This window comes from Salvia miltiorrhiza, chromosome 4, assembly GCF_028751815.1.
Source record: "Salvia miltiorrhiza cultivar Shanhuang (shh) chromosome 4, IMPLAD_Smil_shh, whole genome shotgun sequence".
Lineage (NCBI taxonomy): Eukaryota > Viridiplantae > Streptophyta > Magnoliopsida > Lamiales > Lamiaceae > Salvia > Salvia miltiorrhiza.
Genome location: NC_080390.1, coordinates 18,200,399 through 18,272,487, shown reverse-complemented (window position 1 = coordinate 18,272,487; position 72,089 = coordinate 18,200,399). Strand labels below are relative to the sequence as shown.

Genomic DNA, 72,089 nt, shown 5'->3' with positions numbered 1-72,089 from the left:
TGTGCCAAAAAATCTGCGCCTCATAGAATAGCTTCTATGGAGTTCCAAGACTTGAAGATACAAAACGAAGACATCCCAACGACGATGTTTCACACAAGATACAACCACTATGATGTTGTAGTGATGCCTTTCGGACAGAAGAATGCAGACATAGGTTTTAGTTATTAAAGAAAGAGTTGTCTACTATCTCAATACTTACAGTCCCCGAAACAGACAAAGAATACGTTATTTACGCAAATGCATTAGAGAATGAAATCATGAGCAAAGCTCATGAAACACCCTACGCAACACATCCTGGAAGCAAGAAAAAGTACCAAGACTTGAAGAGAAGGTTTTGATGGAGAAGCATGAAACAAGAGATAACTTCATTCGTAGAATGGTGTTTGGCCGTTAGGAAGTGAAGGCGTTACATCAACAATCCTATGGGAGGCTACACCCATTAGAAATTTTAGAAAGAAAGTCAAACCACATTGCTAGAGACTTTGTCACTAGATTGTCAAAGTCGAAGAGAGAAAAGACGGCCATTTGTGCAATCATCGACAAGCTAACGAAAGGTGCTTGCTACATATCAATTCCGATGACTTAAGGATCCGACAAATTAGCTTGGATTTATATTTTTGAGATCATGTGATTGCATGAAGTCCCGACAACAATCACATTCGATAGGGATTCTAAGTTTACGTCACGTCTCTGGACGAGCTTGTTGAAAGAGTTAGGCCTTAGATTGAATTTTAGCATTGTTTTGTTTTTCCATAGACGGATGGACAATCTGAGGGACCATTTACATTCTAGATTATATAGCTTAGACAATGGTTTTAGAAATATGAGCTCAATGTGAGCAACTTCTACTCAATTCGAGATTTCCTACAACAATAAGTTTCTAGGCCGCTATCACCATGACACCATACGAAGCACTGTACGGAAGAACATGTCGAACCCCGCTTTATTGGGATGAAGAAGAAGGAAGAAGAGCACTTGGACCCGAAGCGGTTGAAGAAAATGATCACCTAGTGCGATGATTAGGTAACAAATCGAGGAAGCTCGAAATCATCAACCGTTGTACGCGGACACGAGATGGGCAGAGATCTAATTCAAAATTGGAGATAAAGTTTTCTTGAGAGTTCAACCCTCGTGAGGAGTACATCGATTTAGGATCAAGGGAAAGCTTAAGCGCCGATCCATTGGACCATACACCATATTAGAAAAAATAGGTCCTGTTGCAAAGAAACTTGCGTTGCCGCCAAGCTTCGCAAATGTTCATGACGTTTTCCACGTGCCTCAATTGAGGAAGTACATGTTTGATCCTAAACATGTCATTCGCCAAGAAGAACTATCACTTGAACCAGACCTGAGCTATGAGGATTCAACAACTACGAAACAAGTCGAATGCCTTAGTCAAGATACAATGGAGACATCACGGTCAAGAAGAAGCAACTAGAGAACTCAAAGAAAAGATGAAAGAAAAGTATCTTGAGCTTTTTCCCGAAGGTGAGTAACTCAAATTTCGGGACGAATTTTTTTAAGGGGGGTAGGATGTAACACCCCGCAGTTTACTTATATTATTAAGACGCCATTAAGAGTATTGAGATATTAGCATTAGCTTGTAACTGATGAAACGAAGTTCCTCAGCAAATTAGGGTATGAGTATTTTAGAGGTCCAATGATACAATTATTGAGTAAATTGTATTGATAGAAAGAGTTTAGACAGAGATGCTGATTGAATTGATAATAGAATTATAATTTCTCTTTTCGTTCTAGAAAATAGATCTGTGATAGTTATTTTATTAAGATTTACGATGTTAACCGAATAAGAAATAGAGACGACGTATATGAGTGTAAATTACTAGAGAGAAATGCCAGATTTTTTAGACGATTAACTTGATGCTTAAGATTTTGACTGATTGAGATGTCATGGTCGAGTGATAATATTTGATTATCTTTTATGTGACCTATGTGGTGATATATTTGAGATTGATTGATTTATAATTTTTCTTGGACGTAGTAACATAGAGATGTTTTTTTTATTTTTTTTAATGGTGAATTGTGATCTCACTTTTATATTATAATTTTTCTAAGGAAATTTCTTGGAATTTGATTTTATAATGAGTTAGATGTGATGTGAATTATGTGCGTTCTAATTATGATTAATTATTTGATCACACTATTACATGATATTTAATTAGTGGGTAATTTCCTTAACCTAAATTTCACTACACATTTTTACCACTCACATAATTCTTTAATATTAAGATGGGAGATATTTTAGACAAGTGGGCTAGTGGGGAAGCCACTTGCAAGTGTATTGAAGAAGCTTAGTTTGGAATGACTTAGGGAGCAAATTTAAGCTCTAAACAAAACATCTCTCTCTCTCTCTCTCTCTCTCCCCCTCATTTCGTTCCCTCCCTCCTCTCTCCCTCTCAGTTTTTTCTCTCACTACCACCATTGCTAATCACTTTCCAAGTTTTCAAGATAGAGTATCGCCATTCCCAAAGAAAAGGATTTTGTCAATATCTATATAAATGATCTTTCCCCTGCGTCCAGTCGGACGGGAAGTGGTGTTTCCAGTGGCGGATGGGTGAGTAACGCGTAAGAACCTGCGCTTGGGAGGGGAACAACAGCTGGAAACGACTGCTAATACCCCGTAGGCTGAGGAGCAAAAGGAGGAATCCGCCCGAGGAGGGGCTTGCGTCTGATTAGCTAGTTGGCGAGGCAATAGCTTACCAACATCTCTACACCATAGATCTATATCAAAATCTAGTTTAATCATCTATTACCTTGAATCAAAGACCAAGGATTGAAGGAGTTTCAAGATTTGAGTCAAAAGAGAAGATTTTTATTTTTGTTCAAATCCTTGAGTAAGTGTTGTATTTACTTAGATCTAAACTTATTTGAGTTATATTTGTGTGTATATGGATAGCTCAAGCAAGAAAACATCTCCTATTTAATTCTTGTAATTTTCGAAATTTAGGGTTCTACCCCTTCAAAAAAATCATTTTCTTTTCTTAAATTGAGGTTATTTAAATGCTATTGGGATTCTATTGAGTATTTCCATGTGTAGAGAATGGATTTAGAAAGAGATATGAGATTTGAAATAGTTTAGTTTGTGTAAATTTGGAAACTTTTGGATTTGAGGCTTGATTGATGAATTGATATGAGTTATTGAGATGACTAATATGATATTTGATGGATTGAATTGATGATTGGAATTGATTGGTAAATTTTTGTGTGAGTTAGTTTGATGTGATTTAGGTAAAATTGATTCTATGGTTTAATTTACTAATTGATTGCTTATTTATGCTATTAAGTGATTCAATTTGATAGATCTAAGGTTTGATTTATGATTTATGCATGTTTACAAATTTTCAAAAAGTTTAGTTTGTTAAAAATTGAGACTTTATGATCTATGTGTTAATTGATTAAATTGGCTAAGGTTAATTGTTATTAAGCGTGATAGAAATGATAATTAGGGATCAATTTGGTTAATTGTCAAGAATGCCTAAAATTGGTTAAGTTTAGTTTACTAGTAATTGGGAACTTTTGATTAATGAGATAAATACTTGAATTGCTGATGTTTATGTGTTAATTAGACTACTAGGAAGGAGAAAACATGATTAAATTGTTTATTAATAATGAGTTATGAAAATTCCGCCGAGTCCCGAGTTAGTTTGCGTGCATACATGAGATCTTGTATATAAGATGAGTTATGAGTCAAGCATATCTATATGTGGCTAGTTGATGATAAATTGAGCCTATATATGCGATATGAGACGAAACAATCGTTCCCTAAAAACTTGTGTGTTGACCGAATATATGTTAGAGAAGGGGAAGTCAAGTTTGATTTTTCTTATGTTATATGATCACGTATTTATGTTATTGTGTGTTATGTGAGCTTAATTTGAATTTTTGAGAATTTTTCGATAAAGTAACTTTAAGGTTAGTTTGTTAAAAATTACATAAATTGGAATTACTTTCTCATGTCAATTATTTCTGAAAAAATGATTTAAGAATGTGCTATTACATGTCCTTAGCTTACTAAATAAATTTTTTGGGAATTTTTCCCCAATTAAAAATATTTCTTTTCCATTTTTACAAAAAGTTTTTAAATGTATTTACTAAGGTGCTATTGAACTTGATTAATTATTCTATGAGCTTAATTAGGATTGATGTTGTATTGTGTGTGCTTGTGTGTTGATATAGTCTAGTTCTATATGAGTGATAAGTCGAGAGTAGGATTGATGTTTACTTAGGAAGACTAGTTGATAAGAGAATGATATAGTTGGAGTGAAGTGATGAGAGACGATAGAATAATACCAAGATTAGAATAGTATTCTTTAGTAAGGAAGTTTCTGACTTATTTTATATTATCTCATGGACCACCTATGTCGACTATGGTATCTGAAGAAAAGAGAAGAAGACTTAGCTACGTCAAGTATCAAGGGAAGTAAGCTAAAGACTTCAAGCGGGCATTATTTTGATATCCCTATTATACATGATATGATCCTTGCCGATCAATCAATCGAACACGCAAACAGAAGACTGAAACGAACGAACTATGGATAATGGAATCCCAAAATCTCTGAATCTAACCCACAAAATTATATAGGCGAGTGAATTCCCTATATCCCAATGTGATGTTGACGCAGCAACTTGGGGACGATGAATGACACCCGATGAGGGTTAGTTGACTCGTCGTTACGCCGATAGATGAATCCGTCTTAAAATTTCAAGAGGAATTCGAAAACTCACAAGAGAAAATAAAAACTCACAATTTGATAAATAATAGGTTCAATTTTCGGCCACACCCTAAAAGCCCTATATATAGGCAAAAACTAAACCTAATCTAACAAGGAAACAAATTAAATAAAACCCTAATAAGCCAAACAAGGTCCTTATTCCCTAATTTTCGAAAATAACATAAAAACTAAACTATTGGGCTCTAAAATAACAATGCAGAAAATAAAATAAACAAAGTCTTCCAACTTCGGCCCAAAAGCAAATAAATCAAAATCAACGCGTCAACTCCACCATCTTTAAATGGCTTCTTCTTCAACTCCTGCTTCTTCAACGACGAACCTTGGGTTGCATCATTCTCCTTTTCTTGAAGAGGATTTGTCCTCAAATCCAAGTCGTCATCTACATCAAAAGGAAACTTGTCCTTGCACATATGCAACCATTCCCAAGCACTAGGTTTAAACACCTTCAAACTCTTTCTCACTGTAATACCCCGTTTATCCCTAGCTAAATTTAGAGTAATTTTGAATTTAGATGTTAAGACGATTCATGTCGGATAAAAAAAGGGAAATTTATTTTAATTCCAACTAATGATTTGCAAATTTTTTTGTAAATTTTAATTATTTAAAGTTTATGCATTTTATATTTATTTGAATTGAGCATTTAAGCATTTACACGAACTATTTATTTAGCGAGCCCCGAAGAAATTTTACTTATATAATTTTAATTAGTCATAGCCTTTTCAACCATTCCCATCAGCCACCATACTTCCTCTCACTCACGTACAACTACTCTTCAACATAACCCCCAATTTCAGCATGAGGCCATGTCAAGGTACAACTGTACAAATAGGGATCAATCACCTAAAGAAAATATCAAGTCTGTTTCCTCAAAAAAAAAAAAAAAAATATCAAGTCTGCATGTAACACCTCCCCTTCATTTTCACGGACAAAGCGCTGCAAACTCACACCATCCCTCAACAAGTCACTGCAACCAAATTTACTTTGGCATTTCTCACAAGCTTCAACAATCCTCCCCATATTCCTCTCTCGCAAGAAAGGTTCAAGAACAGAATCATCCGCCATTCAAGAACTCACAACTCACAAGGTTTTATCTTGAACTCCTTGCTTATCCTATTTTTTTTTACAGATTAAGGCCCTTATTTTGTGTTCCACATTCTGAAAATCTCAGCTGCACAGACAAAGAAACGCACATACGCAGACATCTATTCTGTATATATATAAATATGTGTGTATCCGCATAAACAATCGAACCAAGTTTTCAGTATGTATAACAAAATTCATTTACTGATATAAAGAAAAGACTTGTGTTTGTACATATGAAAGAACCGACTTGATAAAAGAGAAGTCTTGAAGCTTTAACTTTCCTCTGTTTTTGAATTTGCTATTTTGAACCCTGATCTTGGTAGAGTCGAGTAGGGAAAATGGGTATTGGGATGTTGACTGTTGTGGTGTCGCCGGAGATAAGGGTCGAAGTTGAGTCGTGACTGAGTTGAGTCAGCGCTGCAACGGCGGTGGCGGCGGCTTAGCTGCTGCCGATCGGACTCAGGGGAGATGAGGGATAGGTGGCGGTGGCGGCTAGCGGCTGCCTCGTCGGGGATTTCAGAGGCGGCGATGGCGGCGGCGGCTGCCGCCGGGGAAGGAAATGGGAGGTGTGTGTTTCTATGTGTAGAGCGAGGCGAGATGGGAGAGAAATAGAGAGAGGTCGAGAAGGAGAGGGAGACGCACCGCGGCTTCGCCGCCGGCTGCTGTTGCCGCGGCTGGAAGGGCGGTGTGTAGGTGGGGGAGGAGAGGGTGCTTTGTGTATGCGCAAGTGATCTGGCGTGTGTGCGTGTGATGTTGAAGAAGAAGGGGTAATAGGTTTGGGTTGGGTCTGGAATTGGGCCGATTTTAATTAAGTGATTGGGCCCTATTTTTTTAATTAACTTACTTGGGCTGTAATTTATTTAGGTTTGGGGCTGCCCCTTGTATTATGGGCTGCGAATTTTTTTAAGAAAATGGGGCCTTTATTTAATTATTATGGACAATTCTTAATTTATTTAATTAGACTATTAAATAGTTTGATTAATTATTTTATAAATGATTTGCATAATAATATTATATTATTATGTGCATATTTTAAGTCATTACTTATCATATGTTTAAGCATGAAATGAATCTGCATTTGCATTATGCAATAAAAACATTTATGATTTAATTGGTTTTACTTACAAATCCAATTGCTAAAGAAAATCGAGTAAGAATATTGTTGGTATTCTTAGCTCAAGAATTAGTTTTCAATCATTATTATTAAAATTTGAAAATCGGCGTGATGAATCATAGAATGTTAAGCACTTTCCATATGACTTAAGATTAGATTCAGTAGACCTATTAAGAACAGATTTCTTGTAGGCTTTGTGGATCAGGAGGATTAACACTGCTATTCCGATTCAGAGTTATGATTAAACGACAGGCTTTGCCTAATCAGGTGTGCTTACTTTCCAAATGTATAAAGTATGATTGAGTTATTAAGCTCTAAATGTTTCAATAAAATGCAAACTATTTATTCAATGAACTGCAAATTGTTTATCCTATAAAATGTTTATGTGCACTCTGCTCTGTTTAAGGCTCGCAAAGTTAATCAATTGAGGTTCTCTTATGACCTAACACGTTGTTTGAGAATTGTGTACACTTGTTAGCTAACTCGGTGGGTTGATCTCCATCGGGCACTAACCAGAGGCGTTATAAGGGTGCTCGGCTGGATGTGTTTCGGAGCATGAGAAATATGAGACCTGCCTGGGTAGCGTCTTGAGGTCAAAGTAAACTTGTCTGGGTTACGCCCTCAGTTCAAGTAAGCAGGAGTAAAGGATCCGACAATGACTAAAAGGTCCGGGATCACAACGAGTAACAGAAAGGGAGTGAGACATGTGCGCACAAATGAAAGAAATTATTTTAACATGCTTAGAAGTTCTTTTAATTTAAAACATTCTAAGTTATGTCAAGTATGATTGGACAAAACTGCCTTTACGAAAATATGAAATGTTTATGAAAATGCTTGTCCACTGAGTACATTAGTACTTAGCCCAAAAATACTTTCAAATATTTTTAGGTTGGCTGGTCTGTGCTGACGGGACGAGCTGAGGCTAGGGTTCAACTTCCTTTTAAGACTTCCGATGTAGCAGTAGATAATATCTTGTATTTTGTTTTCTCAACTTAAGATCTTCATGTTAAATTTCAAATGATATACCTGACCGAGCTCAAACTCTTCACTACTAAATTTATGCTAATGAACGTCGGTTGTTAGAAGTATGAAACAAAACTTGTGATCCAAATGGGCAAAGCCCGACTGCTACCCTATTTCGGTTTTAACAAAGTTTTTCCCTTGTTTATTTCTATGAATTATCCACACCTCGATTATATTTATTCCTTCAAGAATTAGGGTGTGACACTTGCGCGCCCCTTGGCCAACAACTCAATGATTAGCCTTTCCTCCTTCATGGCCCACTTCCAATCACTAGTCCTTGCAAGAAGAGACTTATGCATCAATCCATTCTCCTTTCTAACTACGGGTTGTTCCTTGGACTTCACATTTTCCGCCTCCCTTTGCAACTGCACTTGATCTTCATAAACGTGTTAAGGAGTAAGAGTAACAAGTGACACCTTCTTCTGTTTATACTCAAAGGAATATTTGTTGGTGAAGCCATCATAAGTCACGCGCCGATTAAACTGTCACGGTCGCCCCAACAAGATATGGCTCGCTTGCATGGGAATCACATCACACAACACCTCATTGATCACTAAATTTTTAGCAACAAATTACCGCAACTAACACGGTGCAATTGTAGCACAAATTGGTAACCAAATATCGTATCCACAGGGACTGACACAACGAAATCACTCTAGCTATCTCCTAAACAGACTTAAAACAGTAAACAGGCAGAACAAATATTTGATTGATTAACTAAAACGCGAATAACGATAATTAAAATCACGTAGGAAATATCAAATATAAAGGACAACTGATCATAGGGTAGTAAATTCATTAACTAAATCTACACAATTAATCTATTAATCCTATGTACCAATTTAATCCAGTTATGATAAGAGATCACTTAATTAATCAATTACTCTCGCTAGAGCAGCAACGATCGTAGATTAATAAATTATCTATCTCCGTTAGGTCTCAAGAAAATTTACTAACTCCCAAAAGTTCCCAAGAATAGCTCCTTATGATCCACCTATCTCCGCTAGGTCTCAAGGTTAAAATCATATCATACATTCCTGAATCCGCTAAACAGTTATCTCCGCTAGGTCTCAAACTGAATAGCTAAACATGCAAACTATTGGCCAAATAATTCACAAGAAATTAAGCACCAGGAATTATGAATCATAAACTGGAAGGCACAAAGGTATTAACAAATAAATCACATAAATTCAATCAACTACTTACAAACTCTAGAATCAGCTAAAGGAAACTAGCCAGACATATTGAAATAAAACATAAACATAATTAAAAAGAAAGCAATTGTATAAAAACCGAATAAAAACTGAAGTAGCGGCTTGAATCTTCAATCTTGATCCAAGCCTTGAAAACTAGAAAGCAATAAAATTCTAAAGCTATAAAACTGAAAATATGAATGCTCGGGTTCGGGGGATGCTGAATAGGTCAAAAGAGGACCTATTTATAGTTTTCAGATTTCCTTCGGATCACCATGGAAGTTGTCATGCAAAGTAGAATTATAAAGGTAATAGAATCGTGTGAAATAAGGCAACTCTCCAGCTGGATGCGCGCTCCGGAAAATACTCCCACTCTTGCTGAATTCGCAGCTCTCGCCAGAGGAACGGATGTCACCCGGGAAACGGGTCGCGCCAGAGAAATAACGATTTCTCTGCTATCGCCAGAGGAATGGTTGATTTCTCTGGCCTCGCCAGCGGAATGGGTTGCCAGCGGAATGGCGATTTCTCTGGTATTGCCAGAGGAACGGTGATTTCTCTGGCTTCTCGATTCCGCTGTAATGGACTTTTACGATTCCGCTGTAATGGCCTTTTATGATTCCGCTGTAATGGACTTTTGCTTGGCTGCTCTGACTATTGACTCCTCTGGTGATGACTTCGCTACACTGGCTTCTTGATTTCACTGTCTCTAGAGAAATGGCGATTTCTCTGACTCCAGAGAAATGGTGATTTCTCTGGCGATTGATTCCGCTGCACTGGAGACTTGATTTCGCTATACTGGCACTTCGCTTTTCTGACGCTGGCGCTTCTCTGCTCTGGACTTTGACTTCTCTGACTCCAGAGAAACGGTGATTTCTCTAACTCCAGAGGAACGGTGATTTCTCTGACTCTAGAGGAACGGTGATTTCTCTGCTCTGGAGACCAGAACATCGAGAAAACGCCAAATTCATCCAAAATTCTCCAAAATTGCATTCTTCCATCTCGAAAGCCTAAATCTCCTACAAAGCATAGAATACACCATAAACGCACCAATTTCCAGAAGATTATCTTAAAATACGCACAAACAAACCCTTAAAAATAGAGTAAATTAACCATAAATCACTCATCCTCATACTTCCCAATGCTAAAAGGAAACTTCACTTGCCTCGTAACTTTGATGACGCCGGTCTCATTCAGCCACTGCAGACGGTACGGCTTGGGATGCTTCACCTCGGTCAATCCCAATCTCTCAACCATGGCTCTACTAGCCACATTCGTGCAACTCCCTCCATCAATAATCATGCTGCACACCTTGTCTTGAACAAGACATCTCGTGTAAAAGAGATTCTCCCGTTGCTCGCTCTCATCGGATGGAGTTTGAACACTCAAAGCTCTCATAGCTACCATCAGCTGTCCAGCTGGTGCGAAAATCTCCTCAATCTCCATGTCATAATCGACATTCTCTAAGACTGGCATATCAGGATCGGTCTCCTCACCATCAATCACAACTTCACCGTCATCTCTCATGATCATAAGTTTCTATTCGGATACTCACTCATAATATGCCCGAATTCTTGACACTTGAAGTAATTCTTATCTCGATTTTGACCATCGAAAATTGCCAGATTTGCTGAATTCGAACCCTCTATTCGAGCTCTAAAGAACTGATTCTTGTCATCTCTCGGCGGCGTCTTCTTCTTCTATTGGTTCCCTTTTGACGAGGAACCACTAGAAACTGGTTGGTATTACCTCCAATTGCCCTGATTCTGTCTCTGGTTGCTGCTGTTGTTGCCCCTCCTCTTGAGTTGATTTTCTATCTTGATGGCCATGTGCACCATATCCTCCAACACAACATAGTGCTGCAACTCCACCTTATCACGAATATCCCAATGCAAACCAGCTAGGAATCTCGCCATAGTCGCCTTCCGTTTCTCCACAACATTGGCTCGAATCATGGCAACCTCCATCTCCTTGTAATACTCATCCACGCTCCTACTGCTTTGCCTCAAATTTTGCAACTTGTTGAAAAGCTCTCAGTAGTAATGAACACAAATCGCTTCCTCATCACAGTCTTCATCTCATGCCAATTCTGAATTGGTGGTTTACCGTTTCTCCTCCTACTCGTCACCATTTGATCCCACCAAACAAGTGCATAATCTGAGAACTCTATTGCAGCCAGCTTCACCTTCTTGAGCTTTGGATCATTTTTCCCTTGGAATGAGGGAATGTTCATCTTCATGTTGCCCAGATTGTTATCTTGCCAAGTCCTACCGCCATCTCGATGCCAGTCCTCTTCCTCACCAAAATCTGTATCGTCTCCATGCTCCTCATACTGATGATATTGGAATCGACCTCCTCTACTACCACGGCCTCGTCTGTCACTTCGGTCTCCTCCTCGAGTGAAATTGGTCTCTTTGGATTGAGACTGCTCGATCTGGTTGATCCTTTCATGCACCCCTTCCAACTCGGATCTCAGAATATTACCTAATTCTGATCGAAGTGCCTCCATTATAAACTTCGTCTTTGGATCAATAACATGATGATCATCCGTACTTGAAACCTGTTCATCTTTCTTTGACACATTGACACAAAAATAACAAACGGTTAGTCAAACAATAGGACCTCACTACCTCACAAGCACTCGTGTATCACTCAACGATGAATCACTCAGCACTCGTGTACCACTCAAACTAATGGCTCTTTTCACTCTAATAATCTCACTCTCTCTTGCCTTTTTCAACTCAAAATTCTCTCTCAAGGAATCGAATTCCCTCAATCTACCAGCTGAATTCAACACCAATAATAACAAACGAACCACCAAAAGTAACGAAGAATTATTTTAATTTAATAGATTAGAAAGGAATTTCACGAATGGGCCACAAAGAATTATTTATTTGTTTATTCTTCGCATGTCGTGAATGTCTTAATTATGCAAGAGCATGCTATGTATGTCTTTGCTTTAGATATCGCAGTTATAGCATATCCAATTTTGTTGATATTTATTTATTAACTGTGCTTAGACGAGCATGCTAAGTTTTATTGCATTTATTAAGCATGTTTTAGAATTTTGAGAGCATGTTTTACATGTTTAGTTCTAGAAAAGCATGTTTAGGATTATGTGATTTTTTTTTTTGCATGATCAAACCTTTTGAAAGAAAAAGACTAAGCAGTTTTATAATTTTATAGGTGATAAAAATTATATAGATCTCCACAAACGGTCTCAAGACGAAGTGTTTTGATAGTGTGAGTAAACGTCCACATTGCGTGGCTTATTTCACATTTGTTTCTCACGAGTTTGTAAAGTTGAGACTTCTAAACGAAGATTTAATCCATTTAAGTAGTGGGAGTTATACGGTAAACGTCCACACTACGTGACTTACTCGTATAATATTTCACAAGTACTTTAGATGATGGAATTAAATAAGATAACTAAGAAATTAAATTGAATGCGGCATGGTCCTAGTGACTATGTCAATTTAGAGAATTTAATTTTCAAAGTTAGATTGAGGTTATTACTTAATAATTTTTATTCTTAAAATTATTTAGACTTCCACAAGTGGTTTCTAGACAAAGTGATCGGCAATGTGAGTAAACGTCCACACAGCGTGGCTTACTTCACATCTTTTTTCATAAGTTTGTCAAGTAGAGACTTCGAAAAAACCATCCAGTATCTCAAGTCATAGGTAATGTAATTGATGGAATGAGAACAAGAAGTAAGGCACCACTTGACTATCGAAAAATAATTTGTTTATCTTCTATATGCACGTCTGTACCTGGATTCATTTGTTTTGTCTCCAAAATGATGTGTGGTACTTGGTTCCTAGGCCTGCTGACCGAAATGTCATAGGAACAAAATGGATCTTCAAGAATAAGTCTGATGAGTGCGGAACCATTGTCCGCACCAAAGCTCGATTAGTGACACAAGTATACACTCAAGTCGAAGGAGTGAACTTTGATGACACTTTTGCACCGGTAGCACGAATCGAGTCCATAAGATTGCTTCTAGCCATTGCATGTCATCTTGGCATAAAATTATTATAAATGGATGTCAAGGGAGCATTCTTAAATGGAGTACTCAACGAAGAAGGGTATGTCAAGCAACCAAAGGGGTTTGAAGATCCACACAACCCGAGACATGTGTACAAGTTAAAGAAAGCTTTATATGGCCTTAAACAAGCCCCTAAAGCATGGTATGGTCACTTAACTAATTTCTTGCTTGAATTTGGCTTTGTTAGAGGTAATGCTGACAGAACACTGTTTATCAAAAGGGCAATTCACCACATTCTAATCACTCAAATTTATGGTTATGATATGATAGTGTGTAATACCCGGGGTTCCGATGACATGTTTATTTGCTTAAGTTTGAGTATTTAGGGATTCGATCCCTTGTTTGACTTATTTTGTGTAATGATGCGATGTATTATATGAAGTTCTAGTTTTTGATGAAGTGATGTTGAGATGTTCTTTTTATTGATGTGAGAATGATGTGGGATTTTATATCCGTAATTGAATTCGAGTGTTTGAATAATTAGAGATAATTATTTGAATGAGAACGATGAACTCGGAATTTAAATCTGAGTCCGTTTAAACGTTTTTGAAATTTTGACTTTTTGACGATGAATAGTAAATACTGCTATTTCGTCTTTTTGTCGACTTTCAAAAATCTTACGTGCACGTTGTCGAGAAATAATCTTAGTTTTTCGATACGAGTCCAACGACGAAAGTTTTTATTTTTGGACGACGAGTGAATAGTAAACTGGAATTTCTCGATAAACGAACCGAGCTCGTTTATCAGGATTTCGTGAACGAACTTACGTTTTCTATAGTTTTATGGATTTACGAGTGTGATGAAAGTGAGTGGGAGACGAGAGGGCGAGTAACGAAGAGTACGAGTAATTAGTCGTTAAAACGAGATATTTAACGACTAAGTGGGATTAATATCCTAAATATCTAGGACTACCCTACCTAGACCACCCCCCCAACCGCCCAAAGGCTTTTCCCCTTCTATAAAAGGCGGCTGTGGGTCAGCCCCACAGCCATCACTTTCACGCCAAACACACACACAACACCAAGAACACACACCACCCTTTGAAGCTTCTTCAAGCTTTTGAGCTCCGATTCGAGCACCGAGACGAGCGCCGATCATCTTTTCGAGCACGTATCTACGTAAGTAACATCTCAACCTACGTTTTGACGGTTTTCTTTTCGATTTTCGTCGATGTCGAAAAACGTCGATTCTCGACTTTATTTTGAAACGACGACGGATCGTCGTGAGTTTTTAGTATGTTGTTCTTGGGTAGATGTTGATCATGTTTAATTAAGGAGTTAAGGTTGGTTCGAACCATAGCAAGGGAACCCAAGAGGGCAGCCCGGCTATGTTCTTCGTCGTCGTCACTTGTTCTTCGATTTTTGTTAATCGATGTAACTTGTGTTTGTATTTTAGGAGCATGCTTGGTTTGTTCTTTGTTTATCATTATTTTTACCAAGCATGATAGATTGTAGGTTGTACAGATGGTTGTACTGTGCGTGAAACTTAGAAATGCATATTAGGGTTTTCTTGAGTTTTGTGTTCTAAGTTGAAGTTGAACATGATAGGTTAAGTTTAAAGTTTTGAGTAGTGTTAGATCGAGAGAGAGCATGTTTGAGTGTTGTTATTGTTGAGTCTGCTGCGTGAAATCCAGCTTTGCCGAGCATAGTCAGCTCTGGCAGTTGTTGTGCTGTTGAGTTCTGCTCTGGCAAGTCAGCTCTGGAGGTTAGCTCTGGAAGTTAGCTCTGGAGGACTTCGCTGCTCTGGCACCCTGTTGATTTCTCTGGCAGGCGATTTCTCTGGCAGGCGATTTCTCTGGCAGGTGATTTCTCTGGCGGGCGATTTCTCTGGCGGGCGATTTCTCTGGCTGGCGAGTCAGCTCTGGCTGACGAGTTCAGCTCTGGCTGGCGAGTCAGCTCTGGCTGACGAGTTCAGCTTTGGCTGTGAGTCAGCTCTGACTGCCAAGTCAGCGCTGACAGGGCAGTTGAGTTAAATGTTAAGTTTTATTTCCCTATTTGAGCTTAAGAATAGGAAGTTAGTTTTCTGTTTAATGATTCTTCTTCTTATCGATTCTTCATAACAATGAAGGTTCGTTTGGAAGTGACGACTTGAGAGAGAGAGTGACGTTACCTGTTTGCATAGACGCAACGAGGTAGGCTTTTCTACGCTAAAATCAAGATGTTTATGCGTTTGATGTATTGATGTATGATGCATGATGTATGACTAATTTGATGTTAATTGCATTGATGTTTTATTTTCCTTTCAAAGCATGAACTGAAAATATATTTTGAAGTTATTGTATTGCCAAATATTGGAGATTTTAGTATGTTATCTATCTGTATGAGAAATGATATAGGTTCTACGAGAGGTAGAATTAGTGTACACAGTGATCGTGAGTCAGCTTCCAGGTTGGCCGATTGCAGTGCTGTAGAGGGAGGCCTCCCTCTCAGTACATAAGTTAACAGATATGGTACTTACTTGAAAACATAGACTGGCCAGTCAACTTTGAGAAACGAAAATGAATTTAGCAAACATAAGGCTTTAGATAAATCCCTTATGCTTTGTTTAAAGTATGGCAATGATAATTTATAGCTTTATAAAGCATGAGATGTGATGCTTTGGCATGTGTTCACTGAGTGCTTTTGTACTCAGCCCTGCATATGTTTTTCTAAAAATGTGCAGGTTGAGCCGGTGTGATGATGGTGCTGCAATGAGCAGAGTTACGGGGTTGTTAATAAATATGTAACCTGTCTAGAATATGTGTTCATACATATGTCTAGCTACTTTTCCGCTGCAGAGTACTTTTAGTACTGTTATGTCGTACTTTAAGTTTAAGATGATGTTTTTTTTTGTTGATGTAATAACTTGATTAACGTCTTATTAAGTTTTATGTCATCTTTCTTTAATGCTTAAACTGAGTCTTACGTTGTCTTTCATTAGACTGTTTTATTTTGCATTAATGAGTAATAAATGACGAGTCTTATTAAAATGAGTAAGTTTTACGGTTATAATTGACGCCCCTTTCTTCCCCTTCTTCTTTAACCCCGTCCCTAGTCGTGGATCACTCGGCCTAGCTATCCCTAGCTGGGGCGGGCTGCGACAGAGTGGTATCAGAGCTTTGGCTTGTAGGTTAAAGCTCTGAATTGGAAGTATTGAGTTGAGTCTAGAATGATTCACTAGGCTAATAGTTATTAACAACCGTAAGCTCGACGCACCATCACACCAAGCTCAACGAGGTATGTAAAAATTTCAAAGTTTAATCGTCATTAAATTTTGATATTATATGATGAGTTATGATGTTATACTTTGAAAATGCATAGCTTGAGATTGAGCATGACAACATGATTAATAACGAGTTATTATGTTGCATGAATTATGAAGTGATGTAAGATGTGACGTTTTTGTGATGTGTATTGTTTGAGCAGTTGAGTTGAGTCACGATGATTTAGATACAGGAATCTAATATCATTGTTTAGAAAGATTTTCTACTAAGTAGATGGATGAAATGAGAACTTAGAGCTTAAGCTTGAGAGATTTAGCATTTGCTTTTAAGTACTTGTTTGTTTGAGTTTTTTTTGTTGTGCTTGGTTATGTTTCCTGAGTTGAGTCGGGTTAGTACTTCGAGTCACCTTTAAGTTTTCCTTATAGGATGGCCAGGATTATCCGCACCGCGCGAAAGCGGACGACAGCGAGATCGACCCCAGCACAGGTCAAGTATGAGTACGAGACATACGGCATCTGCCACCGAAACACGTTGTCATAGTTCCTGGCGCACTACCATAGACTGTGGCTAGAGGCCAGCCTTCGAGCAGGGGTTACTGGTCTTGATGGCATCATGCGCCTAGTCAGTGTGCTGCCGGACGAGTGGCAGAGATGGGCAGGAGCTATGGCTCCCCATTACATCTACCACGTGGGACAAGCCTTTGATCTCTACGGAGACTTCACTGGTTTCGTGGCCGTGTTGAGCCATCAGTTTCTGGCTTGGGGAGTTCCCCCTATTGGACCGCACGAGAGGCCGTTTGATTTGGCCCGCACTTTTGCGATTGAGCCGCCCGAGTTTGGGTCATACCACGACGAGTCAGTGCCAGCTCCAGCCCCTCAGGCTATACAATCGCCTAGTACGGTTGACAGGCCACCATCTCCGTACTATACTCCATCTCCATACTGTGTACCCTCACCTACTATTCCCGCTGTTCCCAGAGTTGGTCACCAGGACCAGTGCGAGGCAAGAGGATCTCGCCCCGCAAGAGTTCAGAGGTCTGCCGAGGATGACCCAGAGCAGCAGGTTCCAGTTGGGACGTGCCGTCTTGAGCCACTGGACCCGCACGAGATGGGGTTTGTCACAGACACTCAGATTCTCTACGCGGATCTGCTGACGGGATGTCTTTCGCACCGGGAGCTCCAGGAGAGATTGGTAGCCATCGAGTTCGTTTTTGGAGAGGACCCGATAGAGGCTAGGGTTGAGGCCGAGGACGAGGAGGAGCCGATGGAGGATCCGATAGAGGTTATAGCCGAGGATGAGGACGAGGAGGAGCCGATGGAGGATCCGATAGAGGTTATAGCCGAGGATGAGGACGAGGAGGAGCCGATGGAGGATCCGATAGAGGCTGTAGTCGAGGATGAGGACGAGGAGGAGCCGATGGAGGATCTGGTAGAGGTTAGAGCCGATGAGGACCGCGAGAGTGTGGGCAGTACGCCCTGGCCGTAGTTTTTCTTTTATGTAGTGATGTATATAGTGGGAGATGCTAGCACTTGATGTTTTGACATGCTTAGATAGGCATGTGTATATATTGCCCTATAGATGCCATATAGATAGACGTTCCTAGTATGCTAGAGTAGCAACTAGATGAGTCGCCGGTAGGAGTGACCGTATGAGGTCCATACCGAGACATAGTACTATTTATGATGTTAGCTTAGAGCGACATCATAATAAGTACTATGGTATTTTTGTATAAGTCCTCTAAAGAGGCAACCTTATGATGGGTATATATGGTTGACCAGAGTGGTCTTTTGTTAGCATTGATAAGTTTTATTTCTTTTACGAATTTTGAGTGAGCGTGTTGGTTTCCTTGAGTTGAGTTTAGCTTCGTCGAAGCTTAGAATGATGTTTGACGTGAGAATTTTCTTCTGTTAGTACAGAATGCCTCCGAGACGCAACCAAGGACGTAATTTAGATGACAGGCGGGAAGATACACCCCCGCCACCACCGCAACCCGAGAGGAGAATCAAAGATCTTTTTCTTCGACAAAATCCACCCGGATTTAGTGGAACTGGAAGTCCACAAGAGGCGGAAGATTAGGTTAGAGCTTTGGAGAGGATCTTTAAGTTCCTCAGGTGTAATGATCAGGAAAGGATGTTGTGCATGTCCTTCCAACTAACCGGATCAGCCGATTACTGGTGGGAAGCACGTCAGAAGACCCTGACGCCCGAGCAAATAGAGAACTACACCTGGGAACAATTTAAGACTACGCTTTTCGAGAAGTACGTACCGAGGAGTTATCGCAAGCAGCGAGAAGCTGAATTTGTGAATTTGAAGCAAGGGAAGAAATCGGTTGCAGAGTATGACCGAGAATTCTGTGATTTATCACGTTTTGCTCCACAGAAGGTGGACACTGATGAGAAGATGTCTGAGCTTTTCTGCGCCGATTTGAGGCAGGACATTAGGGTAGTGTTGGCAAGTCAGGCTGCACTATCATACACTGAGGCCTTGAATCGAGCCTTAGATATGGAGTTGGCTATGCAGCCAGAGAAAGTACTGCAAGCACCTGCACCACCGTTAACTCAGACAAAAATGTCTGGAGGACAACAGACTGCGCCTCCAGCATAGAGTGGGAAGAGAAAATGGGAGGACAGAGGACAAGACAACAGAAAGCCATGGCAAGGACCAGGCCAACAACAACAGGGTAAACAACAATACCCTGGACAGTCATCAGGACAACAGAGGATGCCGCCGTGTGCCAAGTGCAACAAGATGCACTTGAGGGTTTGCAAAGCTGGATCTAATGTTTGCTACAACTGTGGACAAGCTGGTCATTACTCGTCGCACTGCCCGAGTAAACAACAAGGAATGGCAAGAGGGAAGCCTGATCAGAGTTCGGCTCAGCCCTTGAGAGCCATTATGGGGTATCCGCAACCGCCCAAACAACAGCGTCAACCGCAAGGTCCACAGAAACAGCAGAAATAGCAGCAGCAACAGCAACTACCACAACCGCCACAACATCAGAGAGCCTTTGCGCTCAATGAGAAATAGCCTGAGAAAAATCAGGGAAACCTGACAAGTATGGGCAAGATTTTGGATGTACCAGTTATAGTTCTGTTTGATACAGGAGCTTCGCATTCTTTTATTGCTCAAGCATGCGTAGATACTTTCAAACTGGAACCAAAACTAGCTACACCCGAATTGAGAGTAATTATTCCTGTAGGTAAAGCTACTACAGTTTCTCACGTGATCTCTAACGTAGAGCTTGAGTTAGGATCACTAAGGATGAAAGCAAGAACCTTGCACTTAATGCCTATGTGGGACGTAGACATTATTTTAGGAATAGATTGGTTAGCAGAGAATTTCGCCACGATTGACTGTAAAAAAAGGATGATAACTTTCCAGCCACCTGGGAAGGAACCGATGTGCTTTCATGGCATAGATAGAAGTAAGAGAGTCCCAACCGTTTCGGCACTTCAAGCGTCGAAGTTGATGAAGAAGAAAGGAACACAAGCTTACCTAGTTTACTTGAATGATGAAGTAGAATCAAGTAAGAACTTAGAGGATGTAGCAGTGGTAAGGGAATATGGAGATGTATTTCCCGAGGTGTTACCAGGATTGCCACCAACGAGATAGTTGGAGTTTACTATCGACTTAGAACCTGGTTCAGCACCAGTGTCGAAGGCACCCTACAGAATGGCACCTAAAGAGCTACAAGAGTTGAAAATTCAGTTACAAGAACTGCTCGAGTTAGGTTTTATCCGACCTAGTGTATCCCCGTGGGGAGCACCAGTCCTTTTTGTCAAAAAGAAGGATGGCACGTTGAGAATGTGCATAGATTATCGCGAGCTGAATAAATTGACACTCAAGAACAAATATCCTTTACCAAGGATAGACGACTTGTTTAATCAATTAAGAGGAGCGAGCATTTTCTCGAAAATTGACTTGAGATCGGGTTATCACCAGTTGAAGATTCGACAGGAAGATATACCTAAGACAGCTTTTCGAACGAGGTATGGACACTATGAGTTCATAGTTATGCCATTCGATTTGACGAACGCCCCAGTAGTATTCATGGATCTCATGAATCGAGTGTTTCATCAATACCTGGATAAATTTGTCCTAGTCTTCATTGATGATATACTCATCTATTCGAAGAATGAGCAAGAGCACCAACAACATCTGAGAGTAGTGTTGGAAACGCTTAGAGCTGAGAAGCTTTTCGCCAAATTCACCAAGTGTGAATTTTGGTTGAACGAAGTAACGTTTTTAGGACATATTGTTTCATCCGAAGGGATTAAGGTTGACCCCGCCAAGGTATAAGCCGTACATGAGTGGAGATCACCAACTACGCCTAACGAGATTCGTAGCTTCTTAAGCTTAGCAGGTTACTATCGTAGGTTTATTGAAGGATTTTCCACGATAGCAAGACCGATGACCCAATTACTTAGAAAAGAAGCTAAGTACAATTGGACAGAGGAGTGCGAGGAGAGTTTTCAAGAACTCAAGAGGAGGTTGACTACAGCACCAGTGCTGACAGTCCCAGAAATGGATAAAGAGTATACCATCTATACAGATGCGTCAAAGAATGAGCTAGGATGTGTTTTGATGCAAGAAGAAAGAGTGATAGCCTATGCATCACGACAACTTAGACCCCACGAGATAAATTATCCAACACATGATTTAGAACTTGCAGCCGTTGTGCATGCCCTGAAAATTTGGAGGCATCATCTCTACGGAGTTAGATGTGAGATTTTCACGGACCACAAAAGTTTGAAATACTTTTTCGAGCAAAAGGATCTTAACATGAGGCAGAGGAGATGGCTCGAATTAGTGAAGAACTATGACTGCGGCATTAACTATCACCCCGGAAAGGCCAATGTAGTAGCCGACGCATTGAACCGAAAAGTCTCGTCAAAGTTAGGATCTCTTCTCACGAGGGAGGATGAGCTTATAAAGGACTTTGACAAGATGAGGATAGAGGTGATAGAACCACCAGGAACAATAGCGAGTATCGTTGCGACGACGCCTAGTTTGAGGAAAATGGTGGTTGAAGCACAAAGAAAGGACGAGAAAATGAAAAAGTTACGAGAAAGGATAAGGACAGGAGATCCCAAGAATTACCAAGAAGCATAAGATAATGCTATCTTGTTTGAGGGAAGAATATGCATTCCCCACGATGATGAGCTTAAGGATAAGATCATGAGTGAAGCTCATGACACACCTTACACCGCTCACCCTGGAGGTACAAAGATGTACCAGGATTTGAAAAAGGGGTTTTGGTGGGACGGAATGAAACGAGACATAGCTTCGTTTGTAGAACGATGCTTAGCTTGTCAGCAAGTGAAAGCATTACATCAACGACCCTATGGGAAGTTAAACCCATTGGAGATTCCCGAATGGAAATGGGATCACATAGCAATGGATTTTGTGACGGCTTTACCCAAAAGTCAGAGAGGAAATACAGCGATTTGGGTGATTGTAGATCGACTAACGAAATCTGCACACTTCATACCGATTCCAATCACGTATGGATCAGATAAGTTAGCACATCTGTACGTCCGCGAGGTTATAAGATTGCATGGAATACCGGTGTCGATCACCTCAGATAGAGATTCTAAATTTACGTCACGCTTTTGGATGAGTTTACAGAAAGAGTTGGGTACAAGGTTGAATTTTAGCACAGCCTTTCATCCCCAAACTGATGGACAGTCAGAAAGGACTATCCAGACGTTAGAAGATATGATACGAACCACTATCCTAGATAGAGGAGTACATTAGGAGAAGATTTTGCCACTAATAGAGTTTGCCTATAACAACAGTTACCAGGCGACTATTGGTATGGCTCCGTATGAAGCTCTTTACGGAAAGAAATGTAGATCACCACTTTACTGGGATGAAGTTGGTGAGAGGAAAGTGTTAGGACCGGACACAGTCGCAGAGATGATTGAGATTGTCCGAAAGATAAGGCAGAGGATCAAAGAAGCGCAAGATAGACAAAAATCTTACGCAGATACCCGCCGCACAGAGTTGCATTTCGAGATAGGCGACAAGGTTTTCTTCAAGGTTTCACCCTCGAAGGGGATAAATAGATTTGGGGTAAAAGGGAAGCTTAGACCCAGATTTATCGACCCATATGAGATCTTGGAAAAGATAGGTCCAGTAGCATGTAGGTTGGCTTTACCGCCAAGCTTTGGAAATGTGCATAACGTGTTCCACGTATCACAATTGAGGAGATATGTTTTCGACCCAAAGCATGTGGTCTACCAAGAGGAAATGGTCTTAGAACCAGACTTAAGCTATGAAGAAAGTCCCGAGATAATTCTAGATCGTAAGATCCAACAATTGAGAAGCAAATCAATTGCATTGGTTAAGGTCCAATGGAGACACCACGGTTACGAGGAAGCGACGTGGGAACTTGAAGATAAGATGCGGGAGAAGTACCCAGAACTTTTTCAGGAGATGTAAATTTCGGGACGAAATTTTGTTTAAGGAGGAGGGTATGTAATACCCGGGGTTCCGATGACATGTTTATTTGCTTAAGTTTGAGTATTTAGGGATTCGATCCCTTGTTTGATTTATTTTGTGTAATGATGCAATGTATTATATGAAGTTCTAGTTTTTGATGAAGTGATGTTGAGATGTTCTTTTTATTGATGTGAGAATGATGTGGGATTTTATATCCGTAATTGAGTTCGAGTGTTTGAATAATTAGAGATAATTATTTGAATGAGAACGATGAACTCGGAATTTAAATCTGAGTCCGTTTAAACGTTTTTGAAATTTTAGAATTTTTGACGATGGATAGTAAATACTGCTATTTCGTTTTTTTGTCGACTTTCAAAAATCTTACGTGCACGTCGTCGAGAAATAATCTTAGTTTTTCGATACGAGTACAACGACGAAAGTTTTTATTTTTGGACGATGAGTGAATAGTAAACCGGAATTTCTCGATAAACGAACCGAGCTCGTTTATCAGGATTTCGTGAACGAACTTACGTTTTCTATAGTTTTATGGATTTACGAGTGTGATGAAAGTGAGTGGGAGATGAGAGGGCGAGTAACGAAGAGTACGAGTAATTAGTCGTTCAAACGAGATATTTAACGGTTAAGTGTGATTAATATCCTAAATATCTAGAACTACCCTACCTAGACCACCCCCCCTCAACCGCCCAAAGGCTTTTCCCCTTCTATAAAAGGCGGCTGTGGGTCAGCCCCACAGCCATCACTTTCACGCCAAACACACACACAACACCAAGAACACACACCACCCTTTGAAGCTTCTTCAAGCTTTTGAGCTCCGATTCGAGCACCGAGATGAGCGCCGATCATCTTTTCGAGCACGTATCTACGTAAGTAACATCTCAACCTACATTTTGACGGTTTTCTTTTCGATTTTCGTCGACGTCGAAAAACGTCGATTCTCGACTTTATTTTTAAACGACGACGGATCGTCGTGAGTTTTTAGTATGTTGTTCTTGGGTAGATGTTGAGCATGTTTAATGAAGGAGTTAAGGTTGGTTCGAACCATAGCAAGGGAACCCAAGAGGGCAGCCCGGCTATGTTCTTCGTCGTCGTCACTTGTTCTTCGATTTTTGTTAATCGATGTAACTTGTGTTTGTGTTTTAGGAGCATGCTAGGTTTGTTCTTTGTTTATCATTATTTTTACCAAGCATGAAAGATTGTAGGTTGTACAAATGGCTGTACTGTGCGTGAAACTTAGAAATGCATATTAGGGTTTTCTTGAGTTTTATGTTCTAAGTTGAAGTTGAGCATGATAGGTTAAGTTTAAAGTTTTGAGGAGTGTTAGATCGAGAGAGAGCATGTTTGAGTGTTGTTATTGTTGAGTCTGCTGCGTGAAATCCAGCTCTGCCGAGCATAGTCAGCTCTGGCAGTTGTTGTGCTGTTGAGTTCTGCTCTGGCAAGTCAGCTCTGGAGGTTAGCTCTAGAAGTTAGCTCTGGAGGACTTCGCTGCTCTGGCACCCTGTTGATTTCTCTGGCAGGCGATTTCTCTGGCAGGCGATTTCTTTGGCGGGTGATTTCTCTGGCGGGCGATTTCTCTGGCTGGCGAGTCAGCTCTGGCTGACGAGTTCAGCTCTGGCTGTGAGTCAGCTCTGACTGCCAAGTCAGCGCTGACAGGGCAGTTGAGTTAAATGTTAAGTTTTATTTCCCTATTTGAGCTTAAGAATAGGAAGTTAGTTTTCTGTTTAATGATTCTTCTTCTTATCGATTCTTCATAACAATGAAGGTTCGTTTGGAAGTGACGACTTGAGAGAGAGAGTGACGTTACCTGTTTGCATAGACGCAACGAGGTAGGCTTTTCTACGCTAAAATCAAGATGTTTATGCGTTTGATGTATTGATGTATGATGCATGATGTATGACTAATTGGATGTTAATTGCATTGATGTTTTATTTTCCTTTCAAAGCATGAACTGAAAATATATTTTGAAGTTATTGTATTGCCAAATATTGGAGATTTTAGTATGTTATCTATCTGTATGAGAAATGATATAGGTTCTACGAGAGGTAGAATTAGTGTACACAGTGATCGTGAGTCAGCTTCCAGGTTGGCCGATTGCAGTGCTGTAGAGGGAGGCCTCCCTCTCAGTACATAAGTTAACAGATATGGTACTTACTTGAAAACATAGACTGGCCAGTCAACTTTGAGAAACGAAAATGAATTTAGCAAACATAAGGCTTTAGATAAATCCCTTATGCTTTGTTTAAAGTATGGCAATGACAATTTATAGCTTTATAAAGCATGAGATGTGATGCTTTGGCATGTGTTCACTGAGTGCTTTTGTACTCAGCCCTGCATATGTTTTTCTAAAAATGTGCAGGTTGAGCCGGTGTGATGATGGTGCTGCAATGAGCAGAGTTACGGGGTTGTTAATAAATATGTAACCTGTCTAGAATATGTGTTCATACATATGTCTAGCTACTTTTCCGCTGCAGAGTACTTTTAGTACTGTTATGTCGTACTTTAAGTTTAAGATGATGTTTTTTTTTTTGTTGATGTAATAACTTGATTAACGTATTATTAAGTTTTATGTCATCTTTCTTTAATGCTTAAACTGAGTCTTACGTTGTATTTCATTAGACTGTTTTATTTTGCATTAATGAGTAATAAATGACGAGTCTTATTAAAATGAGTAAGTTTTACGGTTATAATTGAAGCCCCTTTCTTCCCCTTCTTCTTTAACCCCGTCCCTAGTCGTGGATCACTCGGCCTAGCTATCCCTGGCTGGGGCGGGCTGCGACATAGTGGGTTCAACCTCACAAAAGATGCTTGATGAGTTTTCACGTACAATGACTAGAAGTTTGAGATGAGCATGGTGAGGGAACTAACCAGCCTACTTTCTAGGCACTCCTTCAATTTGCCCCTCTCCTGTACTCGTTCCACTAACTCCCGAAGCTGCTCTTCCTCCTTCGAAGGTAAAAACTACAAACCATAATCAATTTTGTATTACGAACTTAGCCCCAGTAAAACTCACAATATAAAGCAAGTTATATTTGCTCTCGAAGATGGATAATGCCAGAGCAGAGCACAACAACGCTCACAGACTTCATCTCTAAGCTGCTACCTTTGTGACCCCGGCCCATCAAACGCCGGATCGCTTTCTCTCTCCTGCCAGACACGGCAACTCTCTCCTGCACACTTTGTCCTACCTCAACTAGATAAGGGTGACTTCTCAAAGCGTATCGGCGCGACCTTTTTAATGGCTGCTCAACAGAGTTAGCAAGCTCAAGGGGGGCCTTCTTCTTACCCTGAGGATCCACCTCCACCACTTAATCCGAACCATCCGGTTCATCCCAAAGAGCCCGAAAAATGTTGCTCCATGTTGGAGATAGAGAAGTAAATAAAGCTCCTGGCTGAACAGCGTCTGGAGTCGTAGGTGTCTCGGTAGTCCTGCCCTGCGCAAGAGTGGACTGGGGAGCAAAGGAAATGGGGGTCGTGTCGATCTGATCCCCTGCAGCGGAATGAGTAGCAGAGGGCGTAGACTTAGAGTCAGCGGAGTCAGAAGCTATCCTTGACACCCCCTTAGGAGAGCCGGCAGCAGCTAAAGCCCTCAATTTAGCTTTTCTCTGCCGATTTATATCTAAACACAGTAGAGACAAAACAGGTACATAAGTTAAAACTCAACAAAGCAATACATAGCAAAACACAGAACACAGAGGCAAAAATAATAACAAGGCAATTACCAACGGAATGAACAGGAAAATAGTTAAACAGCCCTGAAGCAGCAAGGGCAAAGTTGTCCCGGGTAATGGATTTTAAATTGAAAGGTTATTCAGCCTTGAGGTCCCTAAGCCGATGAAAAAGCCCCCTCACCCAAGCGGAGGGCACGGTGTCGGGGACCGTATACTGCTCTTTTTTCTTTCGCCATCAGGTGCGTCAGATATCAAAATTCAGACTCCAATCCCCGGAGTTTACCTCAACGAATAAGTATTGGGTTTTGAAATCCCGGTTATAAGTGTTGAAGCAATGCAGGAAGCGGATGCCGTACTTTGACAAAGAAGAAAAATAGTAGAAAATGCCCGATTTCTTCATCAATTGGGTTTCATAGAACATACGAGCAGTGTTCCCCACCCCATAGAAATTCAGGACAATGTGAAAAATTAGGGCACGACGGATAGCAGAAGGACAAAGTTGGAAAAAAGAAATGTTAAAGTAATTACACGCCTCGATTAAAAATCGAGGCTGCGGCAGATGCAACCCACACTTTATTTGAAATTCCCAACAGGGAATAAAAAACGGAGAAAGGTCGTCGTCATCGGGCCTTTCAAGAGCCCTAGTCTGGGTATGGAGAGTAAAATCAGAGGAAGGAAGGCGGAGGATTTCAACGAAGGTAGGAAGTTCAGTTGTTCAGTAGATGGGGGTAAACTCGCACAATCCATCCTAATATCGGGGATTCTAGGAGGCATAATTAAAGATGTCAGGGAAGAAGAAGGTATCTGAAAAATAAGGATTACATCGGAAGGTCTGGTTCAACGACGATGAAAGAAATAGAGAAAGGGGAGAGTCGGGGAAGACGAAGGCTTGGAGAAAGTGAGAAGTGAAAATGCAAATTGAAAGGTAAAAAAAGTTTTGAGGGAAATCGCGGTAAAATGAATGGATGAGAACACGGCAGAGGCAACTAAGATAAGACGCGAGTACTGAATCGAGCGCGTGAGAAGACGAACAGTTCCCACCCCCGGAGACGTGACGTAACACGCGGTTTAACTTCGCCAAGAAGACTGTCTGAGAGCCCTGCACTCCAAACTTAAACATGAAGAATCGGCGCTGTTACTTTGAAGTCAACCCTGTATTCGACTAAGGTACTTCGTTTATATATAAAAGAACATCTACCAGAAGTTATAAAACATTGAAGGATAGATTCAAACAACACTGCAACGACAACTTCAACCCTGCGACTTGAACTCTCGAGTCCAATCAAAACACCTAACTTGCCATGCTTTGACTAGATTAGGGGAAAAGAGCTGATGAGGATAAAAATATGCATTCCAGAAATATCGGAGGAATATTATGGAGAAAAAGAAAGATTCCCGACGAACAACGCTACCAAGCCTCGAACATCGCTACCTCCAATAGAACAAGCCTAATTTTCAGAGCCAACCTTATCTTAAAGAGTTCAACGCCTTTAGTCAACCCGAATTTGAAGCCAAGATCAGAACCAGGATATGAGATAAACACGAAGAGTTATAGTTCGATTATAAGTCAAATAGGAGTCATTCTCCTACTAGAATTCTTAGAGCTTCGCCTATAAATACTTGTAAAATCCTAATGTAAAATCATCTACTAACATTGTCTACTTACTTTAAAAGCCTTACGCTAAAATCAATACAAAGTTCAACGTTTTCGACGCCTTTCTCGTGTTCTTGTTATTTTCTATTACAAGGTGATATTTTTGGGCACAACAAGTACAAATAGCACCATTATTTAGATAAGTTATTTTATAAAAGGGCAAATTGCTTGTAAATCCATAATGTATGCTCGGATTTAGCAATTGCACCTAGTTTTTAAAATCAACCACACAATCCACAACCTTTCATTTTCTTCTCAATGTTGTCCAGATGATCGATTTTTTCCTATGTGGACGTCGAAAATTAACACGGAGGCAGTCGAAAATGACACGGTGGCCTCCAAAAATGACACTTGTACAAAAAATTAACACTTGGACTAAAAATTAATATTTTTTTTAAAAAAAGAAAAAGACAAAAAAAAAACCCCACTGCCCCCCAACGTCTTCCCCATTCCCCCAAACCCAAACCTTAATGTCTCTTCCCCTACCCGCCGCCACCGCCCCCTAGCGCCGCTTGCACACTCCTCACCCCCTGTCGATTGCACGCACACAAACACACTGTTTGCACACTTCCACCTGCTGCCGCCCCATACAACCGCAACCCCTTGCCCACAAACACACAAACACGTCGCCGCCTGCACGCTCGTCACCCGCAGCCGAAACACACACAAACTCACGCAGAAACACGCCAGAAACCTTAGAAATACGCCGAAACACATACACACAAACTCACATAGAAACACACCAGAAAATGTGATTTTTCTCGATTTTGGGTTGTTGATTTTGCTCGAATTAAGATTTAGGGCTAGTGATTTTGCTCGATTTTGCACGATGGAGGTTGATTTGGCTCAATTTTTCTCCTTACGTGTTTAAAAACTGACAGGAATGTTCACAAGGGGGCAGCGGCGATTGGGTGGGTGGTGGGGGAGATGGCTGGAGGGGATGGGGGCGGCAACGACGGGTTTGGGAGAGGGAAAATGGGGTGGGGGGAGTGTGTTTATTTATTTTTTTTCTATTTTGTTATTTTTTATAAATATTTTCCAAGTGTCACTTTTTTGTATGTGTCATTTTTTTAATACAAGTGTCACTTCTCGCAGTCAGTGTGCCATTTTCAGTGGTTACGGGGTCAATTTTCGACGTCCACGTAGGCAAAAAATGAAAATTGAGAAGAAAATGAATGGTTATGGATTGTATGGTTGATTTTAAAAAATAGGTGCAATTTCCAAATCCTAGCATACGTTATTGATTTACAGACAATTTGTCCTTAATAAAAATCGAAATCCAACTAAAATAATGTAACACTATTATTTAATATTATAAATTAAACTTAATAAATTGATCAATTTATTATGAAAATATATTCTATCTTTTTAACAAAATCAGATCCTTCGATGTCCTATAGGTACTTTATTTTTAAAATTTATATTTAAACAAAGTGATCAAATGAAATATGATATGAGCATGCATTAAAAAATCTATACTTTTATGCTTGTATTTTGATATAAAAAAATGTCTAAAATGTATGAAATGCCTAATTTTTTTTTCAGGGACTACCACCTCCGAACCCCCGTAAAGGTTCAGCTCCCGAACAAAATTCTTGGCTCCGCCACTGCATGATACTAGTATATAATTCAAACAAACAATGCCACAAAAATGGTGGGTTAGACACGTCGGCGTCGCATATTCGACAGACTTAGGCGCCAACCACGGATCAGATAAAATTTCCCGCTAGGAAGCTGCTGCTTACTCACTGATTAATTGATGACAAAAATATCAACAATTGGTAGCAGAGGCGGCTAACTACTGGTGTGTATTATATAGTGAAACTGATATGGAAAAAATTGGCAAAGCTTGTTTTTACTGGGAGAGAGATAATGGATTAGTTACTCCCAAGATGTTGGCCTATCAAATACTGGGGAATTCCGACAAGAAAGTTTTGTCTTGTGAAAAATTGGGGTCCAACACCTTTGCCTAACGCTTGTAATGGTACCTTTGTCTCTGAGCAGTCGTCTGCAAGTCATGATTTGCCTGTAACTAATCAATCATCACGTTATCATTCTCATGCCTAACAGCTGCTCTCCCGCCACACACATATGTTTATTTTCTTTCTAGTTTGTACCCATCCATACTATAAAAATGTTTCATTTTTATCTTTTACTTTTAACATATTCAAATTTGACGGTTTGTTGAAAAATTATGGTGTTTTGCACATGCGGCACAAGCAATGTATTACAATAGTTGAAGGAATTAATAAAGTATCATATATAGATATCATGAAACACAAATAAAGACGATACATAGAGTGTACCACAAATTAGTAGGCATAAGAATAACACTTTTTTGTACTATTTACTTGTATCTTAATTAACTGACAGTAATGCGGAAAATTCCAAATCTAATTTACATAGTATATATATATATAAATTTCATTGTCATAGTAAATCCTAATTTTACCCTATTTTTAAGATTTTACAGGAATATTAAAAAAATCATTTTAATAACTTGATATAAATGGAAAAAAAAATTTCAACATGATCTTCATTTCAAACGTTAAAACAACGTTATTTCAACGGCAAAAGACCGTTCATTATCGAACAAATTGGGAATGTCAAGAACTTCTACATATAAAACAGTGAAGATATAATTGAAATATTTTAAAAAATCTTATCTAATTTGTAAATATATATGGCGAACCTCAATTATTCCTCAATGTAACATCCTTCATAATGCATGTTTGTTTCTTTTTCTTCTTTCTCACATAGATCTAGATATCTAAACAGAAATCTATAGACATACATATTATGTATTTATGATTATCTACGGAAGAAAACCTACATATATATATATAAATATATATATAATTTTGATTTCCAGCAACTAATAATACAAACAAAACTCAAAAACCCTAACTAGGAAAATGAAATTATTAGCACTGCAAATAAGTCTTTCGCCACAACGTTCATTTAAAAGTATGCCGCGAAGAAGTCAATCAACATAAAATCAGCATCAGCAGGCATAGGGTTGGGGTATACGCAAAGCAAATCAATATATGTGCATACTCCATAAGATAACAATTAATTAAAGTTACTTGAAGAGATTGCTGTAATCCTTGCCCGCCTCCGAGATTCCACTCCACTCCCACAATCGGTCCGAGTATGCCGCGGCCGCTGGAAGCGAGGCCGGAACGGCACCGAGCTCCTGCGTCTCCGGCTGCAAAGCCGCGAAGTGCGACACCAAATTGGGCGGATTGTAGTGATGATGGCTTTCGTGGCCGATGGCTTGCTGCGACGACGAGTAATTTTGGACGAATTTATGGAGATCGTCAATGGCGTTGGAGCTCGAGGCAGCGGTGGAAAAGATGGTCTTCGGCTGCTGCTGCAGATGGCCGTCTTCTCCGGCGACGATCGGGGCTAATGGATTAATGGAGAAAGAGGTGCCGTGCGAGAGAGCAAGGGAGGTGCCGATGTCGGCGCTGCTTGTCGGGCTCGTCTCGCTCAATTTTCCGTCGGTTTGCTGCGGCGATCCGCCGTAGCTTGGTTGGAAGATGAGGCCCCTCGACGACGTCGACGTCTCCTGCTGCTTCCGCGCTTGCTGCGACCCTCTTGACGATGACGCCGTGGCCTTGGTCGGGAGGCACCGCGGTAGGGATGGGTGGTCTTCCACTCCCGCCCTTTTGTACACGCGGCAAAGGGAAATTTCGGCCTGCAAAATTCAAGTAGATTTAAAATGGTCTTTTTCGGGGGAAGAAATTGAAATTTAGTATCTATTACAGAATTTGAAGTTTCATGAAGATCTTGTGAGCATATTTATGGAAAGGAACATAACTCAACATTAATCTCATGTGTCAGTGAGCTGTATCCTTTTACTTCACGCACTACATTAATTCCCCAAAATGGTTTGAAAAAAAAAAAAAAACCTTTTGTAGACGCTCAGTGTCGTGGTGGGGGAGGCGGTACTCGTTCATGATCCAACTAGTACGGATGCCCTTAGGGGCTTTGCCGGAGTAGAAAACGAGGGTTTTTTTGAGGCCGATAGATCGGAGATTCTCGCTGCGGATCATGCGATCGGCGCCGGTGGCCTTCCAGTAGCCAGATGTCGTCACGCGATTGGGCCGATCGCCGTTCCTATACTTCCTATCTCTCGGCACATAGAAGTACCACTCTTTCTCCCCTATAGCCGCCAGCGCTGTCATTTTACAGTACACAAACATTCAATACATTTAATTAAACACACAATTATATAAAAAAAAAGTCAAATATTGCGTAGCTAAGTAGCCGCCATAAACAAATCTTGAATTATAATCCCTATAACGAACCAAAAGAAGTGATTGAAATAAAATTGCAAAATTTATATATAAACGCATGTGTGAGTTACCTGGAAGTTCCCAAGGGTCATAGCGGTAGAGGTCTAGAAAAGTGATGAGTTCGACGTTGAAGCGCTTGCCCTCCACCTTACGGCGGAGGTAGAATTCGACGAGCTCTTCCTCGGTGGGGTGGAAGCGGAAGCCGGGCATCACGACATCGTTTTCGTGCTCGTCTTGCTTGCTTTCTTGATTATTCATGGCTGCGGCAATGGCCATAAAACTATGGCAAAACCCTCGAGATCAAATGGAGTCACAACTCAACTAGTGCATCGAAGAATTAATCGAAATCAATCACTTAGCTTGATGATGCATACATAATATATAAGTATATGCTTCTTGTTTTATGCGTGGACACTCACTCGGGATTATAGTACAATCACACAACTGGATTGTGCAAAGTTGTCTTATTTGAGTGTGTAGGTCTTTGAAGGATAAAGAGGGATAAGAGAGTAAAAAGTTATAAGATTCAAGAATTGGTTTAGATTTATAAAAGATGGATAGTCAAGGCAACAAAGTGAAACTCTCTCTCTCTCTCTAAAGATATGGTGGTGTAAGGGAAGAAGAAAATGGAGAGAGGGGAATGAATTAATAGAAAGATCTACATAACTATTGAGGGCCTACTTGGGAAAGATGATGAAATTAAGGTGTTTAAGATGAGAAAGGGACATCACAAATAAAGGACAGGGTGGCCAAGTCTCATACTTGCGGTGAGTTTGGACCCTCCTTAATTCCACAATAAATTTTGTTACTTTTTGAAAATTATGCACTAGTATTTCTTTCTTTTTTTAATCTTTTTGGGTTAAATAATAAGTTATCCATGCTAGCTACAAGTAGTACTGCTCTTTCCGGATCTATTCTTTTTCACTAAAAATATTTTATTCCAGAATAAATGACATCACGCAATCGTGTCATTAGTTTTGAATATTTAAACAATTTAATGATAACATACCGGACATTTTAATTATTTTGTCTGTGTGCATGAATCGTGGATATTTTGTTATGATTTGTATACTGGAATGCAAGTCATATAATCTTGATAGATAACAAAGACAAAAGTTAATATGTAAAGATAAAGTTAATATTTTGTTATTTCAATGGATTAAAATTTTAAAATGTCTCACGGTTTTTGATTAATGCAGTTATTTGAGCTAATTTAGTTTTTTTTTTTTTTTTATCGATGCGATTAGAAATTTAAAAAGATAAAAATATTCAATCATGCAAAGTAAATGTCACCTAATATATTGTAAAATTTTATTTTCTTTATCTATGAGAAATTAATGTTTTATCATGTGATTTGAAAATTTAATTTATTTGTTAAATTATAAGTAAATAGTCTGGTATTCTACATTATAGTTCATCTGGTGATCAATATAAAATTTGCTCAAACTATAAATAGATCTGAACAACCACTACAAAAAAATGCGTAAATAGCGACGAAATTTACAGGCGGCGATTTTGCCGTCGGTAATTACCGACGGCGGCATTTCAGGCAATCACCGCCGGTAAATCACCGACCAATTACCGACGGCAAAATCGCCGCCAGTAATGTTATAATTTGCAATATATATTTAATTTTACATAATTACTGACGATGATTTTTCCGTCGCTAATTAGCGACGGCAATTGCCGTCGGTAATGGGTAATGTGTAAAATATAGGTCACGCGTATTCCTTCTTTTTTCACTTTTGCGCTGCACAACACAGAACCCCCCCTCCCCCCGCTTCCCCCTGTTGCTGCTGCTTCCAGTCTCCGCCCGCCGACCGCCGCCGCCGCCGTGCCCAGGCCAGGTAACTCTCTCTCTCTCTCTCTAGATCTATATATCTCATTTTAATTATATATATATATATATATATATATATAATTATTTAATTTTCACTTATATTCTTTATTGTAGTTCGACGACCTCGTTTCGCCGCCTTCTTCACGACACCTGCCGGAAACCACCACCGTACGCTTGTCTTATTTATTTATTTAATTATTTATGAATTTATTTATGTATTTATATGTTAATTAAATAGATTTATTTGTTATATATAGTTAATTAATTTATAATTGGTTTTGTTTATAAATAAATTATATGAAGGAAGCATGAATAATTTTAAATTATATTAATCAATTAATATATGTTAAATTGTTAGTTTAATTTTAAATTATAAAGCATGATTAATTTTAAATTATATTAATTTTAATTAATTAGTTTAAGTTGTTAGTTTAAGTTGTTTGTTAGAATAATTTATATATGTTGGATAATTTTGTTAAATTAAATGTTATGTGCTATGTGTTTATGAAATGTTATGTTATTATACATATTGTGAGATAGATTTAATCAATCTCATAAGGATCTTCTCCCTTTGGGATAGAAATTGATTATTTATTAATGATCTTCTCCCAACAAATGATTGTTTTTAATTTAATTACCCTGATTTTTATTGCTTTTATTTGTATTGTATTATTGCTTCGACATTGGGGGGCCGGGTAGACCTAGTATAGGCTTAGTAAATTAGGACCACTATGGTCACTATAGCTGCTGGTAGAGTCGAGCACTTGGTAGTTAGGATAGTAGGGTTATGCTGTCGAAATTTTGTAGATTTTAAGTTATTTATTATATTTTATTTGTTTTTTTCAATTAGAATTTGCAAGAATGAGTGATAATCGTATGTGAATGTACGCGAGATACAATGATCGTATTGCATTTGAAACGGGGCTTGAGAGTTTCCTTGAGTGGGCGTGAAATCAAACGGCGTACACAGATGGACAAGGTAACATTAGGTGCCCGTGTAAGAAGTGCAAGAATCAAGCGTATTTAGATGTACCTACGGTCAGAAAACATGTTAGTAGGCGTGGATTTGTCCTGAATTACACAAATTGGGTTTCTCACGGGGAAGCACCGCTGTATATGCCGAGAGAACATGTTATAATGGACGAGGATGATGGATTATACAATAACTACGAAAGGATGGTGCATGACCATGCTGGACCTAGTAATTATCAAGATCCTCCAAATCTGGAGCAGCCGCCCAAGAATTGACGTAAGTGTTTTTGAGTTTATTCAAATATTTAGTGAATGTATTTATTTTCTAACAATTATACATTGTTATGTATGAATTAGGCCGAGGTTCGTCGACTTGCCGCTGCCACAGGACGAGAGCACCGGCTAGATGAGGTGTATTTGGATGTGGTGCAGCCGGATAGGTCACGGATCTACGGCATCGGGAGTGCCGGGCAGAGCCAGGCTAGTAGGGGGTCTATCCGTAGCACATGCACTTCTGCGGTGTCTCAGCAGCTTTATGAGACACGGATCTCCACGCTGGAGAAGCGATTGGCTGCAGAGCAAGCTGAACGACAAGCCATGCAGGAGCACATGGCTCAAATGGAGCAGTTTATGAGGATGTATAGTGGTCAGCGAGCTCCATCCCCTGATGCCGATGATGATGATGATGATGCTTATGACTCTCCCTGATGATGACCATGGTAGACTTATATTTATGTTTTCAAACAAAATTACATTTGCACTTTCTTTTCAAATTTGTGTTTTATTGAACTATATATTTCAAGTGTTTTATTAAAACTATATATGTTTTATATATTTATGGCAATGATTATGATGATTGCATTTAACATAAACAAATAAATTCAAATCACATTACAATAACCAAATTAAAACACTTTTGGTGTATTAATGTTTAAAAAAATAATAATAAAAAAATAAAATAAAATAAAAATGAAAATATTTAATTAATAATTAAATATTTTACCGACGATAAAAATAAGGACGGAAAAGAACTCGATCAGTAATTAACAACATCTGTCAGGTATTATCTCTACATATTCAAAGATTATAAATATATGAGTGAGTATATAGCATTTAAATGAATTAATAGGTGTAGATATATCAATAATACGAGTGTTCTGTACTGGTGACCACTCGAAAAGAATTTCAAAGTTAAGCGTGCTTGACACAGAGCACAAGCAAGATGGGTGACCCACTGGGAAGTCGGGTGACCGACTGGGAAGTTCGTCTAAATTATGCAATACCGTATAAATACGGAAATAAATTGTGGATATACGATAAAATAAATAAATAAATAAAATAAAATAAAATAAAATAAAAAAATAAATATAAAAAAATTACCGAGGGCAAACTGCCGTCGGTAATTACCGACGACAGTTTGCCCTCGGTAAGAGCATGTCCACCTCCGGCGATGCGCCACCGGACGACGGTGGCGCATTACCGACGGCATTCAGGCCGCCGCTAATTAGCGATGGCCACCGCCGACGGTAATTGTCCGGCCAACTCCGGCGATCGCCACCGGACGGCGGTGGAAATCACCGACGGCATTAATGCCGCCGCTAATTAGCGGCGGCAACCGCTACCGGTAATTGTCCGACATTTCTCCGCCATTTAACGGCGAAAATTCTGGCGGCTGTGCCACCGTTAATTGCCAGCGACGGCCCATCGCCGTCGGTAATGTCGTTACCGACGAGTCGATTAGCGGCGGCAAGTTGCCGACGGCACCGCCGCCGGTAGAATAATTTACCGGCGGCCGTCTTTTATGAATGCCGTCGGTAATCACCTGATTTTTTGTAGTGAACCTATTGGTAAAGACTGAAATATCTATTGTCGAATTTATCTTTCTTGGCGAAGTAATGAAATTTACGCGGTTGTAGCACTGAAATTGAATTCATAGTGATATAAGTTGTTTATGGTTGGTGTCATTAATAACGAGATTTCAAAAAATTATTATTTCTTAATTTGTATTAATACTCTTGTGCTAGGCTTATTATGCATTTTTTTGATTTATCAAAGAGTAAAGATCAATATAATCCAATATTCTTGATATCTTGGGTAGTGATAATAATCTTTTCACAAGAAGTGTTGTTATGGTTGATCACTAATTTTTTAGCACAAAATGCTGCAACTAACACAGTGCAATTGTAGCAAATAATCACTAACCGAGTATCGTATCCGCAGGTACTAGAAAAACCCTAAAATGTTTTTTTTGTTTTGGTGCCAGAGGCGGAAGATGATAGGTCAAAAAGAGCAGTTAAGCCCTTTTATAGTCTGCCAAAAAAAAATACGCTTCTCTTTTTTGCCTTTCTTCAAGCCTAATGAAAACAAGAGGGCCCAGCAATTTTGGGCCTAAAAAAGAGTCGGCAAGGCATGTGTGCGCGCACAGGAGGGCACTAGGCCGATGCCTCTTGGCATGCACCGATGCATATGCGCGCGCGGGGGTCGGCACTCGGCTGAGGCTCTGAAAGAGCGGGCGCCGAGGGCTGCCGCAAGGCGCCGAAGTGTGAGGCGCACAGGAGAGCGCTTGGCGAGGAGGTATAGCGTGCAGCGCTTGGCGCGCGGCTAGGCGGCAGGGACCTCGGGCGAAGAAGAATAGCGCGCGGCGCTTGGCAAGCAGCGAGGCAGCAGAGTATGTGCAGCGGGCCCTCGGCGCTAGCAGGCATGCCTCGGTGCGGGCATGAAGGTCACGGCCGAGTGTGCATGGGGCACGCGGTAGCAGTCGGCCGAGTGGAGGTAGAGAACACCGAGGATGCGAAAGGTGCGCACGGCGTTGAGCACCCGATGGGCAAGGGGCCCTGACGCTGGGGCCCGGCACCGGTTTGAGCCCAAATAAGCAATTTCTGATCCAATTTCTCCAACATAGCATTCTTCCTCCTATTTAATCAATATCTCCTGCAAAACATCAAACAGACTCATAAACGCACCAATTTGTAGAACAATTAAACTCAGAATATCACAATCAAACCCCAAAAATAAGAACAATTAGGCATAAATCAGTATATGGATTTTCAATACTGTATCTTCCACCGAAATATACAACAGTAGCCGCATCTCCGCCAATTGAGCGGCTGTGACGACGGAGCTAGGGAAATGACAGCCGCGGCATGTCATATCGTCTTCCTCATTTATTTGTCCTTGGCGCTCTCCCACAGTTGTCATGATATATACATAGGGGAATTTACAGAAAAACACACCCAAAAAAGAAGGAAAAGATCGATGGGGAGAGATGGAGAAAATGGAAACCTAACCTGGTAGGAAAAGTGGTGGTCGCATGAGGTAGGGGGATAGGAAAACCGGAGACGGTGGGAGATCGAAGAAACAGGTAAAGCTTGAAAGGAAGTTTAATGGCGGAAGAGCGTAGAAAATTGAAAGAAGAAGAGGAAGAATATGAAGGGAAAAAGGTGTTAATAGGAGAGGGAATTTGAACCGGTGGAAATGGGGGAAATGATTAGGGTTGGAAAACGTGCGATGTGAAAGGGAGGGCCACGATCATTTCAAAAAATGGAGGTTACGAAAGGAGGGCTAGGATTGAGTCATAAAAAATAGCAAGTGTCAGGACCATTTAATGAGAAGGGACGTGACTAGAAAGGGAGTTTTTTGCGCTGACTTTCCTGCGCATCACACAACCTGTGCAGCACACAACATCTATAGCAATTGTTTTGTCTACGAAATTTCATAAGTATTATTCCACCTCTTTTTGTAGACTAGGGGGGAGTAGCTGATGAGGAGTGAGGATCTCATCAGCGCAGAACAAACGAAAATACGTAAGTTTATGGGATTAAACTAACAAGTGCAGGACTATAGCAACCACGGGTCAATAGCCAAGACATAGAGATCATGGAAATAAAGCAGCTGCGCTACCTTAGGGCCAAATAATCAAGCCACACCAAAGAAGTGCCTGACATTAGAAGTAATCAAGCTACATCGAGGAAGCGCTTGTGCAGCCGCGAAGATGAAGTAATCTAGCCTCATCAAGGAATCGCCTGCGCAGACCACTATACAACATTAGTAGTCGCTAGAGAACACGTTACGGGCTCCAAACATGAGTGAGGAGCAGATAAGAGAGATGACGCCTGCGCAGGCAGGCATGATACTAGTATGCGCTGCTCGAAGGAGCACGTAGCATTTGTAAAGCTGCAAGTTAGTTACTAGAGAATATTCTTCAGATAGTGACCCTCGTTCGTACCATAGCATGTAGAGTGCGTGAATTATAATAGAAAGTTCGATGTACCATTTGCCCTTGTAATCTCCTATAAATACTACTTGTAATGAAATAGCAAAAAGTATGCTGAAGTTCTTAAGTTTTACAAGTTTTTTGGAATCGTCTCAACAATACAGGTGATCTTCGATACCTCTTTCAATGTTTAGTTTAGGTGTTGGTGCGTGGTTTCACTAGGCAGGATATATGGACGCTGATTATTAAGGTGATAAAGATAAGAGGCGGTCTACTACTGGCTATGTGTTTACGTTTGGAGGTGGAGCCAGTGTGTGGAGAAGTGTAAAGAAGAATTGTAATTCACTATCCACCATGAAAGCCGAGTATGTAGCTGTTAAAGAGGCTGTATGGCTCAGGAACTTCCTAACTGAGATTTATGTGATTCCTGTTATTTGGTAGTGTAGAAAATAGAATGAGGATAAATGTAAGGATGCAGAACCGAGGCGAGAATAAATTCTCTCTCTGTAAGGCAAAATTACTTCCGCTCTGTGCTCGCGGATCTACAGTAATTGCCCCCAAGATACAACGGTTTCGGGACGATAGACGAGTCCTTAGCACTATGAGTTCGCTATCCGGTCGAACGACTTGATACTAGGGATTGAGTATGTAAAATAAACTAATATGACAAATTGATTATCTGAATTCGTTGGTGTGTTTAATCTCATTCTGGAGGGCCCTATTTATAGTAGTCTAGGGGTTTCCTTGAACTGACGTGACTGTTTGGCCAAACAGAAGGTCCGAACTGGCTTGTCTCTTCGGTCTTGAACCGTCGCCACGTGCCCTGTTTGGACAAACAGATCCGAACCATCATGTCTCTTCGGTCCTCAACCGCTTCCACGTAGGTTTGGGCAAACAGGTGGTCTGAACCGTCGTGTCTCTTCGGTCCTTAACCATCGCCACGTGCATTGTTTGGGCAAACAGGTGGTCCGAACCATGGATATCTTTGGGCATTAATTACTCATTCAATTCTTTACAGATTTTAACAAGTAAATATACCAAATTAATCTACTCAACATGTAGATTCCAAAAATATCATTTAATTTCATTAATTACCAAAGTAGTTATGGTATTAAATAAACTATTTATTCCGACAATTCCTAGTTTGCCAAAGTGCATCACAATTTATTGTGTACAAGGCTGCAATTGCAAATAGCAAGGATTCAAGATGTCATCAATCCATGAAACACATTGATGGCAAGTGTTGGGAACCTTGTGGAATATCCTAACCCTTGTTTTGATGATACCAAAATTCATAGGACTTATTTGTAATAGACTAGAATCGTTTTGAACACAAGTGTTAGAGTTCGTTTCTAGTTTAGTTGCGGTGTCAAAGACTGAAGACTGAAGACTGAAGAACGAAGACTGAAGACTGCAGATACCAACTGAAGTATCAGTTGAAGAATCAGTTGAAGACTGATTATTTAATGTGCGCAATGGACTGATACTAAAGTCAAGTATCAGTTGAACATTCCTCCTAGGACTGATCTTCCAACGTTCAGAGGAATCCACGTACGCACAAGTACAACCGCATTAAATGCAGAGATATCAATATCATATCTCTGCAGAGGTCATTCCTATCTAGTGGTTACTTTTCAGAGATGTCACGTCTCCTGTCCATCAAAGAGAGCCGTTTCCTCACAGACAAGGAACCTCGAAGATTGAAGCCTCAGCCCAAATTCGAATTTCTCTCCAACGGAAGAAATCTTGAGGACGATTTACGCCAACGAATCTATTCAAGAGTTCTCCTACAAATAGCGCTCAAGGATCACTTCAACCTTCACCGATTCAACAACATAAGCTGAAGCTCTGCCGAAATTGCTACTCAGCCTAAAGCTTACACCGCCCAAAGCTTGAATCGAAGAAGAGAATTCCAAAGCCAAAATCAGTCACTGCTGATTACATACATTCTCTTAGACCCTAGGCATATATCTATTTACCTAGAAGCCAAAGGTCAAACTTGCTTCAAAGAACTTGTTCTTTGTAAGTATAGTTGGCACTCGTTTAAACCTCTCCCCCATAAGAGTGTTTGAGTGATTCGGAGTTCAGGAAGGTACTCTGAACTCTGAGTGAAAAGTCTGAGCACGAGGTGTGCTTAGCAGGGAAATCCTACGCGAGGTGTGTGGGTGCTGAAGAGGGGTTATCTTCAGTTTACGGTTGTGTGCACCAGACAAGCACACGGGTACGGTTTGCAGTGCACCAGGCAAGCACTTGCGGAGTGGATTGTTGGTCTGATCAACCAGCCGTGGATGTAGGAAAGGGTTTTTCCGAACCACGTAAAAGTCTCTGTGTTATTTACAGCTTTCAGTTTTACATTCATACTTGTGCTATTTCAATTGATAAAACTGAACACTGACTAACAGCAAAGAGAAACCTTAATCCAACAACTTGCTCCACCGAGGCTATTGCGAAACTAAGTTTAATTTCCGCTGCGTATGATATCAATCTGACTGAACTATCATCTGATAGTAAGGAAGAGCGATATCATCTCTATCTTTGCAAACACGACTGAAGCCCTTATTTGAATCAGTTAAGTTCCAATAACTTAACTGATAACTCATTACTGAAGAGCTTTCAGTATCAGTCGTCAACTCTGTTGGTCAAAACTGATTTCAGTAAGACATGAGTCTTTGTTTGCGTGTAAAGTTTCGTTTTAATCTCTAACTGAGATCCCTCTGATTGAGGTCAGTAGATAGTCATAAAAATAACCTATAGGTGTATTCCCCCCCCATACACCTATTCGAGACCCCCGGACCTAACAATTGGTATCAGAGCAGTTTGTTCGCAAGAACTATCTGCATCTGACTAGGTTCTATTTGAACTTGTAACACCCCGTACTTTTCCTCATGTTGTGAGATAGTGTCTTAACACTAATAAGAGTACCGAGATGTCGAAATACGAGACTACTTTTTTTATGAGTAGATAAGACGGATTGTCTTTTAAATAGAGATACGAATGAATAAACCGATGATGGAATTAGAGTGATGAGATTTGAGAAATGAGTTGAGATAGAGATGCTGATTGATATCGAGTTGAGATTTTATTTTATTTCCAACTACCGGGAATAGAGTTACCGGATACTGAATTGTTAGAGATTGACTGTCCTATTAAGAAAAATAGGAATACTGAGTTGGAAATAGAGTCGAGGAAGAAAGAGTGAGAAACCTAGATATATAGAGTCGGTCAGAGAGACGTCTAACTTATCTGAGTCTGCCGACTGTTTTGATGTGATGTTATGTGAATTTACGTGACTGAGTAATTATGTGATTTTGTGACGTGTGTCATTGTGACCGAGTTATTATGATTTTTATTTGAGACCTTAGCATTTGGAATTTTGTTTAAGTTTCCAAAGCAAGTATGGTTTATTTTTATCGAGAAATCGAATGAGGCCGGTTTATGAAAATTTTTCCGAGCATAATATTTTTTTTTAAATTATTTTTCTTCCTACGAAGAGGAATATTATATATATGTGAGTGCACTAATATGAGTGCTATAATTATTATTTTGGTCACATGAATATTTATGATGTGGTATTTTATTAATGAGTGACATTACCATAGTTTTGTGATTTTATTTGATCACCTTTCACACACTTTATTTAATCACCCATACCATATGTTATATGCCTAAATTTTGCTAAGTATGGATTTGAGAGAGTAGAGAATTGAGAGTATGAGATGGAGAGTGTAGAGATTAGAGAGAGATTAGAGTGAGAGATAGATCATCCATTAATTACTAAATATTCCCTAAGATTTACAAATCTCTTTAAAGATACACAAGATCATCCAAATCAAATACAATCTTGCAAAAGTTTCCTCTCTCTTCTCCACCCCATTTTCGGTCATCTCTCTCTCCCCTTCATCTCTCTACTTTCCTCCATTGTTAGCCATTGATGAAACCTCCGAAGCTCTACCAAGTATGCCAAACACATAAATCACTACTTAAATCCTCCATAAACACATCCTATTAACTTAAATCCAAGAGAATCCTTGAAGATTGGTTTCAAGAATAGTGAGAGAAAATTTGGATAATTGGTGAAAACTTGGGTAAGTGATCTCCATTTTCATAGATATAATTTGTATGAGTGTGTATATGAGTTTATTTGAAGGATTGGAGCAAGAAATCACCCCCTCCCTTTTTCCTTCAAATTTTCGAAAAAATGGGTATCTTACCCTTCAAAAATTTTTCTTCTTCTTTCCTTGAATTGAGGTGAGAAAAATGATCTATGTGATGTTTGGTAATGATTTGTGTATGTTTTGAAAAGCTATGCTTTGTGATGTAAAAATTCGGTTGAGTTAGTTTACCCCAAATTGGGAATTTTTGACTTGATGATCAAGGTGATGAATTGATGATGAAAATGAGTTTATGAGGTGTATATGATGATGATTGATGGAGTAAATTGAGTATATGATGTCAATTGGAGTTTTGATATGAGATTAGTTTACTAGAATTAGGGATATGTGTATATATGCCCTTATTTGTGAATTGATGGTTTTGATGTGAGTTTAAATGACTAAAATTGATAGATATATGATGAGATTAAAGATCCATGTGAGTTTATAAAATTTCTTAGAGTTTAGTTTAATAAAAATTAGGATCTTCTTGTCTATGTGTCTATTAAGTGATTTAACTTAAGATATGTGTAATTGAGCATGATAGTAGTGTTTTAATATGTTTGATTAAGTCTAATGTAAGCTAAGTAAAATTTGGACTTAGTTTAGTTTGAAGGAGTTTTTGAGTTCTCATATGATGTGGGGTTAACGAATGATAAAATGAGGTCAAATTGATTTATGATCATTTTGTGAAGTTGTCATGCTTTTGTTGAGAATTTTATGATGATATATGAGTTTTTCACTAGAGTTAGTTTACATGATAAAAAGGGAAATATATGTGTAAAATGAGTTACATGATGTATGAGGTCAATAATGAATGATTGAGAAATTTTGAGCATGAGATTGAAAGGAATTTGATTGATACGTTGTAGAAACGTTTTCCTTGAGATTTGAGTGGATGATGAAAGAAAAGAGTCAAGATTGAGTATTATGAGTATTTTGATGTATTTGAATGTTTTTAAGTGCTTTAAGTGCTTAAAATGAGTTTTGATGTGTTTGCTTTGTATAAATGTTAAATTGAGCATTTAAGAGTTGGGAATGAATTTTTGGTGATTTTTCGTAGGCTACTGACCTACTGTGATCGACGGTTTGTCGATATCAAAAAGCTTTGAAAATTTTACAGAATGTCCCTACATGAGTCTTGAGCACCTCTGTAAAATTTCAAGTCATTTGGACTTGATTTACTATTTTTATAAAATGCAAAACCAAATCTGCACATTTCTGCCGGGAATTTCAGAGAACAGGGGACAAAGTCATTCATTTCAGTGACTTCCTGTGTGAATTAGATTTCCAAATTTTTATGGTATCAACCTTACTGTATGGGCTAGATATCCACCAAATTTGAGCTCAATTGGACAACGTTTACTATTTTAAAAAAATCAATGTTTCCGATTGCTCAAAACTGCCGAATATGGTAGACCTTGGTAAAAACGCCATATCTCCCAAACCACTTGGAGTTTCTGACTCTACTTTTTTTTAAATGAAACTAGACTCAAATACCTTTCGTTTGGTATGAGTCTGGAGTCCAGGGGATGTCGGAGTCAGAACGTGTTAAAGTTTGAAGTCGAGTCTGTGTAAAAACAGAACATGTCTTGATGACGTTTGATGGTATTTTCTTATGTGCCTTATGTGATTGTGTTGCCTAAGTGTTTGAATGATATTAGACGAGCCATATATGAGTGATAAATCGAGACTTAGAACCATGATTTTCTTGAAACCTATCCTTGGACTTAAGGTTTTGAAATGAGTAAAGAGTTTATGTAGAGTTGATTAAGAGATAGAATATAATATAGAGCATGAGTTGAGGCATGAGTTTTTGTCGTTGAGTTTCTAATCGGGATTCATTTTATGACATGAACCTTCGATGATGACGATGATCCCTGAAGACACGAGCAGAGCAAGGAAGTAAGTAACTCCACTTTGACGGGAGTTTTTGAGTAAGGTCTTCAGGTGGGCAATATTTTGAGTATAAATATATTATCCGAGTTTTCTAAAATGATTTGATGATATAATGATGTTATGAGATTATCAAATGATTTGAGATAAATGATGTTTGAGAACTGTTTGACTTGCCAATTTTTGATGTTGAGCTTGTGTGTTACCCTCTACTGATGAGACGAATTCGGTCCTGCCACAAGCGGGATTTTGTGCACAGAGGTGACTGTGAGCCGTCTTCGGGTCGGCCGGTCACGGTACTTGAGAGGGAGGCCTACTTCTCAGTACCTTTGATGATGAGTAGTGGAAGTGGTACATACATGATGAATGTTTAAACTGCGCAGTTACTTATTTATGATGTTGATTATGAAAACTGCATGCACAGATTCATTTACGCTAACTTTATTTCTGTGTATTGCTGAGATGTGGCAAGTTTCAAACTTATAGCTCTAAGAGCGCCTTTCTTGTTTTTCGGCGTTTGCCCACTGAGTATTATATACTCACGCCCTGCATGTATTTCTAAATGTGCAGGCTAAGCGAGGAGTGAGATTGGTCTGGTGCTGGTGGGGAATCGTTAGATGACGTATTTACTTTATCGTATTTCCTTTTTATCGATAAAGTCTTGATGTGAAGTTACTTTGAATATGAATCAAGTAATATACTCACGGTTATGTGTCTCCATACATGTAACTGGTTCGCCTTTTGCTGCGATACTCTGCATATTATGTTTCCTTATGAAAAATAAGCTATACCTGTTTTATTTTTATTCGTGAAATTCCTGATAATTAAAAAGTTACAACGACGTTGACGATTTTACCCTTGGGTTCAATTGATAATATTTTCCTTAGCATGCTTTGATGTGAGCTTCCGCTTGATGTTCGACCTATTCTTCTTATCTTTTATTCTTTAAAAATAGTCGTATCGACACTCGTACCCCACTATCACTAGTGTCGGGATTTCGGGCTGCGACAGGGTGGTATCAGAGCAGGTCATCTGCTCTGAGTCTATTGCTTGACTGAGTTGAACCTTTGATTACTGGTATCTTTTTAACTTGAGTACTAGTCTAATTTGAATTCTTAGGCTAGTTTGAGAGAGTCAGTTTGAAACGAAACCCCAGCACCCCATCTCCTCCGGCTTAACGAGGTAAGAGGTTGATGTTGTTTCTTATTGCTTTTCTGTTAAAAGCTGAGTTTGGGTTACTAATGAGTTATGAATTGTTTTGATGACGGAATTATTTGAGATGATGGAATCTGATATGAGGCAGTTGATGTGGAATATGAGGAGGAATGTTGAGGCTAGTATAGCCGATGCCCCACCGTACCAAACGAGGACGAGTATGTTGTTGATTGAGATGTACCAAGTAAGTTTCGTCATCCATTTTCTAATGGATATGATGTTTTATATTACAGGATGCCGAGTCATATCGAGACAGCGATGCAGCGATGGTTCAGGGAGTATATCCCGGACGAGGATGACACCTTGGGTGAACTTCTGGCACACTATCACCGACGATGGAGGAGGGCTATTCCCTATGGGATCGATGGCGCGGAGGCCATTACGCTTTTGATTCCACTACTGCCACCTTTGTGGCGAGACTGGGCGACATCTTTAGTGCCCCAGTACGTAGATACTACCTGGTTGGAGGGCATCAGGTACGGAGACCTTAGTGGCTTCATCGCGACGCTGAGCCACCGTTATCTTGCTCATGGCGATCCGCCTTCACCGCCGTATGGAGAGCTTGAGGGACCAGCCCAGGGAAGGGAGCTAGTTGTTGTGCCTCCACCTCTCGAGGAGCCGATTCTGATGGCACCTCTACCCCCAGCTGATCCGATTTCAGTTTCTCTCGAGTCCGATGATCCAGAGCCGATGGTTTTCGAGCCGTACTCACCTGGGATTGAGCGTGATCCGTTTGCGTTTGTATCACTTATTCCTTCTCCCAGTGCTGTTTTCCCGCCTTGGGATTTGACACCGGCGACGATACCGTTGCCATTGCCACCTGTTGAGTCGACACAGCCGATTGATTCTACTGAGTCTGAGACGCAGCATGTTCCTTCAGATCCATATCCGAGGGTTGCCCCGCTGCCTGAGCTTGGCACTTTGGCCTTCCAGACGTACATGCACCCGATTCTATATTCACCGTACCGAGACGCTCAGGAGGGAGGATCTCGGCCGGCACGCTCCGATAGTGATGAGGAGGACCCCGAGGAGGAGACTCCAGAGATGACGGTCGGCTATGGTTGGACCCAGCCACTGCAGCGACAGACTACTGCCGATGGAGTTGATACGTGGATACCTATTCCTGAGACACCTGTCTATACTCCGATAGTGGATGAGTCAGATTATGACAGCCCGTATTGATTGAGGCGACGAGCTGGATCTCGAGATATGATGTCTAGTGATCACGTATGTCTAGTAGACGCGTATATATGTATAGATGCATAGTTGATATATATAGGTAGAGAAGCATAGTATAGTGTGTATGTATGTATAGCCTAGATCTATATATGCTTAGTATGTATGATGCTTGTATAGTTAGAGCATCATTTTGGAGTTAGGGCTTTTGTACATAAGACTTTACTTTTGTAAAAGACCTCGAGAAAGAGGCAATTTTCCATATATATATATACAAGAGATGTTTATGATTAGTGAGTTTCACTATCTTTAGCAGAGCTTTGAGAATGATGATGATGCTGATGCATGATGAAAAAAAAAAAAAATGAGAAATAGAGATTGATGAGAATTTCGAACGATGATAGACGAGAAATAGACTGGATGAGAGTTTTGAGAACTTTGAGATCACAAATGAGATATAGAAGTGAAATGAGAAACGAGGATTTGTATTTTGTAAAGACGAACGGTTAGTTTAGAGATCGATAGTTATATAACTCTTTTTCCTTTTGTAGTATACCTCCGAAAAGAAGAGGGAACCAAGCATAAACCAAGAAGAAGATGAAGAAAAGGAACAGAGAAACCAACCGTTGAGATAATACGACGAGAGTTAGAGTTTTTAGCGCGATTTAGGGACACGACCCTAATAGGACGAACGTGTTATGGAGACTTCATGGGATGCATAGATACTATCGACCAATAGTACTTTGAAATAGAGGTACTTTCACCGGGACCGCGCGTTTCATCGCTAGAGTAGTCATGAGAGTAGACTTATTGAGTCCCTATCCCGCTGGGTCGTATTTAAATTTTTCTGCATCCATTTGAACTCCAACAGGAGATGAACTATTTCCTATTGAGAAAATTTTTCCAGATCCACTGTGTTTGAGCCTGAGCCGTTTGTGTTGGAAATCCTTGCCCCTTGCTTAACAGTGGACAATTTATTCATTTTCCACTTAGTGGATTGTTTCTACCTCCAGTATTGATTTATTTCTATCATATCATATCTCAGTTTTTGTTCTAGATTTTGTTCTAGCTTTTGATCTTGCCTTAATTGTAACTTCTTCATTATCCTTGAAACAGCACTGGCTATTATGGAATCATTCCATTACTTGAGCTCGTCTTGTTCAAAATCAAGCATTTTTATTCATCACATCCTATTACCCTACCACATCCGACAAGAATTAGGAATGTCTAGGTAACTAGGATGGTATAACAAGAAGAGTGTTTGGAAGAAACACGATATATGGGAGCAGCCATAGAATATAATTATTACGGGACGAGCACAACTTTTCGATTATGGATTTTATTATATTAGCCAAGTATGCAACAAGCTAACAAATTCGAGGACGAGAAGAAGTGATGCTAAGCCAGAATAGGCAATAGCAGATTCAAGGGGATCGAGATGACAGATTAGAGCAGATAATGTTTTCCACGATAGTAGACTGAGATGACAACTAGTATAGATGTAGCATCGTCGTAGTATTAGAGGATGTTTTATTTTCGTTACGCCCCGCAATTAGTAAGAGTTCTCGAAAGAGAAAATTTTCTTATATGTCTATATGACGATGACCAGAGAGTCTCTATGCTTGAGTAGAGTTTTGAGCTAATGTTGCATTGATAGACATGAAATATGTCTTTGACGATGAGTTATGAGAATTGAGAAAATAGTATGATGTTGAGTAAGAGTCTTATGATTCGTGAGTTATGAGAATTAGTTCTAAGGTTGATATATGTTCCCTTAGACTTTTACCGAGAAAGAAAAACCGATCGAAGAAAGAAATAGAGTTGATGATATGAGATAAGGCAATAAAACCGTAGCTGAATACGAACGTCAGTTTCGCGACTAGGTCCGGTGTGCCACATATCGAGAAGAGATGATTGAGAAGATGTCAGTTTTGTTTCGATCAGGTTTGAGACAAGAGGTACGAGACGATGTAACGAGTCAGAATGCGGTTATGTGTACTGAAGCATTAAATAGAGCATTTGATATAAGACTGGCAATGCAGCCAGAGAACGTGATTTGAGCTTCAGCACCCAAACGAGTTAGAGCACTCAGATGTGCAATCCATCCTTTCCTGGATGCGGGCAAGAAGAAAAGAGAAAATGGGACGACCGAAGTCAATACCCCAAGAAGCCGTGGCAGAGTCATGATGCGCCACCACAATATCAGAACCGAGACGAACGGCTTTTAATTGGCCCAGCTGCCCCAGCAGCAGTTTTTCAAGGACCGCGAGGGTTATCGCTTTGTCGAAGAGCAATAAATTACGTCGGAGATAACGCAAGATGAGAAAGAATAAGCAATTATACCTGCGGAAGGATCGGGCACTATTCGAAACAGTGTCCGAATCGTCAGCAAAGTGGAAGCGAAAGACGACCGATTCAGTTTCGACCGCAACTCAAAGCAATGGAGGGAATCTACCGCTATTTCCACCACAGCGACAACAGCCAGCCTATCGACCGCGTCAATCAGGAAGGCAACTACCAACCCCGCAGGCGAATCGACTGCATCGTCGTGGGCGTATCAACCGCATCGCCAGAAACTGTTCGCGCTTGAGTAGGAAGCACCGGACAAGAATAGAGGAAATTCGTTAGATATAGGCGAGTTGAAAGATGTGCCCATAGTATGTTTGTTCGACACTGAACATAGAGCTTGATCCACAACCTCTAAAGAGTAGCCGTACCCATAGACAGAATTACTACGGTTTCATCCGTATGCCCTAACTTAGAATTTAAGTTAGAATCGATTAAGCTCGAGATTAGAAATCTGAGACTGATGCATATGTGGTACTTGGATATAAATGTGAGGAATGGACTGGTTAGAAGAAAATCGTGCAAAGAAACAATGCACGGAGAGACGAATATATTTTCAGCCATTTGGCCGAGAACCAATTTCCTTCATTGGTATTGAGAGAAAATGGAAGAAGACGCCGATTATCTCGGCACTGTAAGCAAGAAATCTCTTGCGAAGAAAAGATACAACCGCGTATGTTGTATATTTTGAACCAGAGAGATGAATTCGAGGCAAACGTTGACGACGTACCAGATGTGCGAGAGTATAAAGACGTTTTCCTGAGACTTTACCGGGTTTTCCCCAGATCGACAGCTTGAGTTTACGATCGAGTTAGAACCTAGCGCCGTACCGACGTCGAAAGCGCCGTATAGAATGACCCCCACAGAGTTGCAAGAGTTGAAGTTGCAACTCCAAGAATTTCTAGATACGATTTTCTTTTCGACCCAGTGTTTCACTATGTGGAGCACCAGTTCTTTTTGTTAAAAAAAAGAATGGAAGCTTGAGGTTGTGTATCGATTATCGAGAGCTGAATAAAGTAACGTTGAAGAATCAATATCCGTTACCCCGGATCGATGATCTATTCGATCAACTACAAGGAGCGAGCACTTTTTCAAAGTTTGACATGAGAACGGGATACCATCAGCTGAAGATATGATCGGAAGATATTTCCGAAGACGGCATCGCGTATGCATTATGGCATTACTATAAACTCAAAGATGTTTGGAAGATATGTCTTTCGGTTTGACGAACGTCCCGACAGTATTCATGGATCATATGAACTGCATTTTTCGCAAATACCTAGACAAGTTCGTGATAGTCTTCATTGACGATATCCTGATTTACTCGAAGAGTAAACGAGAACGCAAAGAGCACATGATGATCGTGCTAAAAAGATTACGAGCTGAAAAGCTTTAAGCGAGGTTAGCAAATGAAAGTTCTGGCCTGAAGAAGTCAATTTTCTCGACCATATTGTTTCCGCGAGAGGAATTGAAGTAGACCCAGCAAAAGTTCAAGCGGTACAGGAGCGGAGATCGCCAACCACACCGCACGAGATTCACAGTTTTCTGAGATTAGCAGGGTATTATCGACGTTTTATTGAGGGCTTTTCAGAAATCGCTAAGCCATTGACGCATCTGCTAAAGAAAGAAGTCAAGTCCGTCAGACGGACGAATGTGAGCGAAGTTTTCAAGAGCTGAAAAAGAGGCTCACAATAGCCCCAGTGTTAGCTATTCCAAAAGCGGATCAAGAGTATGCAGTTTATACTGATGCATCGAGAAATGGTCCAAGATGTGCACTGATGCAAGAATGAAGAGTTATAGCGTATGCTTAGCAACAACTGAGATCACACGAGATGAGTTATCCGACGCATGATTTAGAATTAGCAGCCGTAGTGCATGCTTTGAAGATCTGGAGACGCCATTCCTATAGAGCACGGTGTGAGATGTACACCGATCATAAAAGTCTCAAATATTTCTTTGAACAAAAAGATCTGAACATACGACGAAGAAGATGACTAGAGTTGATGAAAGACTACGATTGTGAAATAAATTATCACCCCGGGAAGGCTAACGTTGTAACCGACGCTTTGAGCAGAAAGAATCAGGGAGAGTTAGGATTTCTCCTTACTCGAGAAGAGAACCTAATCGAGGAATTCGAGAAGATGAATTTGGAGGTAGTAATACCACCACAAACGACAGAAATAATAATTTCTGCGCTGAACGTTACCCCTGACCTACGATCGAGATTGGTCACAGCATAGAGAGTGGATGAGAAGATGGAAAGATTGCGAATAAAGTTTCGAACCGAAAAAGTAGAGAATTATGAAGAGACGACAGATAATGCCTTTTTGTCTAAAAGAGAGTGTGTATACCCGATAAAGAAGAGTTGAGGAATGAGATTATGAGCGAAGCTCATGACACCCTTACACCACACATGTGGGCAGTATGAAGATATGCCAAGACTGAAACGACGCTTTGATAGGAGAATAAGAAGCGAGAGGGGGCATCTTTCGTAGAAGGATGTTTAACGTGTTAACACGTGAAGGCGCCACTTTGACAACCTTATACAATTATACCTATTAGAGACTTCCACAATAGAAGTGAGACCACTTAGCCATGAATTATGGCATCGATTAGCAAAATCGAGAAAAGAAAACTCAACAATTGAGTAATTGTGAATAGATTCTGTTGATGATAGAAACGATGATTATGTGAGTTTTTCCCTATCTCGGGGAGCATGTTATTTTCGAGTTAACAAGAACTCAAACCGAGATATATAGGACCTTATGATATGTATTAGAGTAAATAGGCCATGTAGCCTATAAACTAGCGTTGCCTCTGAGCTTCGCGAACGTCCATGACGTTTTCCATGTTTCTCAATTGAGAAAGTTCGTGTTTAATCCAAAACACGTCATCTATCAAGAAGAGGTGTCCCTGGAACCAGTTTTGAGCTACGATGAGATAGACCTGATGCTATACTGGACTGGAAGATCCAATAATTGAGGGACGAATCGATTCCTTTGATGAAAATCCAATGGAGATATTATAGTCAAGAAGAATCAACATGGGAAGTTGAAGAGAAGATGAAAGAGAAGTACCCAGAGCTTTTTCCCGAAGAAGAATAACTCAAATTTCGGGACGAAATTTTTTTTAAGGGGGGTAGGATGTAACACCCCGTACTTTTCCTCATGTTGTGAGATAGTGTCTTAACACTAATAAGAGTACCGAGATGTCGAAATACGAGACTACTTTTTTTATGAGTAGATAAGACGGATTGTCTTTTAAATAGAGATACGAATGAATAAACCGATGATGGAATTAGAGTGATGAGATTTGAGAAATGAGTTGAGATAGAGATGCTGATTGATATCGAGTTGAGATTTTATTTTATTTCCAACTACCGGGAATAGAGTTACCGGATACTGAATTGTTAGAGATTGACTGTCCTATTAAGAAAAATAGGAATACTGAGTTGGAAATAGAGTCGAGGAAGAAAGAGTGAGAAACCTAGATATATAGAGTCGGTCAGAGAGACGTCTAACTTATCTGAGTCTGCCGACTGTTTTGATGTGATGTTATGTGAATTTACGTGACTGAGTAATTATGTGATTTTGTGACGTGTGTCATTGTGACCGAGTTATTATGATTTTTATTTGAGACCTTAGCATTTGGAATTTTGTTTAAGTTTCCAAAGCAAGTATGGTTTATTTTTATCGAGAAATCGAATGAGGCCGGTTTATGAAAATTTTTCCGAGCATAATATTTTTTTTTAAATTATTTTTCTTCCTACGAAGAGGAATATTATATATATGTGAGTGCACTAATATGAGTGCTATAATTATTATTTTGGTCACATGAATATTTATGATGTGGTATTTTATTAATGAGTGACATTACCATAGTTTTGTGATTTTATTTGATCACCTTTCACACACTTTATTTAATCACCCATACCATATGTTATATGCCTAAATTTTGCTAAGTATGGATTTGAGAGAGTAGAGAATTGAGAGTATGAGATGGAGAGTGTAGAGATTAGAGAGAGATTAGAGTGAGAGATAGATCATCCATTAATTACTAAATATTCCCTAAGATTTACAAATCTCTTTAAAGATACACAAGATCATCCAAATCAAATACAATCTTGCAAAAGTTTCCTCTCTCTTCTCCACCCCATTTTCGGTCATCTCTCTCTCCCCTTCATCTCTCTACTTTCCTCCATTGTTAGCCATTGATGAAACCTCCGAAGCTCTACCAAGTATGCCAAACACATAAATCACTACTTAAATCCTCCATAAACACATCCTATTAACTTAAATCCAAGAGAATCCTTGAAGATTGGTTTCAAGAATAGTGAGAGAAAATTTGGATAATTGGTGAAAACTTGGGTAAGTGATCTCCATTTTCATAGATATAATTTGTATGAGTGTGTATATGAGTTTATTTGAAGGATTGGAGCAAGAAATCACCCCCTCCCTTTTTCCTTCAAATTTTCGAAAAAATGGGTATCTTACCCTTCAAAAATTTTTCTTCTTCTTTCCTTGAATTGAGGTGAGAAAAATGATCTATGTGATGTTTGGTAATGATTTGTGTATGTTTTGAAAAGCTATGCTTTGTGATGTAAAAATTCGGTTGAGTTAGTTTACCCCAAATTGGGAATTTTTGACTTGATGATCAAGGTGATGAATTGATGATGAAAATGAGTTTATGAGGTGTATATGATGATGATTGATGGAGTAAATTGAGTATATGATGTCAATTGGAGTTTTGATATGAGATTAGTTTACTAGAATTAGGGATATGTGTATATATGCCCTTATTTGTGAATTGATGGTTTTGATGTGAGTTTAAATGACTAAAATTGATAGATATATGATGAGATTAAAGATCCATGTGAGTTTATAAAATTTCTTAGAGTTTAGTTTAATAAAAATTAGGATCTTCTTGTCTATGTGTCTATTAAGTGATTTAACTTAAGATATGTGTAATTGAGCATGATAGTAGTGTTTTAATATGTTTGATTAAGTCTAATGTAAGCTAAGTAAAATTTGGACTTAGTTTAGTTTGAAGGAGTTTTTGAGTTCTCATATGATGTGGGGTTAACGAATGATAAAATGAGGTCAAATTGATTTATGATCATTTTGTGAAGTTGTCATGCTTTTGTTGAGAATTTTATGATGATATATGAGTTTTTCACTAGAGTTAGTTTACATGATAAAAAGGGAAATATATGTGTAAAATGAGTTACATGATGTATGAGGTCAATAATGAATGATTGAGAAATTTTGAGCATGAGATTGAAAGGAATTTGATTGATACGTTGTAGAAACGTTTTCCTTGAGATTTGAGTGGATGATGAAAGAAAAGAGTCAAGATTGAGTATTATGAGTATTTTGATGTATTTGAATGTTTTTAAGTGCTTTAAGTGCTTAAAATGAGTTTTGATGTGTTTGCTTTGTATAAATGTTAAATTGAGCATTTAAGAGTTGGGAATGAATTTTTGGTGATTTTTCGTAGGCTACTGACCTACTGTGATCGACGGTTTGTCGATATCAAAAAGCTTTGAAAATTTTACAGAATGTCCCTACATGAGTCTTGAGCACCTCTGTAAAATTTCAAGTCATTTGGACTTGATTTACTATTTTTATAAAATGCAAAACCAAATCTGCACATTTCTGCCGGGAATTTCAGAGAACAGGGGACAAAGTCATTCATTTCAGTGACTTCCTGTGTGAATTAGATTTCCAAATTTTTATGGTATCAACCTTACTGTATGGGCTAGATATCCACCAAATTTGAGCTCAATTGGACAACGTTTACTATTTTAAAAAAATCAATGTTTCCGATTGCTCAAAACTGCCGAATATGGTAGACCTTGGTAAAAACGCCATATCTCCCAAACCACTTGGAGTTTCTGACTCTACTTTTTTTTAAATGAAACTAGACTCAAATACCTTTCGTTTGGTATGAGTCTGGAGTCCAGGGGATGTCGGAGTCAGAACGTGTTAAAGTTTGAAGTCGAGTCTGTGTAAAAACAGAACATGTCTTGATGACGTTTGATGGTATTTTCTTATGTGCCTTATGTGATTGTGTTGCCTAAGTGTTTGAATGATATTAGACGAGCCATATATGAGTGATAAATCGAGACTTAGAACCATGATTTTCTTGAAACCTATCCTTGGACTTAAGGTTTTGAAATGAGTAAAGAGTTTATGTAGAGTTGATTAAGAGATAGAATATAATATAGAGCATGAGTTGAGGCATGAGTTTTTGTCGTTGAGTTTCTAATCGGGATTCATTTTATGACATGAACCTTCGATGATGACGATGATCCCTGAAGACACGAGCAGAGCAAGGAAGTAAGTAACTCCACTTTGACGGGAGTTTTTGAGTAAGGTCTTCAGGTGGGCAATATTTTGAGTATAAATATATTATCCGAGTTTTCTAAAATGATTTGATGATTTAATGATGTTATGAGATTATCAAATGATTTGAGATAAATGATGTTTGAGAACTGTTTGACTTGCCAATTTTTGATGTTGAGCTTGTGTGTTACCCTCTACTGATGAGACGAATTCGGTCCTGCCACAAGCGGGATTTTGTGCACAGAGGTGACTGTGAGCCGTCTTCGGGTCGGCCGGTCACGGTACTTGAGAGGGAGGCCTACTTCTCAGTACCTTTGATGATGAGTAGTGGAAGTGGTACATACATGATGAATGTTTAAACTGCGCAGTTACTTATTTATGATGTTGATTATGAAAACTGCATGCACAGATTCATTTACGCTAACTTTATTTCTGTGTATTGCTGAGATGTGGCAAGTTTCAAACTTATAGCTCTAAGAGCGCCTTTCTTGTTTTTCGGCGTTTGCCCACTGAGTATTATATACTCACGCCCTGCATGTATTTCTAAATGTGCAGGCTAAGCGAGGAGTGAGATTGGTCTGGTGCTGGTGGGGAATCGTTAGATGACGTATTTACTTTATCGTATTTCCTTTTTATCGATAAAGTCTTGATGTGAAGTTACTTTGAATATGAATCAAGTAATATACTCACGGTTATGTGTCTCCATACATGTAACTGGTTCGCCTTTTGCTGCGATACTCTGCATATTATGTTTCCTTATGAAAAATAAGCTATACCTGTTTTATTTTTATTCGTGAAATTCCTGATAATTAAAAAGTTACAACGACGTTGACGATTTTACCCTTGGGTTCAATTGATAATATTTTCCTTAGCATGCTTTGATGTGAGCTTCCGCTTGATGTTCGACCTATTCTTCTTATCTTTTATTCTTTAAAAATAGTCGTATCGACACTCGTACCCCACTATCACTAGTGTCGGGATTTCGGGCTGCGACAGAACTAGATCCTTTTCCTTAAAGGTCTCGAAAAAGTTTTACTCTTTCTTTTTGTGCTTGCAATTTGCTCTATCTGCCGTTATCTGTTGTCTCTTTTTTGATGGAGACTAACCACAACAGATTATCTTCTCTACCTATGTTTAGTATTGAAAAATACGACATATGGAAGTTTCGGCTTGAAAGCTTCCTCACCGCCCAACATTGCCGAATGTGGGAAGTCATCACCAGCGGACCGATCACCATCACCGAAACCATCAAAAGGGTTCCTGCTGATCTCCGACAGGATCCTTACGATGAGGTCCAGCCCAAGTCAAAGGCAGACTTCACCACAGAAGAAAGGAAGCAAGATGAGTTAGACAACCTCGCCAAAAGCATCACCTCCGGCACCGTTCCCGACAAACATGTCATGAAGATCATCAAGTGCGGAACAGCAAAGGAGATGTGGGACATTCTGGAAAGAATGTGCGTAGGTTCTGAGGAAATCAAGGAGAATAAGCTATCCATAGCTTGCCAGAAGTTTGACTCCTTCCTCATGCTCAAGAATGAATCTGTCGAGGAAATGGAACAAAGATTCAATCTTATCTTGAATGAAGTTCAATCCATTTCCAAAGACAAATACACTCAACAAGAAATCAACCTGAAGATTCTTCGAGCACTGCCACGTGGAGAATGGCAGACGTACTCAGTCGCTCATCAGCATAAGCCAGGATTCAGTCAGCTCCCGACAAACAAGCTTTTCTCCGACCTCATGGCAAATGAGTTCGACCTTTTGAGAAATCTTGGTATCAAGAAGGCTGGAGGATCAGACGAAGATGGTCCATCAACCTCAAGAGGAGTTGCACTGAAGGCCTCAACCAGAGAAGGCAAGAAGCAAATCAAGGAGCCAACGGAACTCAACCCAGAGGACTTCTTCAGTCAATATGCTTTGTTGACTGAAAGATTTAACAAGATGGAGTCCAAGTTCCGGAAGTACAGAAGGTTCCACAAGCAACACTTCAAAGGAAAAGAAAGAGAAGGAAACTCCAGACATTCCACAGATCGTAGCGGAGAAAGGAAGTCAACCGCTTACGACATCAAAGACTTGGAATGCTTTGGATGTAGAAAGAAAGGGCACTTTCGACATGAATGCCCTGATCTGACTCCGGCTGAGCGCAGGGAACTGAAAGCTAAGAAAGATCGTAGCTTTTCAAAGAAGAAAGCGATGGTTGCTGACGATGCTGACTCTTCCAAAGACACATCAGAATCATCCGACTTCGACAGTTCCAGCTCAGATGATGAGAGCCGAGCCCTGATAGCCAATGAATCAGAAAGCGTGGCTGACAACAACTACGACAATGGAATGAACGAGCTAAGAATCAGACAATTATCTACTTTCCGGATGAAACGTGTCTTGATCAGCTAATCATGGAGAACAGTCGACTGGAAGAAGAGCTCAGAATCTCCAACTCAGAATGTGAAAGAGCATCTCATGAAATCAAGAGGCTCAATCACAAACTGGAAGAAACAGTCAAGAACTGCATGATGCAGTCTCCCATGATGAGCAACTTTCTATCGAAAGGCCTGGTCAACAGCATCGGAGGAAAGGTTGCAGCTGCCAAAGGAAAGGATATCATGATCATCTCAAAGGACGATCCTTCTAAAATCACAACCTCAGAAGAATCAAGAGATCATGATATGGATGAAGTTCGCAAGCGCAGACTGATGGCTAGATCAAATGTTCCACCTCCACAAAGCTACAAACGAGCTAAGGAGGCCCCCAACCAGATCATTCTATTGAAAAGGCTGGAAAGCAGATTTCAGTCAAAGATCCGGGAAGGAACATCAGGAGTCAAGAAGAATCTTCCTCACCAATCCAGGGGAAAGAAAAGCCACATCAGTCAGAAACTGACATCCACAGTTCAGTTTCAGAAGGAACAACATCCGTGGAGACCAAGTAATGTTGAGTCCAGACGAAGCAAGAACCATCCTCGACAACAAGCTACTGGACATCAGCCAAGTCTCCAAAAGTCTGCAAAGACTTGAGTATCTCAGGGAAGATACTTCGCCGAGCAAAGAAGACCTCAACCACTCATCAGACAGAACTGCTACAAGAGTGAGGCCTTCAAAAGGATTTCTCAACAGAAGAATGCTCATGTGCCACCTGAAGCGCCAATGACATCAATCAGACATTCAATAAAGCGCAAGAGATCAGCCAGACCAATTCTGAAGCAGATATGGGTTCCAAAGGGAACTCGAGCTAACATCGAAGGACCCAAAGCTTGATTGGGTGCCTGAAGCAACTCTTCCTTGCAGGTCAATGTCAGGAAACATAAAAAGAAGGAAGAGGCCAAAACTTCAATCAGAACGTGGTATCTGGATAGTGGCTGTTCGAAGCACATGACGGGCTACAAAGAATATCTATCTCAGTATGTTGAGAAAGCTGGATCCAAAGTTGCATTCGGAGACAACTCAATTGGAGAAACAAAAGGCTACGGTGTGCTCAACATGGGTAACGCCAGTATCAGTAATGTTAGCTTTGTTTCTGGTCTTAAACATAATCTGTTGTCTGTGAGTCAATTTTGTGACAGTGGTTTCACAGTGAAGATCAAGAAGGATGAATTCACTGTTAGAAACAATCAAAAGAAGGTGGTTCTGAAAGGATTCAGACAAGGAAGTCTCTACGTCGTTTCTTGGGAAAACAGCCCACCAGAAACGTGCCTCATCAGCAAGAGCAGCTCGGAGCTCAATTGGCTATGGCACAAGAGACTCAACCATCTCAACTTCAAGACGATCAACAAACTTGCTAAGCATCAGCTAGTAGAAGGTCTTCCTTCTATTGTATTCCAGAAGAAGCAAGAATGTGAAGCATGCCTCAGAGGAAAGCAAACGCGGATATCATTCAAGTCAAAGTCAGGACACTCCTCTGAAAGGATTCTGCATCTACTTCACATGGATCTGTTAGGCCCGATCACTCCAAGAAGCTACAACGATAGGAAGTACACCTTAGTAGTCGTTGATGATTACTCACGATATACTTGGGTTGTATTTCTCTTCAAGAAGAAAGAGACACTGGAGGAACTGCCAAAGCTGTTGAGAAAACTAAGCGTTGAAAAGGAAGTCAACATCATCAGCATCAGATCAGATCGTGGGACTGAGTTCCTCAATACTGTCATTCGTAAGTATTGTGATGAACAAGGAATCAGTCATCAAACTTCTGCAGCAAGAACTCTACAACAGAACGGAGTTGCAGAAAGAAGAAATCGGTCTCTAAAGGAAGCAATAAGGACGATGCTAGCCGAGTCAAAACTCCCCTTGAAGTTTTGGGCCGAAGCAGTCAACAACGCATGCTACACGCAGAATCGCTCCTTCTTCACTCAGAGACATGGAAAAACTCCATACGAGTTATGGAAGAACAGAAAGCCATCGATTGCCTACTTTCATGCTTTCGGTTCTAAGTGTTTCATACACAACAATGATAAGAAGAGGTTAAACACTTTCGATAGCAAGGCTGATCCAGGAGTTTTCCTTGGATACTCTGGAACAGAACGTTCAAGCAAAGCCTATCGAGTGTTTAATACTCAAACTCTTTGTGTTGAAGAAAACACCTCATGTGATCTTTGATGAGTCTAAAGATGATTTCAGGGAACAAGATGCTGAAAAGTATGTTCAGATCGCTGAAGGTTCCAAAGCTGAAATCCACAACATCGAGCCCTCTACTGTCTTGGTGTGGGGACCTGGCAAAGATGAAGATATTGAAATGCTTCAGTATCAGAAGATCAACCAAAGGTCTGAAGTTCAGACTGGAGCCAATACAGATGGCATCAGTCAAGGGGAAGCTCCAGTTGCTGAAGATCGAGTTGAACGCGCAGAAGCCGCTCCAGCTCAACTCTCCCCTGCTCCAGAAGGTACTCAACACCCCAGAGCAATTCTGACCGAAGAAGCCCCACCTTCCTCAGATGAAATCAAGAAGTATCGAAGATGGTTTGAACTCCACTCGAAGGAGAACATCATTGGAGAACCATCAGATGGCGTCAAGACTCGGAGATCAATGTGCAACCTCGTCTTCGACATCAATCAGAACTGCATCAATGAAGATAAGAATTTCAGCTGTTTCTTATCAACTACAGAGCCCAAGGATATTGAAGAAGCTCTGAAGTCTACTGAGTGGGTCATCGCAATGCTAGAGGAACTCAATGAATTCAACCGAAATTCAGTTTGGGAGCTTGTGGATCGACCAGACGATGCAAAGGTGATTGGCTTGAAATGGATTTTCAAGAACAAGGAAGACGAAGAAGGAAACGTTGTGAGAAATAAAACAAGGCTAGTGGCTAAAGGATACAGTCAAGAAGAAGGAATCGACTACAACGAGACGTTCGCCCCAGTTGCCAGATTGGAAGCAGTCAGACTCTTCTTAGCCTTCGCAGCTCACAAAGGTTTTAAGGTACACCAAATGGATGTCAAGTGCGCATTTCTCAAAGGAGTGCTCACAGATGAAGTCTATGTAGAACAACCTCCAGGGTTTGAGGTTGCTGGACCAGAAAAGGTGTACAAGCTGAAGAAAGCGCTCTATGGGTTGAAGCAAGCACCAAGAGCGTGGTATGATACTCTCTCGGAGTATCTGGTTGAACAAGGCCTCAAAAAGGGATCTGTGGACAGAACTCTATTCACTCTCAAAGAAGGAGATGATCTCTTGCTTGTTCAAATTTATGTCGATGACATAATTTTCGGATCCAAATCCGAACGCATGTGCAAGAAGTTTGCTGACATCATGACCAACAAGTTTCAAATGTCCATGATGGGAGAAATGAATTTCTTTCTCGGATTGCAAGTCAAGCAGACCAACGAAGGAATACTGATCAGCCAGTCCAAGTATGCCAAGAAGGTGATAGCTAAGTTCGGTATTTAGCACATGAAGTCAGTCAAGATCCCGATGAACACAAACTGGAAAGTTGATCCAGGTTGAGAAGGAAAATCTGTTTCTTCGAAGAAGTACAGAGAAATCATTGGATCTTTGCTGTATTTGACTGCGAGCAGACCAGATATCGCATTTGCAGTCGGGGTATGTGCAAGATATCAATCAGATCCTAAGGAAGCTCATTTGGATGTAGCTAAGCGGATTCTGAGATATATCTCAAAGGCACACCCAATCTAGGATTGTGGTATCCAGCAGACGACGACATCAAGCTCACCGGATTTTCAGATTCAGACTTCGATGGATGCAAGCTTGATCGCAAATCAACCTCCGGAACATGTCAATTCCTAGGCAACAAGCTCATCTCTTGGTTTTCAAAGAAGCAGACTTCAGTCGCCACCTCTACAACTGAAGCTGAATATGTTGCTGCCGGAAGCTGCTGCTCACAAATCCTGTGGTTAGTCCATCAACTAAAGGACTATGGGATCGACGAAAAGGAAGTTCCTATCTTTTGCGACAGCTCCAGTGCTATTGCAATCTCCCAGAATTCAGTTCATCACACCAGAGTAAAGCACATTGAGATTCGACATCACTTCATTCGTGATCATGTCGAAAAGAAAAATGTCTCTGTGGAATGGATTCCCACTGCTATTCAGAGAGCGGACCTGCTGACCAAGGCTCTTCCAGAAGAGAGGTTCAATGATCTTTGTGCAAAGATCGGCCTCATCAACCCTGAAGAGTGATGCTGTGTTTGAAGATTTTCTCAAACAGTCATGCTGACTGGTGGTCAACCAAACTGCTGCTTCTACGATCGCCGACGTGGAAAGCAATGAAGTCCGAATGCTCATCTGAAGAAGAAGTCATCCTGTTGATTCAACCAGGATCTCGTGGTATCAACTGACTACTATGATCAGTTGATCAGTAAGTATTTTAAATGCTTACCTTTCAAAATCAGTTATTTCAGTTATGAGCCTTAAGTTTTTAGTTTCAAAATCTTTTCTCTAACTGATCAGTTTCTTTTAAAAACTTTAACTGATTGTTGGATTTGTTGGAAAATGGAATATCCGTGAAGGACAAGATTTTTATAAAGTGAAAATCATGTTTTGATTGAACTTGTCCTGATCTTTTTGCCAAAAATCCTTCCAACCTTTTTGCCTCTGCAATAAAATTTCTTGAAAAGCTCATTGACATGACAGTATGTAATGATGCCTTTCAACTTTTTAGAAAACACAGTCCCTCACAGTGACGGCGGACGTAATTTTCTCTTCAATTGCATTTTAGGCACAAGTTTTCGAAAAACCTTTCATCTTCTACTTGGTTCACTTTTTGTCTATTTATACCATGTTGTCTTCACGATTTTTCTGCATCAACTAACAACTCTCCACAGCCTTCACTTGTGAGAAAAAGTTTCAATTGTTTCAAAAGTTGCAGAGAAAATTTGTTCCGACTAAAGGAGAAATCTATGACTGCAAAGTCATGGAGTGGAAGAATGACGCTCACATACCTGGTCTTCACCGGACCCTTCCACTGGATCTCAACGTCTCTCCAGGCGTCAAAGTTTGCTCTACCCTCACTTGTATCCAGCGAAGCGAGTGTCTTTCATTCTCATGCCTGGCGCCAAGAAGCTTTACTGCTTCTGGAGGAGATATTCCTTATCAGCATATCTCGTGCTCCTCCCTGGCTTGCAACAAACAACGAGACCTCTCTTGTTGTTGGCCTGGCATCTTCAGCCGCACCAGGTCTATTCTTCACAGACCTTGGGTCGGCGAGTCGACGGTGTTAGTCTTCTCAGCTTGCCACCGCTTCGATTCTTCCTTCTCACGCCCATCCCTCTTCTCTCTTTCTTTCCAATTCACTAACCTGATCCCTCTCCTCTTACGGCAGCCCTCTCCTTCTTCCAAGGCAGCCTTCTTCTATCTTCCGCCTTCTACGTTTTCTTGTCCTCATCCGCTTCTCCGTCTCCCTCCTCTCCTCACCCCACCACTGACGTCCCCCTCTTCTGTTTATCCGGACTCACTATATTCTCAAATCTTCTCACGAACTTCTGAGACTAGGAGTTAGGTACCGTCTGATCATAGCCTCCATCGTCATCTCTCTTTTTGATGTTGCCAAAAAGGGGAAAAGTTGGGAAATTCAGAAGTCAGAGAGAAACCTTTTCTTTAGATTGCTCCTGTCCTCTAACTCTTGACTGATGATGGAACAACAAAGGATCACCAGAAGTCAGAAGGATGACGTTTCAGATGAGACCTCAATTCAACGGAACACAAGTGAGAGTGGAACAAGCTTAGGAACATGAAGACACGAAGACAGAAGATGAAGATCAAGAAGTTCAAGGCGCAGCCAAGCAGACTGCTGGAGTCCATGGGTTTTCCATGATGTTTTTGTTTTTCTTTTTACTCCAATGTAAGTCTTGCTCTGTACCTCGACTGATGGCTTATCAGTCTTTATTAATGAAATGAACTTCTTTTTGATCTCAACCTGAAGACAATGACTCTTTGTCCAGGCTCTGATTATGGTTTTTCTGTCTTCTTTTAGTTCTGTTTTTAGAACTGTTTTCGTTCTAGCTCTAAGTACAAGTTGTTTAGGTTCTATTGTTAAGGGGGAACTATTTTCACCCCTTGTTTAGAACTTGTGATGTGAGTTCAGTCTTTTTGTTGTCTAGAACTGCTGTGTGGTTTTGGCATCATCAAAAAGGGGGAAATTGTTGGGAACCTTGTGGAATATCCTAACCCTTGTTTTGATGATACCAAAATTCATAGGACTTATTTGTAATAGACTAGAATCGTTTTGAACTCAAGTGTTAGAGTTCGTTTCTAGTTTAGTTGCGGTGTCAAAGACTGAAAACTGAAGACTGAAGAACGAAGACCGAAGACTGAAGACTGCAGATACCAACTGAAGTATCAGTTGAAGAATCAGTTGAAGATTGATTATTTAATGCGCGCAATGGACTGATACTAAAGTCAAGTATCAGTTGAACATTCCTACTAGGGCTGATCTTCCAACGTTCAGAGGAATCCACGTACGCACAAGTACATCCGCATTAAATGCAGAGATATCAATATCTTATCTCTGCAGAGGTCATTCCCATCTGGTGGTTACTTTTCAGAGATGTCACGTCTCCTGTCCATCAAAGAGAGCCGTTTCCACACAGACAAGGAACCTCGAAGATTGAAGCCTCAGCCCAAATTCGAATTGCTCTCCAACGGAAGAAATCTTGAGGATGATTTACGCCAACGGATCTATTCAAGAGTTCTCCTACAAATAGCGCTCGAGGATCACTTCAACCTTCACCGATTCAACAACATAAGCTGAAGCTCTGCCGAAATTGCTACTCAGCCTAAAGCTTAAATCGCCCAAAGCTTGAATCGAAGAAGAGAATTCCAAAGCCAAAATCAGTCACTGCTGATTACATACATTCTTTAGACCCTAGGCATATATCTGTTTACCCAGAAGCCAAAGGTCAAACTTGCTTCAAAGAACTTGTTCTTTGTAAGTATAGTTGGCACTCGTTTAAACCTCTCCCCCATAAGAGTGTTTGAGTGATTCGGAGTTCAGGAAGGTACTCTAAACTCTGAGTGAAAAGTCTGAGCACGAGGTGTGCTTAGCAGGGAAATCCTACGCGAGGTGTGTGGGTGCTGAAGAGGGGTTATCTTCAGTTTACGGTTGTGTGCACCAGGCAAGCACACGGGTACGGTTTGCAGTGCACCAGGCAAGCACTTGCGGAGTGGATTGTTGGTCTGATCAACCAGCCGTGGATGTAGGAAAGGGTTTTTGCGAACCACGTAAAAGTCTCTGTGTTATTTACAGCTTTCAGTTTTACATTCATACTTGTGCTATTTCAATTGATAAAACTGAACACTGACTAACAGCAAAGAGAAACCTTAATCCAACAACTTGCTCCACCGATGCTATTGTGAAACTAAGTTTAATTTCCGCTGCGTATGATATCAATCTGACTGAACTATCCTCTGATAGTAAGGAAGAGCGATATCATCTCTATCTTTGCAAACACTGACTGAAGCCCTTATTTGAATCAGTTAAGTTCCAATAACTTAACTGATAACTCATTACTGAAGAGCTTTCAGTATCAGTCGTCAACTCTGTTGGTCAAAACTGATTTCAGTAAAACATGAGTCTTTGTTTGCGTGTAAAGTTTCGTTTTAATCTCTGACTGAGATCCCTCTGATTGAGGTCAGTAGATAGTCATAAAAATAGCCTATAGGTGTATTCCCCCCCCCATACAGCTATTCGAGACCCCCGGACCTAACAGCAAGTACCATTACATTCGATCTGTGGTCAAGCATGGTGATGTTGCTTTGATGCACATTGCGGGAGTTGATAATTTGGCTGATCCCTTCACGAAGAGTCTTCCAGGTATGGTGTTCAACAAGCATGTTGAAGGCCTTATAGTTCGTGACCTCCCTATACTAAATTAAATATTAGTATAAGTGGAAGATATTTTGTATTAGCTAGAGGATATTATCAATTTATCAGTCACATTGTATACTAAAAGTTTGCTTTAGTATAAGTGGGAGAATTGAAAGGTTGTATACTGAAGGCAACACTTTTATGCTTGTATACATTGATTCCTTAGTTCACTGCGATTCTTCTATTTGAAATATTGTTATTGTGTAATCCTATAATAGTCCAATTTATCTCATACTATAGATTATATGGTGTGTTGTAGATCACATAAAATCATCAATATGGAATTATAAATAATCCTTACCATGATTAATCAAAGCAGTGCATGAATTATTTGAATAGTTAATTGAATTCATATGATTTATTGGTTAATACATATTTGCCTTCCAGTTTATGATTCATAATTCTTGGTGCTTGAATTATTGTGAATTATCTGGGCCAATATAGTTTGCATGTGTAGCTATTCGGTTTGAGACCTAGCTGAGATAACTGTTTAGCGAATTCTGGAATGTATGATATGATCTTAACCTTGAGACCTAGCGGAGATAGGTGGATCATAGAGAGCTATTCTTATGTGCTTTTGCGAGTTAGTAGATTTTCTTGAGACCTAGCGGAGATAGAGAATTTACTAATCTACGATCGTTGTTGCTCTAGTGAGAGTAATTGATTAATTAAGTGATCTCTCATCATAACTGGATTATATTGGTTAATAGGATTAATAGATTGATTACGTGGATTTAGTTAATGAATTTACTACCCTAGGATCAGTCGTTTGCATTATTTGAATTTTTCCTCTTGAATTTTATTTGCTGCTATTTGAGTTTAGTTTTAGTTAAATCTTCTTCCTATTCTATTTGCCTGTCTACTGTGATAGTTTGTTTAGGCAGTAGTTAGAGTTATTTCGGTTATTTTGAGTTTTTCGAGAATCTGTTCTAGTTAGCTTTTCATTTTTGTTTTGATTTCATTTTCCTTTTCGAAGTTGTAATCAGTGACAGTGATTCCATTCTCGCGACGTTATTGGTATTTCTTATTTACTTTAACCTCTTTGAATCTGAATGAATTATGTTGCTCTTTCAATTTGCAATTTCATTTCTGTCAATTTAGATTAGAAGTTTTTATTTACAGTTATTTAAATTCTTAGCTTAGTAGCATTTCATTTCTAGTAGCATTTACTTTATCATTTAATTCTGCCTAGAGTTTAATAGTTTATTTCTGCATCGGTATTTGTGTTTTGTTCTTTCCTGCCTTGTCATTTCTGAGTTTAGTGTTTAGCCCTATTTTGTGATGAATTTGTGGGTGTTTGCGTCTTATTGACTTTTATTTTGGTCTCTTTCACTCAAGAGTTGATTGATTTGAGCTTTTGTGCTAATTTTGTTGTCTCAGGATTTTATGCTCAAATTGATTGATATGAGGAAAAACTAAAGTCAGAATTTAGATGAATGGTCTGAAGAAGAATCGAAGTTCGTCTCGATACGAGTTCGTAGGCAAAAACGGATCTAAAATCCGACTTGAAACGAGGGAGAACGGACCAAAACAAAAACACTGCGCATTGCAGTGGCCGAAGGGCATAGGCGGCGGCGCCGCCCGACAGCGGCCGCCGTCCGGACGGCCATGGCCGTCTGCGCGGTCTGCCAGTAACATTTTTGAGGGTTTAAAACCCATTTTTTAGGGTTTTGGCCTCCAGCTCCATTTTTACTGTATTTCCTTAGAGTTTTGGTAGGGAGAAACACATTAGAAACTCTCGGATTACGCTAGATCGTCGTTTCCTTGAATCAATTGTAAGTTCTATCTATTTATTTATCGAATTCTACAAGCTTTCTTGGTTGCTCTTTTCCTAGATAATTGAATACGTTTTGATAATGATATTTAGCATTGATTTATGCTTTGTTAATCTTATTGCCTAGTTAGTATGGTTAGATTGTTGGTTGATTTGTTAAAGTAATACTCCGTTGAATTTGTGTCGCTTTTAATTTACATGTTCCTTAGGAAAAATCATGATTAGTGTTTGCCATAGATTTGAATGCTTGTTTATTTTCTTTGCCTAGATAATTGTTGCTTTATGATTTTGGATTTAATTATTGGTTTTTAGATTGTTAGATTAGAACCCTAGTTTTTTATGTTGTCTTATTGCTTTCTTTACCTGCTTCCTATCTTTCACCTAGATAAATTTATATGCTTTATTTTAATTACGAATTAGTTAACTGGAGAGAGAATGTCAGACCCAACCTTCTGATTAGAGTGTTTAGGTTATTTCTCGTTTTCTGTGCGTAGCATGATCAGAGCCATGTTTAGCCTTCCTTGAGAGACGACTTGGGTTAGCTTATTACACTAGGACGACCTCGTACGATTGTGAGTCAATCCCTTAGGTGTTTTGGGTTGAGTCATTTAGTTTTAAGTTGAGTTCTCAATTACAAGCATTAGTTTAATTATAATAATCAAACCTAAAATTTACTACTTTCGCTGTGATACAATTAGGTGCCCTGTTGAATCTTCCTTGAGACACGACTTGGGTTAGCTTACACACTACAATAGACCTCGTACGATTGCGAGTCAATTTAGCATAGTGTTTAGGTTGAGTCAAATATTGGCGGCGTTGCCGGGGACAATTTTAGGCGTTTTAATTGTGTCACCTTATTTCTGTGTTTATTTGCTATGTTTGTTTTATTTTTCTTGTTTCTGTCACTCTCTCCATCTGGTGCGTTTAATCCGTGTGTTAAGTGTTGTGTATGCAGGGACGCCGTAGTCTGAATAGAAAACTAGTGTCTCATTTGGACAACACTAACGTGGGTATTTTCATAAAGAATTACAGCAAGGAATTATTTGCAGAAGGAGATGAGGGATCTGAGTCTAATTCTGAGGAAAAGGAGCGTGAAAGAGCAGACACTTTCTATTCAGACACCAATCTGGAGGATACAGCAGATTCTGATTCTGACCACTCCGAGCAGTCCTTAGAAAAGGAGGAAGAAGAGATGGCACAAAATAATCCTCAGTACATGGGAGATTTTGCGCGGCCTATTATTGAGGCCACCAGTTCCGCCTGCCGCAGTAAAAAACTATATTTGAAGCCTAATGATGCAAAAGTTCTTCTTTTATATTATGGGCTGCCTAATGAAGATGCGCTTAAGTTTGTCAGGGATTTTTGTACCAAAGTGCAGACGTTCTCGCTCTTCAATATCACAGAAGATCAATTGAAGTTGAAGTGTTTCCAGTATGCATTAAAGGATAGAGCACAAACTTGGCTGTTGTCCCTGCCACCAAATTCGATCAATACTTGGGGTGAAGCTTGTGAGAAGTTCATGCTCAAGTTTTATCCAAATCATAAGACGCATGAAATTCGTACACAAATTATGAATTTCATAGAGGGAGCAGATGAGCCTTTTCATGAGGCTTGTGACAGATTTCAAGAGCTCCTACGGCAGTGCCCTCAACATCAACTTCCACCTGTGATGTTGAGTCAGTTCTTTTATGAGGGATTGGGGCTGACTTCCTAATTCATAGTGCGTGGATAGTACTGCCAGAGGAAACATAGCCCGGAACACAGCTGTAGAGCTGAATCAGATTTTTCAGACGTTAGCGAAGAGTTCTCAACAGAAGATAATCCGTGGGAAACGGGTTGAGACAAGCGCAGTAGCACCGACTGGCGAGCTTTAGAAATAGATGGCTACAATTATGAGAGAATTGCAGCAGCTCAAGATGAGCAAGATGGAAACTCCTCCTGTCCTTGAGCACAGCGCAGAGCTTTGTGGAATCTGTGGTGATTTTAGCCACAGAGTAAATGAATGCAATAGGATGGGAGAATATACTCCAGAAGGTGAAGCTGAAGTATATGCGGCACAAGGATTTCAAAGTAGACCGCAATTTGGGCAAAATTATAATCAAGGCCAACAGAACTTCAATAGCGGATGGAGAGGTCAGTAGAATTCTGGGTGGAGAACTCAAGCTCCAGGAGGAAGTCAAGGAAATCAATTCCGTAGACCAGCTCAAATGGGATATCAAAATCAACAACAATATTTTCTACTGCAGCAGAATTTTACTGCGCCGCAGCAAAAGTTTTCTGCACCGCGGCAGCAAAATTTTCCACCACAGCAGAATTTTTTCTAACAGTACCCACAGTAGTATCAGTAGTTCCCTATGCAGCAAGGGAATTCTCAATAATTTCAGAATGCTCCGCAGTATCAAAGCAGATTCCACAGCAGAAACAGACTCTGGAGGAGACTATGCAATCTTTTATGGAGATCAGCAAGCAGAATATGGAGTCTTAGGCAGCTACCATCAAACACCTTGAGACAACTGTAGGGCAGCTGTCAGGAACTCTGAACTAGTTGCAGCAGCAGCAGCAGCCCGGGAAACTTCACGATTAGCCATTGCAGGCTCATCAGGCTCAAGCTGTTACTGTTCTTCGCAATGGCAAGATGGTGGATAATAAAGTGCAAAAGCCTGCTGATGGGAAATTGAAGAGCAACTGCCGGGAAGAGAAGGTAGAACAACAGATGCAGCCAAAAGATGGAGAGATGGAGAAAGAGAAGGAGCTGAAACTTCACAAGTCCACTACGCCATATCGACCACTGATCCTTTTCCCTAGCAGGTTGAGGAATGAAAAGCAGGATCAACAGTTTGCAGATTTCTACAACATTGCCTCTCCTAGATGTGATCAGGAATGTCCTTGCGTAGGAGTTGGCTTCCAAGAAGAGAAAGTTCGTGGACAATGAGAAGGTTCTGGTCTCAGAAGTTGCAAACTCTATCATGCACAGCCCTTGCCACCGAAGTAACGCGATCCAGGTAGCTTTGTGATTAATATTACTTTGGGGAATGGTAAGAAAGCTACTGGTATGTTAGATTTGGGTAGAGGAATTAATTTGATGCCTTACTCTATTTTTAAACAATTAGAGTTAGGTAATTTGAAACCCACTCGCATGTGTTTGCAGCTTGCTGATAGGTCTGTTAGATATCCTCGTGGGATAGTAGAGGATATTTTGGTGAGAGTTGGGGGATTGATTGTCCCGTTAATTTTATGGTTCTTGAGATTGGGGAGGTGCATGAAAATGGTAGAGAGCACACACTGCTTTTAGGAAGACCATTTATGGCGACCACTAACACATTGATTGATGTTAAGAATGGAACTATTAA

General features: G+C 39.9%; 3 protein-coding genes and 2 long non-coding RNA genes across 5 annotated transcripts; 4 read left to right on the top strand and 1 right to left on the bottom strand.

Annotated features, from left to right (window-relative positions):
* Positions 1 to 19,135: 19,135 nt before the first annotated feature.
* LOC131023098 (uncharacterized) lies at positions 19,136 to 22,858 on the top strand. The gene is made up of 2 exons (XM_057952642.1): positions 19,136 to 19,314; positions 22,213 to 22,858. The coding sequence occupies exons 1-2, from the start codon at positions 19,136 to 19,138 to the stop codon at positions 22,856 to 22,858; spliced, it is 825 nt and encodes a 274-aa protein (XP_057808625.1).
* Positions 22,859 to 31,102: 8,244 nt separating this feature from the next.
* Positions 31,103 to 33,230, bottom strand: LOC131022869 (NAC domain-containing protein 35-like). Its single transcript, XM_057952417.1, has 3 exons — positions 32,571 to 33,230; positions 32,113 to 32,381; positions 31,103 to 31,898 (listed from the first exon to the last, which is right to left on the bottom strand). Exons 1-3 carry the CDS (start codon positions 32,773 to 32,775, stop codon positions 31,281 to 31,283), a joined length of 1,092 nt encoding a protein of 363 aa, XP_057808400.1. The 5' UTR covers positions 32,776 to 33,230; the 3' UTR covers positions 31,103 to 31,280.
* Positions 33,231 to 35,195: 1,965 nt separating this feature from the next.
* Positions 35,196 to 36,025, top strand: LOC131019969 (uncharacterized). Its single transcript, XM_057948609.1, has 2 exons — positions 35,196 to 35,588; positions 35,669 to 36,025. The coding sequence occupies exons 1-2, from the start codon at positions 35,487 to 35,489 to the stop codon at positions 36,017 to 36,019; spliced, it is 453 nt and encodes a 150-aa protein (XP_057804592.1). The 5' UTR covers positions 35,196 to 35,486; the 3' UTR covers positions 36,020 to 36,025.
* Positions 36,026 to 43,385: 7,360 nt separating this feature from the next.
* On the top strand, positions 43,386 to 47,292 carry LOC131022798 (uncharacterized). Its single transcript, XR_009101424.1, has 4 exons — positions 43,386 to 43,609; positions 45,562 to 45,625; positions 46,142 to 46,944; positions 47,020 to 47,292. It is a non-coding gene; the product is annotated as an uncharacterized LOC131022798 (long non-coding RNA).
* A 7,159-nt stretch (positions 47,293 to 54,451) lies between these two features.
* LOC131022804 (uncharacterized) lies at positions 54,452 to 57,434 on the top strand. Its single transcript, XR_009101429.1, has 3 exons — positions 54,452 to 54,675; positions 56,628 to 56,691; positions 57,208 to 57,434. It is a non-coding gene; the product is annotated as an uncharacterized LOC131022804 (long non-coding RNA).
* The last annotated feature ends 14,655 nt before the right edge of the window (positions 57,435 to 72,089 follow it).

Coding starts and splice junctions, on each gene's coding strand:
- LOC131022869 (XM_057952417.1), bottom strand. CDS start 32,775: ATGGCCATTGCCGCAGCCATGAATAATCAAGAAAGCAAGCAAGACGAG. Junction 32,382..32,570: donor TGACCCTTGGGAACTTCCAG/GTAACTCACACA, acceptor GTAAAATGACAG/CGCTGGCGGCTATAGGGGAG. Junction 31,899..32,112: donor ACACTGAGCGTCTACAAAAG/GTTTTTTTTTTT, acceptor TGAATTTTGCAG/GCCGAAATTTCCCTTTGCCG.
- LOC131019969 (XM_057948609.1), top strand. CDS start 35,487: ATGATGGATTATACAATAACTACGAAAGGATGGTGCATGACCATGCTG. Junction 35,589..35,668: donor GCAGCCGCCCAAGAATTGAC/GTAAGTGTTTTT, acceptor TGTATGAATTAG/GCCGAGGTTCGTCGACTTGC.
- LOC131023098 (XM_057952642.1), top strand. CDS start 19,136: ATGCCGCCGTGTGCCAAGTGCAACAAGATGCACTTGAGGGTTTGCAAA. Junction 19,315..22,212: donor CCCTTGAGAGCCATTATGGG/GTATCCGCAACC, acceptor CTATAACAACAG/TTACCAGGCGACTATTGGTA.